The sequence below is a fragment of the Puma concolor genome, chromosome B2 (genome assembly GCF_028749965.1).
Source record: "Puma concolor isolate L17-30 chromosome B2, mPumCon1.1.hap2, whole genome shotgun sequence".
Classification (NCBI taxonomy): Eukaryota; Metazoa; Chordata; class Mammalia; order Carnivora; family Felidae; genus Puma; species Puma concolor.
In genome coordinates this window covers 31,626,286-31,687,233 of record NC_141671.1, presented here as the reverse complement: position 1 = coordinate 31,687,233, position 60,948 = coordinate 31,626,286, and the positions used below count along the sequence as shown (strand labels likewise).

General features: G+C 46.1%; 1 protein-coding gene and 1 long non-coding RNA gene across 2 annotated transcripts; both read right to left on the bottom strand.

The window, feature by feature from the left end:
• Window positions 1-4,460: 4,460 nt before the first annotated feature.
• Window positions 4,461-6,787, bottom strand: LOC147580859 (uncharacterized). Its single transcript, XR_015250735.1, has 4 exons — window positions 6,592-6,787; window positions 5,926-5,986; window positions 4,820-5,013; window positions 4,461-4,562 (listed from the first exon to the last, which is right to left on the bottom strand). It is a non-coding gene; the product is annotated as an uncharacterized LOC147580859 (long non-coding RNA).
• An 11,519-nt stretch (window positions 6,788-18,306) lies between these two features.
• LOC147580858 (butyrophilin-like protein 1) lies at window positions 18,307-36,106 on the bottom strand. Its single transcript, XM_086705903.1, has 11 exons — window positions 35,997-36,106; window positions 34,461-34,660; window positions 33,484-33,612; window positions 30,486-30,833; window positions 25,304-25,585; window positions 24,988-25,188; window positions 24,727-24,747; window positions 24,608-24,634; window positions 23,574-23,600; window positions 21,083-21,109; window positions 18,307-20,661 (listed from the first exon to the last, which is right to left on the bottom strand). Exons 3-11 carry the CDS (start codon window positions 33,566-33,568, stop codon window positions 19,997-19,999), a joined length of 1,683 nt encoding a protein of 560 aa, XP_086562029.1. The 5' UTR covers window positions 33,569-33,612; window positions 34,461-34,660; window positions 35,997-36,106; the 3' UTR covers window positions 18,307-19,996.
• Between the last annotated feature and the right edge of the window lie 24,842 nt (window positions 36,107-60,948).

Sequence of the window (60,948 nt, the reverse complement as noted above, 5' to 3'; positions counted from 1 at the left end):
AAAACACTGAATTTTACAGAAGTGTTTCTGATCTACCTGGAATCCTGTGAGGATGTCTTAATTTTGCATGTGGCTTCCTTTGCAGATAGATCAGACAGCCCAGCAGTATTCCTGCAATGTCTCTTGTGACCACGAGAGGGCGGTGTTTGGCTGCTCTTGACAAGGACACTGCTCCACTTCAACAGAAGATCCAAATTAATCTCCTTCAGGACTTAGTTCACAGTCTTCACCAGTTGCTTTAAGGACTACCTATTCGCTTTTATGCTCTAGTTTCCTTGGGATCTATTGAAAATGCTATGCAAGTAACAACTTAAAGTAATACGCTGACTAGAAGATGTCCCTTCTTACACATACAGACACATAAAATTATGAATGACTGAATGAAGGTGGACATTCACCTAACATAATATAGAAAATGAACCCACAGTGATCAAAGACCTAAATTTAAGAGATAAAACTAAAATTCTGAGAAGAAAGCATAAGAACAAGTCTTCCTGACCTTATTTTGGCATCTGTTTCTTAAGGATGATACCAAAATCAACAAGAGGAAAAACACATATGTGGATAAATGGTCACCAACATGATTGCCTTTCCACTTGACTCTTCATGTGCTCCAGGCACCAGGCAAGAATCGTACAAATCATTTCTCAAGTGATTCGTCTGACAACCCACTTAGCAACATCAGTTCTTTCTCCATTTCAGAGATGGGGTCATGAGGCTCATAGGAACCCCTGGGGTCACTCAACTACGAAGAGGCTGAGCAGGGGCTAGAACTGCTGTCTCTCTGCCTTTGGAACTTGTGCTCCATCCACACTGCTCCACCCAGGAACCCAGAGGTCTGCAAATCTTCCATATCGAATCTCTAGGCCTGAAGACCTCACTGAACTGAGGGGGCAGTGTTGCCTGCCCTTATGACTAGGGCTTGGCTTGTTGGCCAGGAATGGCAGCCAGCCTTTATCTGAGAAAGAGGAGGTTTCTCCCTGCGCACCAGGAACAAAGGTTCATGTAGCTTCAGGGCTGAGATGTCTCTTCTGCAGCATCTGATTGCAGCCTTCTTGTCAGGTAGGCCCCACAGGGGTGACAAGCACCGAATTCGAATCCTGCCTCCGCCTCTCTGTGGGGCATACAAGGGGAGAGTTCACTCAGGCAAAGAGGGACAGCATTTCTACCTTCCTCATGGAATTGTTATGGTGATTTAGTGACATGATTCATGTCCCAAAAAGACACTCAGTAATCCTTAGCTGTACCTGTACTTGTTACTCCACTGTGAGCCCACTGCTGCCATGGACTCAACCTCTGCATTCTCTGTCCCCTCTGCTTGGCATGCCCTGCTCCCTCTGACTCAACTGTCCCTCCAGAAAGCTTTTTATCACCTCCAGTGTGGGTGGAGTGTCCCTCAATTGGGCTCCCACAGCCCTGTTGCTCACCCATCACACCCAGGCCAGCCCTAGGACTGGACATCACCCACAGCTTGTGTCTGGACATAGTCCCAAGTGTTGAGATCTGTGCTCTGGAGTTCCCTGAACTGTCAGCTCCTCCTTGGGCCAAATGTTGTAGTGCTCACTGAAGGAGCTCTTTCCCTCCTAAGCAGCCAAAGCGAGCTGCCCTCAGCCCCATGGCACCTGCCTTCCCCACCCCTTCTGTGCAATCAGTGGTGCATAGCATCTTGGGCCTCATTGGATGCCAGGATCCCAGTGCCTTTTGGGGCTTAGTACTGAAAATATCTTCTGGAGGTGAATTTGGGTTTTGATGGAAACATCAGTAGGATGAAGCCTGGCCACGTCCAACAAACCAACACAGAGCCTGTGCCCCTGACCAATATGGCAGTAACCCAGCTCATGGCAGCCTTTCCCCCTTAGTCTTCACGACTCTCCTCTCTTACCTGCTCCCCATTCAATGGTGTTTCTCTCTCTTCCTGCAGGGATAGCCCCAAGTTTCCTCCTTCTGAGGATCTATCTTCTCTGCCTGGGGAGCCCGATCTTGTGGCAGAGAAGACATAGGTTGCTGACCATGGCCTCTCTTACTGCTTCAGATCAAGTGGACTCTCCCTGAGTTGACTTTATGGGAGGAGAGGAACCCCCCCCCTTCTCCTCACATGGTATTTTGTACAGGAAGCACAGCCCCCTCTCTCACAAAAATTGAACTTGAGGGATAGAAAGGTTGGGGCTAGCAGGTGCAGGGGGTCACTGCCGGAGGAGCCTGAGGGGTGTTGAGGGGTATACCCAGTGCCAAAACCCCTGGCTGAGGCTCTATCTATCCTGCAGCTTCCATGAGCACTTAATGTGATTTGTAAAGGTCTCCCTTGCTCACAGAAGTTCAAGTGGTTCTTGCTGTTGCCAATAAAACTACATCTGGATGAATACATTCAACTACATTTCCTACTGATGGTCTATAACTCAATGACCTGACCTGCACTTACAGGTTCTTTCCTGAGAGGAACAGGCCCAGCCAGGGTGGAGGGCCAGTAAACAGACAGAAGTGGCCCAGCCTGCATCCTCCACTGGCCTGAAAGCAGGGCCCAGCTGCTCTACTTAGATGCTGAGTTATGAAACAGGAGGGACGAAGTGGCTGGGGTGCATCACAGGACGGGGCCTGGATGAGGTGTGCTCCAGGACATAGGATAGGGATGCTGTCAGGGTGGTCACATGAGGGGGATTTGGGTTCTTCCCTGCTCTATGGGTCACTCCTAGGTACTCTCATGGGCTCAATCCTGGCTTGTCCTCCTAATTCTTCGGGTATCCACTCAGTCTCTGGGGTCCCTCCTTTCCCAAATAAGGCCCCAACTTAATAAAGAGACTGTAGCTATTGGAAACTGTAACCAATACCTCAAGAAAGTATATAAATTATGTTCCAGGAATTGTGCTTATAGGGATCAGTCCTAAAGAAAGAGAGATTCATGGCACAGATGTACCCTTCACTACAATCATGCGAGTCAAGAAATTGGAATTGGCCCAATTATTCAACAGCTGGAGACACTGAATAAATGATGATGTGTGGCCAGTGAGAATGCACAAGGGGACAGGAGTGACTGTGCCTGTCCAATGTGGAGACATTAGGTAGTATAAGAGCATAGTCCTGGAACCCTCCACGCCCCAACCCAACACACACTCACAGACACACACACACACACACACACACACACACACACATGCTACAAAGAGAAAGGACTGGAAAGAGGGAAACCATTTGTTATGGGCAATTATTTGTTGTTAGGAGTGTATCTCTTTTCTTCATATTCATTTATTTGTTGTTTTTTAATGTTTATTTTGAGAGAGAGAAAGAGAGAAAGAAAAAGAGTAAACACCAGTGGGGAAAAGGCAGAAAGAGAGAGAGAGAATCCTGTTCAGGGCTCCAAACTGTCAGCACAGACCCTGACTGGGGGCTCAGTCCCACAAACTGTGAGATCATGACCTGAGCCGAAATCGAGAATTGGACGCTCAACAGAGTCACCCTGCACCTATCTTCATTACTTAAATTAGTATTTTACTAAATAAAAAACTTCTCTAAAACCTTCAATAATATACCTTATTACCTAAAATATTGGTAAGAAATGGGAAGATTTAATATTTTATTGTGGTATTTTTATACTATGCCCATTAGCCTAATTTAAACATGGCCTGTCCGGGAAAATAAAATATTTTACAGGTATTTTACTGGTCCAGACACTTCTCTTGTGGTTTGTGGCTCTCGAGTCAAACTTACTTAAAAAGGTGTCCCTATCCCACATAATGAAGATAGTTCATTTTGGGGCTTCACATAATCTATGTTCTTTGGGGGATATTCCTTTGTAATAAAAATGTTATTTTCACTAAAAATTTCAAGAATTATTAATCACCGTCATGTTATGTAGCCAGACACAAAAGGCCATGTTGAATGATTCCACGCACATGAAAATCCCAGAAGAGGTAAAGCAACAGAAACAGAGAGATCAGTGGTTCCAGGGATTGGGGTGAGCAGTGACCGATCAGTAGCACAGGTGTCTCTGTGATGGAAGTGTTCTAGCAGTACCTAGTGGTCATGGTTGTACAACATTGTCAATGTACCTAATGACACATCAACATCCAATTTAAAAGGATCAGAGTCAAACTTTACTTGAAGTCAATTTATACTTTACTTATAAAACAAAATACACTAAGCCATTCCATATCTGAATAAAAAACACAAACATTTCCAAAAAAGCAACGACGGGAGGGGAAGCCATCCTTTGGGGCTGCAGCCAACATGAGCCACTGCTTGGGAGCTGACTGGTTGTTCAGCTGTAGCAAGTGGTTGTTCTAGTCCTTCCGTAACCCCAGTAGCTGGGGCTGGAGCCTGCTCATGCTCCAGGGCTGCCAAAGGTGCAGGTGGTTCTTCCAGCTCCTGACAGTGAATCACAGCTGTAACTACCACCTGCACTGGCTCTGACACTGCAGGGAAGGTCGCTGCTTTTCCTAATTGCTGAGCTCCAGCAGGAGTGATGGCTTCAGCCACCTCAGGCTCTGAAGCTGCAGCAGGCACCACAGTGGGAGCTGGGGCTAGCTCTTGAGTTGGTTCTGGATCCTGCTCCGGAACGGGTGCTATAGCTTCAAGAAGAGAAAGTATCATCACCATGATTGCCTTTCCATGTCTCTTCCAAATAAAGGAAACCTCTCCCACCAGTCAAAGTCTTCTGAGTCCAAGAACCCACCACCAGGAAGTTTCCCCAGATGGCAGACCATGGGGACAGTTATCTGAGACTACTCACTGCTCCTGATCCAAACACAGTTTAAGGATAGTTGTTCTGTGTGGCCTACCCTGTGCCCTCCACATGCTCACATCGCCCACCCTGAGTTCTCCTCACCCTCAACCTCTGGCTCATTGGGCTCCATGTGTCCCAGCTATGAGAGGAAAACAGACGTATGGTGCTCCAGGTGTGAGCCCAGCATGTTAAGCCCCACATACGCCAGCAGCATCTTCAGGCAGGGAAATTCTGCAGGTTGGAAAAAATCCTCAGGGGAGTGGTCCATCCAGGTGCCCAGAATGGAGAAGATGGCCCTGGAGATACAGAAGTGGGCAGAAGAATCAAGACTGATGATGTCTCAGGGCACCCAGTGGGAACCTGGGCTCCTATGCCTCCAGCTGTCCAGAGGCTGGTCCCACTCCTTGTCCACTTCTGATTTGGCACTCTTGCTAAGATAGTCCTGGTCACTGAGGACAGTCTGGCAAAAAGCCATTTTGAATGGGAGCCTTTAACCAATGATGGGGCCATCTCTGTCCTCTTGGAGAAGGACTCTTTGCTCTGTCTCCCTGCCTACTTCCTGCTGGAATTCAACTCCATGTGGGCAAGGAGGGGTGGCGTCTGGTCGGTTCATTGTCCTCACTGCATACACCAGTGCTCCGTGAATATCGGAACAAATAGGAAACAAAGGAACCCGTCTCTCAGCAGGGCTTCTCAGGACGCTCCTAATACCTCAAACTTTACCTGCTCTGCCTACATGTTGCTTTATTCACTTCGCATCCATGTGGGTGTCCACCCACTGACCCTAATCTCCCACAAGGTGGGGGACATCTGGTCCCTGAGCCCTCACTAGGTCTCCGAAGCACTTGCTGAGCACCCACCGTTGAAGTGCCACCAGATTGGTGAGTGTGATGCTCCCCACACCCTTTGTTCTGGGTCCCAGGATGGGGGTGGAGGCAGGACTGGGAGTGGGAAGGGATGGGGTTGGACTCTCTTAGGAGGTGACTCTGTCCTCTGGCCCCCTCTGCTGTCCCACTGTGCCCACACCTCATCTACGGCTCTCTAGAACCCCTTTCTCCTCTTCCAGGAGAAGCACTCAGACCTTTGCCCGCTCAAAGGAATCGCACATGTGTGGGATACAGGGTCCAGAGCCCTTCCAACTCACCGCCCCCCCCCCGCTGCCCTCTTGGAGGGGGAAGACCCTCCTGCATTGTCTAAAGCCCACTCACATTTTCTGCTGCTCCAGGGGTCTTCCATCTTCATCCCATTTCAGGAAGGATGCATCCATACCTAGAGGAAGCCAGGAGGGCATCATATCACCTGTCCTGTGTATGCTACCTCTTGTCATACCTAGTGTCACTGACCCCTGTGTAGAATGGAGCCCTAGAGGGCAGGGTGTTGTCTGCTCTGTGCCTTGCATGACAGTCAGCTCCTAAAGAAGTGCCTGCATCTGGTGGAGCTTCCTGTATGTTTGATGAATGAATGGGCCTCAACTAGCACCATCACAGATATCTGAGTGGGCCTGGGGCCACCTGCTCACCCCCAGGGATCCCTGCTCTGGTCTCAGCCAGGATTCAGACCCCCAGATGGAGCCTCAAATCTCCTTTTCAAATGGGAAAATGGCCCAGCTCAAAACCTGGTGACAGTGACAGATGAGGCAGAAACGTCATCATGGGGAAGAGGACAATAATAACCCAGCACAGCCACAGCCCTGCCAGCAGACCGGTCCACAATGCCAGGTGCACTTTCCCTGCAGGGACCCACTGGGTCCCTATAATAACTCTGCCCCCATCTGAGGAACAGACTGAGACTTGGGGAGGTTTGGTGACATTCCCAAGACTCAAAGCCTGTAAGTGGCCAAATTCAGTGGGGCTGTGGAGAGGCAGGGTGCTCACCTTGGAATCAACAGATCCAGCACCTTTTCAGTAGTGGAAAAGTTCTGTACATGTCCAGGAACATGGAGACATGGGGGCGGGGGGGCGGCGGTCTCTGCCCAGGAAGACAGGCACTGGGTGCTACACTTGCTTATCCAGCAAGCCTGCCTGGATGGTCCACACCACACTGGTCTCATTCTTATTCATGGTTGAGGCATTTTTACCCTGAGGTGGAACAGAGGAGGGACACAGAGTCAGGCAGCACACTGGCCACCAGGAGGGTTAGGGGACAGAATGCAGAACAAATCCCCAAGCCTTCAGTGGCTTGTGGCAAGACTGAAACATAGGTACCCACAGTAGGAAAAAGGATTTTGGCATTAAAACTAGAATTTGAGGTGGATAGTGACTGAACATGTGAGTATTTCAGGTCAGATGGTTAGCTGAGTATTGACAGCACCTCCCTGTATTAACAGCATCATCCGTGTGATTTCTGATGACACAGCCCATTCTAGAGATGAGAAAGCAGAGGCATTTCCTGGGGTTAGAGGGATTAGGGTAATAGGTCATGTAGGATGTCCAGTGAGCACTGTAACATGGCAACAAAAGGGAATCATGTCAAAGTCCCACATCAGTGAAGAGCTAAATGGGTGTGGTAACCTATCTCCCTTCTGGAATGTTGCATAGCCCAGAGAGGCCCCTACTCCTCACCTGGAGGGGCCTCAGGGATGTGTTCCTTGGCAACCAAACTGCAGAGCAGCCGAGAAAATACCATGAGCCCCATGTCCCTTCTGGCAAAAATCTCCCTACTCATGATGATCATGTGCCAGATTTGGAGAAGGTGTGCAAGGATGGTCAGGCCAACAGGGACACCTGGAAACAGGAGTTAGGAAAATACTTATAACAGTGAAAAAATACTCTAGACCAGATGGGATGTGAAATGACTTCAGGTCTCTTTTCTGATATTCCTACAAATAAGTGGACAGTGACTTTGCATCTGGCCATGGCAGGGGCCGGGCCGTGAAGGCAAATTTGAGGAGGATTTGGGGATCCAGATTCATCTGGGAGCAGAAGTCTACAAGGGGGCTCAGGGGAGTAGCAGTGTGGCTTCTGGGCCCTGGGATCTTTTTGCTACATCTGGGCCCTGGCTGTTGGGTCTCCCTGGTACCTGCACTCCCCCTGAGCCGGTTCGGTGCTGCATCCTGTTAGTGGTGTGGGGCATATTCCTGTCCTTCACGGAAGTTGAGCAGAGGATCTCATCACTCAACTCCTGCCCCATCTCTGGTGTGCAGTTCTGTAAAGACAGTGCAGCAGATAGGCAGGAGGCCTCAGAGTCCTGACTGGCTGCCTTTACTGGCCCTCAGACCCATGTGACTCCATTCCAGACACACTACACCACAGTGTGCACAGACTTCCACCAAGGAGGAAAAAGATACATGTGCGAGGACCTTGGATTAACGCTCGCACAGGAAAGAAGCACCTCAGGAATCCCTTTTCCACCCTACCCACCATGACATTGGTGTGGACATGATGAGGCCACCAGGTTATCGACTGCCTCCAACCTTCTCTAGCCCCGGGCAGGACCTCCTCACATGTCCCTCTTTCCCTGAAACTGAAGAGGAGGGAATGGAGCTGCCCAGGGATGGCTCGAACAGGTGGCCTGAACTGAACTGGCCTTCCCTAGGCTGCTCTGTATTACTTTACGGGGCCTTCAGAAAAACAGCCTGAGGCATTGGGAGCGAGGGTTGAGCCAACATCCACAGCATCTGAAACATCTTCCCCACTGGGGTCTCTGGAAGCCAGAGCTCCAGAAAGAAAGAACAGCAAGAAAACATTTTTCACTATCAAGTGTCTCCAGCCAAGTGAGTCTGGTGTGGGACTATACGAGAATATGGGTGCCTGGTTATGGGGATTCCAAGTTCTCTTGGGGTCTGTTGTCAAGGCAGTAACTTCACTGCCTAGGATCACCGACCCGAGTCCCCTCCAGGGATAACACCTATGCAAATAGAGCCCTGGGCTGCTGGCTTCTCACCCCCTTTCTCCATGAAATGTCTCATCTGTACACAGTTACACCAATGCACTACTCTCTACAGTCCCCTGGGAAGGTCTGGGGGCATCCGGGTCCCACCTTTGAGACACATCTAGGTTCAGACACAAGTCTTCATTCTTACCTGATTTTGACCCTGGATAAGCCATTGTGCCTCTCAGGGATGGTCTGTGTCCTTCCTGTGCAATGGAGATTATTCTAGCATGTACTTCCTCGGGGTGTCCTCAGGCATATTTGGGATGATACCTATGAAATTGGAGGAGTAGTGTCACACATAGGAAATGCTTCCAACCGTATTTTCGTCGTCTCTTCACCACCTCTGAACCTGCAGCTCCTCAGATCCCCCCCCACCGTCCTTACTGGTGTGTGTGTGTGTGTGTGTGTGTGTGTGTGTGTACCAGTGTTCACATTCTGGAGGCCCAGAAGATGGGAAGGATGGGCAAAAGCTTCCCAAGATTTTAGGCTAATTTCCAAAGCAAACCAGACAGAATGGATTGGAGCCTTGGCCTAGAAGGTCAGAACCCACCCTTACCTCTAGGCTCTGCCATTCTCTCCCTCTCCACTGGATACAATGTGGACAGGGGTGCACTCAGTGGGTTGCCCTCACCTGGGGTCCTCCTCAGACAAGAATGTGCTGGAATGCCCCCTGTCACCCTCCTGTTCACACTCACCCCCACACCATCTCTATGTCTGTACAGGTACAATAACACAACCTTTTCCAGAGCCCCCTCAGAAAGCCTGGGTGCAGCCAGGACCCCAACTTTAAGGACATGGAGCTAGATTCATGCTTGGTTCTGCCTTTTGACCAGTCCCTGTGATTCTGGAAAAGGCACTGACCCTGTCAGGGTCCTCATCTTTTCCCCTCAGTGGCTCCTTGAGATCCCCACCTCCTGTATACATGTCCTTGTGGAACTCCCTCCTCTGGAGTGTGGCCTAGACTTAGTGATTCACTTCTATTCTACAGAAGATGGCAACAGGACCCAAAGCCCCTTCCAAGTTTGGTTATAAAATCTCAGTGCCCAGCCACGTGCTCACTCTGACCTGTGTTCTCTCTCAGATCCTCACACTGGGGAACAGGCCTCTATGTTGAGTCATGACACAGACACATGCATGTGGTCTAGCACTGAGAGACAACAACAGAAGAGAAGAACTCAAGCCTTTGATGTGGACTGAACCCTGCTAACACCCCTAAGTGAGCTCAGGTTCTGAGTGAAGCAAGTCCTGCCTCGGTGCTGACAACAGCCCCAAACTCCTGAGAGACTCTGGTAGGAGCCCCCAGCTGAGTGCTGCTGGATTCCTGGTTCCCTGGGACTGTGAGACGTAAGTGTTTGTGGGTCAAGCCACTAAGTGTGGGGAAATACGGTCATACAGCACTAGTAGCAGAGTGCTGAAAATGTCATCCTGCCCCAGGCCCTGGCCCTCCTCCTTCTCCCTCTCTGCTCTCCTCCCCAACTCTCTCCAGCCTTCCTAGCCTCCTTTCTAACCTCCACTCTGACAACACCAACTTCTGCCTCCCAGCATCTGCACTCCTGTGCCCTTTGCCAGGCTGCATATGCTCAGATTTGTGTAGGACTGACTCCTTCCTGTCCTGCTGAAGAAAATATTAATGTCAGCTCAGCACAACCTCATTGGACCCTCACCTGGTGGAGCTCGGGACCCAGTTTAATTTAAAAAGAAGAAAAGAAAGAAAGAAAGAAAGAAAGAAAGAAAGAAAGAAAGAAAGAAAGAAAGAAAGAAAGAAAAGAAAAGAAAAGAAAAAGAAAAAAAAGGAAAGAAATAAAGCTGAATCTCAAGGGTAGTCAACAAATAATAAAAATACTATAATTAATAAAGAAATCAAGAAACATGGTCTAGATATTATTAAAGCCAACAGAGGAGAAAATGGCATAACTAAAAATAATTAAAACAAAAAGCAGAAAGGGGGAATGAAGCTGCAAAGAGCAGAATGGTGAAGTACAACGGCAAGGTCTCAACATAAGTATACCTGGTTTGTGGCTTCCAGGTGCTGACTGAGAACTAGTTGCATTGAAGGCAAAACAGCTGGCAATATGGTGGGCAGGTCAGATGAGGCTAAGCACTGAGCAGGTCATATGGCCTGGAGACCTGTCACTCACCACCAGGCAGCCTCCACACTGAACAGCACTTTAGCATCTTGGGCATGGGTCTCTGAGAATGCTAGGAACGTCTCCCTACTGAGGGACCTCCACTGCACGTGGGGCTTTGGGAGCCACTCCAAGGCTGTGCACTGAAACCCTGTCCCTCTCTGGCCCAGTGACGTGTACTTTGGGGACAGAGCCCACGCCTGCAAGAGAGAAGGTGGAGAGCACAGGGAGGCCTTCCAGAACCTGGGGATGCCATCAGAGTCTTCCTGTGCATAACTCCAGGGGCAGCATGCATTCTGGGGGCTCCCTAGGGAGCAAAGCAGTGGCCCTGCCATAGAGAACAGAAGGAAGGAGCATGGGGTCCTGCATTGGGCACAGAGGGCAGGGCTCTTCTCTCCAACCATGAGAGTGGCATGTCCATTACCCCTAGTGACAGAAAGAGGAATTTGATCCCAGGTTACATCCTTCTCTGCTCTTCTCACCTCACACACGCTCCGGGGCATCTGCTTCCACCATCAAAAACCCTACCTACTTCCTGAGCTATCTCCCTAATATCCATATCCCTGGGGGTTAACTCTGCCAGAATTCCTCACAGATGTTTCAAACTCAAATCCTGAACTAATTCATATTTGGCCCCATCTGTGATAGTCTGACGATGAACATATCCCTAATCCTTCAGCCTCCTTTACATCTATCTCAGCTTCTGCCACATATGTTTAGTGCCTTCACACTCTGCCTCTGGGTTCCATCATGCACCTTGACTCAGCCACTGAGAGTTCAGGGAATGTGACTCTAGCAGAGGCTGGAAACTGCTTGTGCCTTTGCCTTGGCCTCTGACACAGGAAGGACATGCTCGGTCTAGCAAAGCCTTTCCAGCTAAAACTCTCCTAGATCAATCAGCCAACAGCCAGCTGAACAACACCCATGGGAGCAAACACAACCAAAGTCCACTGTAAGGACAAAAAAAAGGTAAGAAGTATTGTCCCTGTTGAAAATAGAGGAAGAAAGTCCCTTCCCATCCTATTACTTACAGCATTTACTTTAGGAAATTTGTGATTTCAGAGGCTTTCTCCCCTCTTTGAAATGTATATAAGTCCTTTGTGAAAACTAGATAGGTCTTTTGACAGCTTCCAGGTCCAAGAATGTCTTTCTTAAGAACCAGGGAGCCCTCTCTCTGAACTGTTAACATCAAGAAGGACAGCACCCCTCTGTCCCCATTCCTGTGACCCAAATCTCAGTGGGTACCATGATTCCAGTGTGACACTATCTCCTGTCATTAAGATACGTAACTTGGGGTTTTTTTTTTCTGGATGAAGCCAAGAGTTGGTCACCCCAATTACCAAGCAAACTTGGAATGAACTGTGACAAATATTGCTGTCACATCCACTTACTTGAGGGTTAATAACTGTTTATCCAGAGAACATGTGTGTAATGAGTTGTGTCTGCATGGCTATGTAAAAGGGTGAGATTTCTTCTGTCTTTGCAATCCCTTGGTAGATTCTGTGTGATGCACAACACAATCTGGTTAATGCTAATGCAATGATAAAAATGTTTTTTTTTCCCTACTATCTTTCTGAAAAGGATTTCCAGGTTGAGAGATTTTGTGTTTAGTCATATTTCCCCTACATGACCGAAGATGTATGAGTAAGCCCAGTTAAGATTAGCCAAACACAGGGGCACCGCGGTGGCTCAGTCGGTTGTGCGTCTGACTTCAGCTCAGGTCATGGTCTTGCAGTTCGTGAGTTCAAGCCCCGTGTTGGGCTCTGTGCTAACAAACAGCTCAGAGCCTGGAGCCTGCGTCAGATTCTGTATCTCTCTCTCTCCCCTTCCCCCTCCCCTGCTCATGCTCTGCCTCTCTCTGTCTCTGAAAAATAAATAAATGTTAAAAAAAAAATGAAAACAAAAAAAGATCAGCCAAACACAGCCCAGATGAGGCGAACTGCTTTAATGCACAGATTAATTAAATGGTTGTTGCTATATGCCCCTGAGCTTTCTGCGTCAGCTTTCTGAAACACCACAACATTGTTGTCACAATAGGCAACTAACACATAGTTTTCAATATTTCTACTGCTAAACAACAAACTGCCAAAGAGAAACCTTGGGAGTCTCTGCAGTCCCCTCTTCCCCCTCCAAACTCCTGTCTCCAAAGTTCCTCACTCAGTTAAGTCTACTTTCCTAACCTCTCTGACACTGGAAACTCCTCTTCTATCTCATTGCCCCTATGTGAATTCAGACACCTCCCCACCACGTAACTACATGTTTGTTCCAAGTTTGCTCATTTTGCATATACCCTCCCTTAGAGCAGTCAAAGCAAAACTCTTACCCAAAACACCTCCTTCCACTGCTCTGTTGAAAATTTCCTCAGCTCTGCATCCAAACTCCATGAGACAGAACACAAAGCCTTGGGAGGTCTGGCATTGGCCTCCCAAACCGTATTCTTTAATATTTAGTTACAACTAGCAGTTGGGAGATCACCAGACCTTTCCTACAGCGAGGGCCTCCACCAATAACCGTCTGTCCCGATGGAGACACAGCAGGGCTCCCAGAGGCTCTCGCCCACCCAAAGGAGACACAGGAAGGGGGATGGGGACACACTTACCTGCAGACCCCCAGCAGGCAGCTGGAAGGGGAGAAGCAGGGAGGTGAGACAGGAGAGCAAATAGCCCCTGCAGGAATCTTCCATTTCCTCAGGGCTGGGGAGACACAGGGCAGGAGGCAGTAGAACACCTACAGAGATGAGGAGGGCCAGTCCACAGCTCTGGGCTTCAGAACAGACAGAGGGGCTCAGGGCTGATAATAATCCCCAGAACAAGAAGAGTTTTTGTTACTAGTCATTATGCTGATGGGGCTGGGGGCCCCCACAAGCCTGGTACGGAGAAAGCCCTCCCAGACCCTTGGAAAGCTTTCGCAGACTGCTCTGCTCATAGGACCAGAACCCTCCTGCCTTACCACAGGGCCTCCTCCAAGTCTGTATGAGTCGCAGACCACCAGAGATGCCCAGGGACACGGGCCCAGACTCAGGCCCCTGCCCATGAAGGACCCGCCAGGTCCTGTGTGCTGTTCTTCTGCTGCCCCCTAATAATGACCAGGGAACCAGTGAGAAGCATGAGAGTCAGACGACATCCTCCTCAAGGACATTGTGGTTCTCACCACACGCATGCTGTCTTGAGGCCCTTTGCTTATTGAGTTCACCCAAATTTCAGCTCCCACCTCCCCCAGCTGTTGCTACTCAGGACAAAGGACCTGGCCTTACTCCCAACAGAGGGCTCCATCAATTCCCCATGAAAAATTGACCCTCATCCTCTATATCTCTGAGGAGTTTCTGCCTCAGAACAAAGGAATCCATGAGGGGGCTGCCTAGGTAGCTTAGTCGGTTAAATATCTGACCCTTAATTCCAGCTCAGGTCTTGATCTCAAGTCATGAGTTCAAGCCCCACGTTGGCACAGCTTGTGAAGCCTACTTAAAAAAAAAAAAAAAATAAGAGGATCCCAGGAGAGACAGAGCACAGAAATGATAAAATTTGTCCTGGTCGGACAAAAAAGGGCTTCAAACCACCTACTGCTGGGTGGAGTGGGGATCCGGCAGCAAATAGTACTGAGAAGAACAGATTCTGGAGGTGACTGCTGACTTCTCTAGCGGCCAGATTCAGCCACTCTCTAGGCAACCACCTTAGGCTAGTTTCTTGACCTTTTCTGCCCCAGCTTCCTCAATGTCAAATGGGGATAGTAACAGGATCTCACCCCAAGATACAAGGATGTAGTGCTACACAAATGTCAATAAGCGAATGAAGTGCAGGCATCACTGTATTTGTCCTGGGTCTTCTCAGAGCCTCATTATTACCCAGCACCACCACCCTCACCACAATCTCAGCCACTTCCTCAAAGCCAGCTGCTCCCACCTTTCCTTTTATTGGCCAAAAGCATCTTCAGAACCAACTTACCTGCTTAGAAAGCTGAGACTTCTGGAATGTCTCTAACTCAGTAGTGTGAGATCGCAGCAGACCCCAAATCTGCTCTCAGAGATTGCACTTGCAGCTAGCTGCTCTGAGCCCCAAACCCTGCTACCAAATCCAACGTTGGGTGCCATAGGGTCTTTTTGCCTGAGAGGCAGGTGGTTCCCAGGTGAGTGGGGAAGCAGAACCTGAACAGGTTACAGGGGTCTGAGCCAAAACAGGATCCTGGGCCTCCACTAAGCACGCCCAGACAGGAGAATCCACCCTTCTCTGACTCCTGCACCATTTGAAAGTGAAAGCTTACAAAAAACAATCCCAGCAGACTCTGCCCTATCTTCTGGATATGCACCCCCATTATCAGGAATGAAACAGCATGACCAGAACCAGAAATACAGGACAAACCCACCCTGCATGAGGACAAACAGAGGCCCAGATTCAGCAATCCTTTGTTGAAGCACTGCTACTCTCCACTTTGGCTAAATTCTAGACCAAAAGCAGGGAGTATGTGTGGCAGAGCCAAGATTAATACCTATCCCTGTGCATGGGGCTCTCTGTCCTGGCTCTTCACAACCCAGATGATTACATGTCTATTTGTGAATCACATGTGGCCAGAGCCATTGAGGAGTCCCAGTGTAGTTGCTATGTGTATTTTTCACCAGGAGACCACCAAGGTGCTCTCCACAACTTGGCAGCAGAGAGGTTAAGGCTGAGCAACAGGAGCTTCCAGAATCAACTCCAGGACCCTGGCCCTGACCAAATGAATGGACATTGACCTATCGCTTGTTAGTATTTTGTTCTCACACATGGCTACGATACAACAATTCAGCCCTCTCCCTGCCAGACCACAGTGTGCACAAAGAAAGGCAGATTCTATGGTCTCCGAAAGAAAATCAGGGAGCACCGGGGCTTCCTCACCAGCCCCTCCCTACCTGCAGGTTCCCATCTCGGTAAAGGAGATGGGTGAACCCAGTTATCTCTGCCAGAAACTGGAGAGACATTCCACTACACACTCCATTTTCCCACTCAGTCTACCTCCAATGTACCAGAATGTTCAAGACTTTTCTCAAATCCGTATCCATGGCCATTACCTGGCTCCTGACCACCCTCATCCCCCCCTGGCCCAAGAAGGGTGTTCCTACTTTCCCATGAGTGTCCCCTGCTCACCTCCAGCCTGACTTCCTCAAGTTCATTTTCCTTCCAAGGTCATGATCCTTTCAAATCAGCTTGTGTCAGATCTGCCTCATCTGTTCAAGGAATCCCCCTATCAATCCCTTGTCTGTGACCCCCAATCCCAGGCTTCCTCTCTGACCTCTTTCCACACTCTCCCAGTTGCTCCCTCACTGGCCTGGGTGACTCCCTCCAGTTCATGGAGCTTTGCCATCCTCAGGCCTTCTCGCAAGCCACTGGTTGATCCTGCTTGCTCTCTTGTCCCCCAAACCCCTCAACATTCCAGTCTCACCTAAAGTGACCTTCCTCAGAGGGACCCTCGCCAACCATTCATCCCCATACATGCCCCATACACACGCTTGTTGGAGTTTAATGACACCCTGCTTTCCACATTAGCCCTGACAAGCATTCTTCTGGGGCATTTCTATGACATTCACAAAGGGAGGCACTGTGTGCCCTGCTCACGTGGCCAGCACATAGTAAACACTCAATAAACTTTGTTGAGCTCATTTGCAGAGGACTCACTGCAGCAGCCCATTGGCTACTCAGCCTTATCTAAATTGGGCAAACATTTCAGTCCATTGAGAAACACGAAGACTGTTAAAACGCTGACCTAAACAAGTCAACCCCTTGGTGGATACAACAACTCCACCATCTTTCCCACTTTTCTTCTTACCCCAAACATAAGTTAGTTCATCACTGAAATGTCCCCAGGATAGAATCGTCAGATTCAACAACCAAACACCTTTGTTTGCTCACTTAAGCCTGCCCAGTTCTCAGGTGTTCACATGTTAAGTGATTGGTGTTAAGACAATAGCTTGACCTAGAGCCTCCCTGGTCACACTTCTGCCATGTTGTTGTCATTACTGTCTTCATTCTGCATGTGAGGAAACCAAATCTCTCTGAATTCCACAACCACATACTTGGCAAAGACTCTCTCATCCTCTGTTCACTCTTGATTGTTCTGAATGATCTGCTATATTTGTTTTCATGAAACAAGGACTGCCTGATCCACTGATACACGAGAGTGATTGGCTTCTGCTCAGGAGTCTGGTCTGAGATACTAAAACTCTAAGCACACCTAGGACATCTGGAGAGATCTGAAACATCTGATTTTTTATCCCCAAATGTCCATTTCTTCCAATATCCACTTAGACTTGTCAATGTTGGCAAAATGCAACTTAATGCAAAGTAAACTAATGAGATAAGGACCTATATTAGCCTCCAGATCCATCCACCATGGCCCCCACCAATCCCTGCCCTCAAGTCTGCTTGAGGGAGACTCCTCAAGACCTAAGAGACATTAGGGGAGTTTGATGAAAAGACTGAGGGAAGGAAAACAAATTTGACTGCGCTCCTCTTAAGTGCCAGGAACTGGGCTACACAAGTTGTATTTATGACACTTCAATTTCACACATGCACACAGACATGAAGGAAGACATGAGCCCTGCCATCTATTAGTCTTTAATCCAGGAACTTCCTAGAGGAGGGAAGGCTGGACCTGCAAGGACACTCCCCCCACCTCCCAGTCCTCAAGCCCAGCCCAGCCCCCAGCTCTACACAACTCTAGGTGAAAAAGGAGCAGGAAGAGGACCTTGGACTCAGCAATGGCCCAGAATGACATGGCCAGAAAGCTTATCTCCTCTGAATTCCAGTCCTTGGATCCCATGTTGGGAGGGAGAAACATGAAGGAATGACAAAGCACAGGGAAGATGTTCCCTAAGGACCCTGGAAGGACACCTGGAGGTACTGCAGGAAGGACACCAAACAGCAAACTTCCCTGCTCTCCCTCAGCTCATCAGGCTCATGTCTCAGCTGCTTTATCAGCAAACATTGCTCACTGGCTGCTCACTGGCCATTAATTATTTTTCTTGCTCAGAACATAAATTATTCTGATGTTAATGCGGTTAATATTATACTTTCTTCTTTTTTTTAATTTTTTTAACGTTTATTTATTTTTGAGACAGAGAGAGACAGAGCATGAACAGGGGAGGGGCAGAGAGAGAGGGAGACACAGAATCTGAAACAGGCTCCAGGCTCTGAGCTGTCAGCACAGAGCCCGATGCGGGGCTCGAACCCACGGACCATGAGATCATGACCTGAGCCGAAGTTGGACGCCTAACCGACCAAGCCACCCAGGTGCCCCTATACTTTCTTCTTTAGCAGCCACATAACATCTATCTTTCTTCATGTGTGTTTCAAACAGTTTCAGAGAAATACCTAAGCCATGAAAGAAGGGCTAAGGTAAAATGAATTGTGTTTTTATAATGTGCCAGTTGGTGGAAACGATTAAACACGCTTTTTAAAAACCTGTAATAAAATAAAGCTTAACTTATGTTAGTTTAATTTTTTATTAATTTTTTATTTGAGTATAGTAGACACACTATGTTACATGAGTTTCAGATGTACAACCTAGTGACTCAGCAAGTTTAAACATTATGCTAGTTGTGCTCTGTGTTTACAGGTCTGATTCTGCTTTTTTGCTCGCTTGTTTATTCATTTCTCTCTCTTTTTTTTTTTTTTTAGATTCCACATAGGAGTTAACTCATATGGCATTTGTCTTTCTCAGTCTGACTTATTTCACTTAGCATAATACCCTCTAGGTCCATTCATATTGTCACAAATAGCACAATCTCATCCTTTTTTATGTCTGGGTAATATTCGATTATGTATATAAACCAACTTTTCCTTATCCATTCCTCAATCAGTGAACTCTGAAGTTGCTTCCATACTTGGCTTTTGTAAATAATGCTACAACAAACATAGGGATGCATACATCACTTCAAATTAGTGTTTTCATTTGCTTTGTGTAAATACCTAATAGTGATATTAATCAATCATTCATTTATTACTATTACTATTTTGCAATACTATTTTTAATTTTTTGAGGAAACCCTATACTGTTTTCCACAGTGGCTGCACCAGGTTGCATTCCCACCAGCAGTGCAAGAAGGTTCCCCTTTCTCCACATCCTCACCAACTTCTTATTTCTTGTCTTTTTGATTTTAGCCATTCTGACAGGGGTCAAGTAATATCTCATTGTGGTTTTGATTTGCATTTCCCTGATGATGAGTGAGGTCAAGCATCTTTTCATGTGTCTATTGGTGATCTGCATGTCTTCTTGGAAAAATATCTATTAGGTCCTCTTCCCCTCCCCCATTTTTTTAATGTTTGTTTACATTTGAGAGAGAAAGAGACAGAGCGTGAGCAGGGAGGGGCAGAGACAGGGAGACACAGAATCCGAAGCAGGCTCCAGGCTCTGAGCTGTCAGCACAGAGCCTGATGTGTGGCTTGAACCCACGAACTGTGAGATCATGACCTGAGCTGAAGTTGGACGCTTAACCCACTGAGCCACTCAGGCACTCCACCTTTGGACTTGGAAGTAATGAGAGGCACTACACAGATTCTGGAAACCATGCTCAGAGTCAAAGCTTTCTGAAATTCACCCAGCATCTGAAAATTCTCTTCCTCATTCATATCTTTATTCTGGTAGAAGTTCTCTTCTTTCCAACTGGAGATGACACACAGGAAGAACCAGATCCTTCTTCTTAATTCCTGAATTAACACAGCACTGGTATTTCACGAATAACAGATATTTACTAAGGTTGGTAAGATAAGTGTGCTTCCACCATCTCAGAATAGGAGGTATATACAGTAGAATATTAGACTGCTTTCCTCTTGAACATCAATCAGCCATTCATTTCTCCAGAAATTTTTGGATGGCCAATGTCTCTGGTCAGAGTGCACATTTCCCAAAATAGAACTGGTGACCTACTCATAGCCTCTGGGTTCATCTGCACAACTCAAGTTGGATAAAATATACACCATTTAATTCTGCAGAGTCATTCAGCCCTCATCTCCTTCATATCCAAGCAGAATAAAGACTGTATGAAATAATTTTCATTACCAAAAGAAGCACTACTTCCAATAGTTAAATGCAGCCTACCCTAAACCCGCTCAGTAAACTATTATCTTCTGTTGCCTGAGCATAAGGCATGAACTGACTGTTCTCATAGCCATACCCCAGGAGACTGCATCCAGAGCAAGAGTGCAAGACACCAGGTCATCCAGGACTGACCTCAGAGGCTTTTGTCTCAAGGAATGTGAAGCTCCAGAAAGAGCCACCATAAGGAGTCTGGGACAGTGTTGGGGTCCTATGGTCACATAGCCTCAAGGTCATAGGGGAGTAATGGAGAGTCAGCCCCTGGGAGAGCACCATCAAAAGCACAGCCTGAGCTGAACCCATTCCCTGAGAGGCTTACAGGTTCCTCCAAAGAAGAAGGAGGATTGTTAAGGGGCACAGGGGTCTCTGTAGGCAAACCCACCACAGAGCAGATGGTCAGGGACACATCTCCTGACTTAATCATGAAGTATGGAAACAGAGTCCCAGTGGAGGAAGTTAGAGGGAAGGAGAAAAGGTGAGATCCATCAGTCATGTTATAGAAGGAGACATCCCCTTCTTTGAGGTCTAAGAAAACACCCACCCTGTGGGGAACTTCATCACAGATTACCTGATGCTCAGGGAGGATAAGGGCATATAATTTACCTCCGTTCCACCTCAGAACCCAGAACCCCACTTCTGGGTACTCTTTGTACCATTCTTTCCTCTCCACATCTCCCCTACAGACCCCCAGACCCCACTCGCTTCTGTTTCCATTCCTGATCTCCACCTCCCAGTAACAGCGCCCTGATGTGATGGCCTCCTGGCCCAAGATGCTACAGCGTCTTTCTGGGTCCTCAGTTGTGTCCTCCAAGGTCACACTAGTCTGTCCACCAGAGACAGCAAGGTGCGGATCTGCAGACGCTGGATCCAGAGTGACAGACACTGCAGAGAGAGTTGCCAATCATGCAAGACCTTCCCCTGCCCCATAACAAGGGCACACAACCACCACCACCACCCTCAGACACCTAGTTGCATATGGGAAGGGCTAAGCCTCCTGAGGTGAGAGTCTTGTGACTCAAGTACACAGCTCTCCAAGCAGGAGAAGTAAGCATACGACTGATCTGAGGGTTAGATAGGTCACAGGGAACTTGAGGACTAGTCTGGACTCATGGACTTAAGAATATATATTTGGAATCCAATATCAGCCACATCCACTAAGCTCAGCTATGTGACTTTCACTGCCCCATCCCACTGCACAACCATTGATGGTGCCAGCATTTGTATCACCACAGCAAGCTAAAGGAGACATCAGAAGCCATGGGGCAGCAGTAGGAGTACCCAGAAAGAATGTGAAGTAACTCACAGGCCTGGAACTTCTCCTTCCGCCAGTCTACAAGAGAACCATATTTCACAAGTGTAACAACAAATCAGAGATTTGAGGAGACTGTACATATCAGTGTCGATATCTTTTGGAAAAATCATTTGGAAACATTCAACTGAAGTATTTATTTCTTTACACACACACACACACACACACACACACACACAGCCATCATGCTACAGCCTTCCCATGAAAGCCAAGCTATAAAACTTAACCACTGAGAGGCTGGATAACAACCTGAAAAGAAAGCTCTAGACCCAGATTTCACCATCATATTATGCTTTCTCAAGAATCCTTAGCCACACATCTATCCTGAAAGCTAGGTTTTCTTGAGAAGAATTGGGGAGATAAAAAATTCTGAGGCCTCCATTTATTTCTAAACAATTGATTAAACTGAACTTGGAGGTTGAATCTAAGCCATGGTAGAGACCATACAACCTGGCAGAGCTGAACTTGGAAGACAGCTACAAGCCCTGGGCGAGGAGAATTCAGGACACAGCATCAGAGAAATTGTCCCCAGTCAGAAGGCAATGGAGAGGTTTCAAGGAAGGGAGAGACAGAAGTTCAAGCAGGAAAGACATACATCCAGGGAAAGGACAGACACTATGAACTTGTTTCCCCATTTCGTGGGTTATTGGGAGGAAAAATATCCCTATATGTAAGGGGAAATCAAAAATATCGGTCTAGTCATCTGCTTCCCCCCTTAACTGCTCAGAGAGATCAAAATCACCAGGAGAAACCCCACGTAGTAGGTACCCAAATATGGTCATGTCCTAGGCCCCCTTATTCATGACATTGAAAAATTATTTTTCAATTTTTAAATACGATGAGATCAGATATTACTTCACCTCACGCTATGAGCCGATCAATATGCAAATATTGATTCTACTGTAATGGTATCTGTCCTTACAAAATAAAAAGGTATACAAGGTATACATTAAAACACATGCACTTCAATCCATCAGAGAAGGGGGAATGCTAAAAGAAGACTATTTGATCCTTATTTTTAATAAATAAATCCCAGGAATCAGTGAGACTCTCTAAGGGGGTTTCCTCACACATCTAGCCCCAGGTCTCCTGCATCCCTGGCTCCCCCTTCTCTGCTCTCATAGTCCATGTTCATGATCATGAACAAAACAGCTGGGACAAACACCCGCGCGTGCACACACACACATACACACCCCACACAGGTTCAAAGGACCCAGATTCTTAACTCACACCGGTGCTAAGTGGTGTTCTGGATAACCTTTCACTGCTTTAGGATCCCCCTCACCACACTCTTGCCCCAACTGCTACTGGAAGGTTGAGATGGTCTCATGATCAGAAGCAAACTCAGTCAGAAAAGTACTTCAAAACTGCTCAAAATACTGCAAGTCTTTTCAGAAATCTCTCAAAGAGGTATCAGGGAGTTTATTACTTCTTGTGCACCCAAAAACTTTGCACACCCTCTGTGTACTTTACACTCAAACCACCGTGATTATGATTTGTGGTCTCTCTTCCACCTCTCTGACCTACCCAAAATCTCTCCAAGAGGAATCACAGGATTTCTACTCCCTTCTCATCTCCTCTCTTCCTCACTGCTTTTCTTTCCCTGATTTGTTCCCAACTTTTCTCTGATAAACAATTTTCACTCCGCTAACTTTCTCCTATCGTATCTTCACACATTGCCCTGATAAATCAAACCAGTAACAAGCCCATCAGGTAAACATGCAATTCTCCTAAAGGAGAGATAATGGTTGTGAACAAGTATAAGTTATAGTTCTTTCAAAAAAAATTTTTTTTAAGTTCTTCCTCTGTTACACAAACATACACATAGGATTTTGTATATAATTGCAGATAGCTCTCAGACCCACCACCAGGAGTCCATAAATATCCTGGAAGCTCTGAATCTCAGATTCAGAACAGTAAAGCAATTACTTTCACAGCAAGCAGGGAAGTTTAGAGGAAGAAACCCAACTTGGACAAGGAGCATGAGGAAACAAATGATGACCACCATTCCAGGGGACCAAGACAAAAACAGGAAAATCAAAAGTAGGTCTGCAAGATGTAGGAATTTCAGGGTAAAATGGATTCAGAACCAAGGATCCCCTTAGGAATACCTGAATCGTAAGCAAGCAAGAATGATATCTGAAATCTTCTAGAGACAGCAATTTCTGGTCTACAAAGCCATTACTGTGTTCCAACTGTCCTTATAAATGAGCACTCTTTTGTCACTGCACCAGCAAAAGCATCAGTTGAACAAGGTGTGTTCAGATGAAGTTGCTAATCCTAATAGTGACCTACAGTAGAGGACCAGTCAGAATAGAGGCAGATCTGTGTTTCCCAGAAGAGTCCCTGAAGTCTTCACAAGGAAATGACAAACATGACAAGGAGAACAGGGACACCCACCCTGTCCTGGTATGGGGTCCACTGACAGAGAAGGGGGAAGAGTTGAGGCTGAAGGGGTAAGGGCACAGAAATCTGAGTTACTCACCTGCATACAACTGCGCCTTCCTCCAGCCTGAAAAGGGACACACTCTGGTGAAATATGAGCCAGAACAAGTATGCTTAGCATTGATCTACTGGCCTTGCCTCCTCTCTGTACTACAGGTGACACTCCCAACAGAGTAGGGAGGCTGGAGAGGAGATATCCTCTTCCAATGTGCAGACAACAGGGTATTGGGGGAAATTCCCTGGATCACAGGTCAGGAAGCCTGAATTGCAGGCTGAGTTCCACCCCAGCCTGCTGCAGCTGTGTGACCTTTTGCAAAGCCATTTAGTATCCTGTGCCTTAAAAACCTCAAATATTCTTATTCTATCTCCATTCAGTTTTGCTTCTATGAAAATATTTTAGGGAATAAAATATAAATTACTCCATAATTATAAACAGAAATCATTATTACATCCAATGTTTTCCAGCAAAGAGATATTTGGGAAAGAACACAAAAGGGGACATGAACTAAGGACAGGGATTAGGTGGGATCTGGGGTAAAAAGGGCCAAACTTTCTCAGAAAACACATCACTGTTCTGGAGCATTGACAGCTAACCCCACCACATTCCCACCCATGGTCTGCCCAGTCCTCTACCCATCACTTTGTGACCAGCACCTCCAGGAACTGGAGAGAAAAGACTCTCCCTGGATGGTGTTATATGGAGGGGACACACTCCTAAACTTAATGACCCCATTTATTTACATGGCTTCTTTACCAAAATCTCAGAGCATCCAGTTTGAATGAGAACTAGATGCACTGAAGGCTAAAAAGTTAGCAAGATGGTGGGGAGATCAGCACTGGAATAAACCCAAGATGCGTGACAGACTCCAGGGACCACCATCACCCCAGGTTCCCAAGCACTGGGTGGGAAACAGCACCCCAGATAGGGAAAGTCCATGGAGCAGGGTCCTGCCCCCCACCAGCTTCCACTTCTGCCCCAGGGAAGGGTCCATATGTCTGTGCCTGAAACAAGGAGAAGGGACACCTTAGCTTAGGTAGGACAGGAGACCCAAAGACAACTGGAGAGTCACTCACCACCCAGATAAATGGATTTCCTCCTGCCTGAAAGACAACACAGGAAACTGGTGAGCTAATAACCAGAGTGTCTCCTACACAGGGGACTCAGGAACTTCTGGGGAAAGAACAGAATTTACCGAGATCTTCTTGGAGTTCATCTGAAAGAGAGTGAAAAATAAGTCTGAACTCCCATCCTTAAGAAAGGAAAGACTGCACCTAGAGAACCCATAAAAGGACTTCTCGGTATCCTGAAGATCTAACTCCAGACCCGCCTCCACAGCTCCAGCTGTCCTTTCTGGGCCTGTTCAGCCACCTGCTTCCAGCCAAGCCCCTTGCTGTCAGCTTGTCCTCTGCACCACCTTCCACACTTGCCTGCCTTGGCTCCTGAGCTGCCTTACCTCTGGCCTTCAACGCCTCCTCCTTTGTCCGCCGGGCCTCCTCCTTGTCCCTGCGCAGTCTCTCCCATTCCTGCATCTCCTGCCTCTTTACAGTATGTTCTGTCTTGATGTAATAGGCAGCCCCAAGGAGTGAGAGCATCAGCACCACGAGGCTCACTATGAAAGCTGGCTTCCAGGGAGAGGCCTGGGGGAAGAAGGGCTCTGTGGCCAGCCAGGGACCCCATCAGCGGCACAGACCAGAGCAGCCCAGCCCAACGCTCACAGAAACCCTAGGCCACTCCCTCTGGCCCTGCTGGGAATGGGAAGTAGTGCTGACCTGGGATGAAAATGGCCATCGCCTTCTTCTGGTCCAGGACGGGGTTGAGGACTGAGCAGGTCATGTTCCCTGAAGAGCTGTCCCTCACCACCAGAGCAGACTCCACGCTGAACAGCCCTTCAGTGTCTTGGGCATGGGTCTCAGAGAATGTCAGGAACTTTTCCCCATTAGCAGCTCTCCACTGTATCTGGGGCTTTGGGAACCATCCCGAGGCCGTGCACACCACTCGGACCCCGTCCTCCTCTGGCCCTGTGATGTGCACTTGAGGGACAGAGCCCACACCTGTGAGAGAGAAGCTGGAGAGCACAAGGAGGCCTTCCAGAATCCAGGGATGCCAGCAGAGCCTTCCTCTGCACAACTCTGGTGTAGCATTGCATTCCAGGGCTCCCTGGGGAGTGGTCCCTGCAAGGATTAGAGCAGGGGTCCTGCCACAGGGAACAGAAGGAAGGAGCATGGGGACCTGCAGAGGGCAGGGCTCTTCTCCCATCCATGAAGCTGGGAAGTCCATCACCCAGAGTAACACAAAGGAATTTCATCCCAAGTTCTATCCTTCTCTGCTCTTCTCAGCTCACACACTCTCCAGGGCATCGGCTAGCACACTCACTGCCCTGTGGTAAATCATTTCCATCCTTGACAACCTTACCTACTTCCTGAGCTCCCCCTGCTAATATCCACATGTTAGCTCTGCCAGGATTCCTCACAGATGCTTCAAACTCAAACCCTGAACTGATTCATATTTGGCTTCTCTGTGATAGGCTGATGATGAAAATATTCCCAATCCTTAAGCCTGTTTCACATCCAGCTCACCTTCTGCCTATGAAGGCATATATTTAACGCCTTCACACTCTGCTTCCGGTTTCCATCATGGGACTTATCTGGGCCACTGAGAGTTCAGGGAATGTGACTCCAGCAGAGTTGGAAAGTACTTGTGCCATTGCCTTGCCCTCTGCCACAGGAAGGACATGCTTGGGCTAGAGCAGTCCTTCCAGCTAAAGCTGTCCTAGATCAGCCAACAGCCCAATGAACTTCACCCGTGTGAGTAAACCCAGTCAAGGTCGACTGTCAGGACAAAATATATTAAAAGGGAGAGGCTTCTTGTCCCTGTTGAAAGTAAGGTCCCTTCCCATCCTTTTTCTTATGCCATTTACTTGAGGAAATTTGTGATTGTGGGGGCTTTCTCTCCTCTTTGAAATGTATATACGTCATTTGCGAAAACTACATAGGCCTTTTGTCAGGGTTGTGATCCAGGAATGTGTTTCTCAAGACCTTGGGAGCCCTCTTTCTGAACTGTTAACACCAAGGTGGACAGCACCCCTCTCTCCCAGTTACTGGGGGAGTGTAGGAGCCTAACCTCATTGGGGACCAGGGCCCAAGTGCAAAACCACTTCCTGTCATAAAGATGGGAGAAGTTGTAAAAACAAACTGTTTTAACTTTTATTTGTCTGGAAAACTCTTCCTCTTTCCTTCCATTCTGAATGACAGCCTTGCTGCAGGTTTTTTCCTTTCAGTACTCTGAATATATCATGCCACTCCCTCCTGGCCTGACAAGTTTCTGTTGAAATCTCTACTGAGTAACAGGAGGAAGTGTTGAACCACTATATTGCACTATATTGAGCCACTATATAAAATTACATGTTAACTACACTGGAATTTAAAAAGCTTTTTTTGGGGGGGGCACCTGGGTGGCGCAGTCGGTTAAGCATCCGACTTCAGCCAGGTCACCATCTCGCGGTCCGTGAGTTCGAGCCCCGCATCAGGCTCTGGGCTGATGGCTCGGAGCCTGGAGCCTGTTTCTGATTCTGTGTCTCCCTCTCTCTCTGCCCCTCCCCCGTTCATGCTCTGTCTCCCTCTGTCCCAAAAATAAAATAAAACGTTGAAAAAAAAATTAAAAAAAATAAAAAAAATAAAAAGCTTTTTTTTTAACTTTTAAGATTGGGGAATTTGTTTTTCCTTGGGATAAAGCCAATCAGCTAACATAGATGGTCGCCCCAATTACCAAGTACATTTAGGGTGTGCTGCCCATGACAAATGATACTGTCAAGTCCATTTACTTGAGGGCTAGTAACTGTCTATCCAGAGAACATGTATGTAACAAGTTGCGTCTGCATGGCTATGTAAAAAGGTGAGATTTCTTCTGTCTTTGCAACCCCTTGGTAGATTCTCTGGGATGCACATCACTTACTGGTTAATGCTAATGACATAATAATAATAAACATAATAAAAATGTTTTCTTTCCCTACTACCGTTGTGAAGACGATTTCTGGATTCGGAGACTTTGCCTTTAATTATATTTCCCCTACACTTAAGATGTATGAGTAAGCACCATTAAGATTTGTCAAACACAGCTCAGGTGAGCTGAACTCCCCTAATGCTCAACAGTAAATAAAAGGTTGTTACTATGTGCAACTGAGATTTCTGTCTGTGTTGCACAGCATTATGACAGCAATCAACAACTAACACAAAATAGCAATACTTCTAAATACTACTACTAAACAACAAATTGCCAAAAAACATGCAAACAAACAACAATTAAAACAAAACAAAACAAAACAAAAAAACCTTGGGAGTCTCCAGTCCCTTCTCTCCAACCCCCAAACTCTTTGCTTCCCCAAATCCACCCACTCAGTTGGGTCTACTTTCCAAACATCTCTGACACTGGAACCCCTTCTCTTCTCCCACCCCACTGCTCTGACATCAATTCAGGGAACCATCCTCCCCACCCTGTAACTACATGTCTTTCTCCAGTCTTGCTCACCTTCTATGTACCCTCTCTCACAGCTGTCAAAGCAAACCTCCTCCCAAAAACACCTCCCTTCACTGCTCTGTTTAAAATTTCCTCAGCTCTTCTTCCCAACTCCGTAATACACCACACAAAACCTTCTATGGTCTGGCATCGCCCCTAACCTCAAAACCCCTCACCACTTCTTCCCAAGTTCTCCCACCCGGGCCACTCCAGCCCCAGGACTATTTGGTTAACTGTTGAACTGCTCATAACCACAATCACCATGCTCTCTGTGCCCTTCATCAACCACCAGGGCTCTTTGGAACACTTTCTGGATTCACTCAAGTACCTGCTCAAGTGTGTACTCCTCATGCACTGTTCAAGATCAATCCCTTCTCTCTGCCCGTGGACCAGGATTGTCACTTCTCACCAACCTCCCATCCACCTGTCTCACCAACCACATGGCTTCCTTGTCTGCCCAGACACACCAGCCACACTCCAACCTTGGTTGTTTCACATGAGTATTCTTCTGCTTGGAACTCTCACCCCCAGATACCCACTTAGCTAAGTCTCTACTCACCACCATCTAACATCCTCTATAACCCATCTGTCTGTCTAGTTACTGTCTTTAACATAAACTCTGCAGGACAGGGATCTCTATTTGGTTCACTGATGTATTCAGGTGCCCAGAAGGGGACCTGGCACTTAGTAGGGATTCTATATATCTTAAAAGGGTATAAAGAATTAAGTGGGCTGGGAATGCAAGCTGGTGCAGCCACTCTGGAAAATACTATGAAGGTTCCTCAAAAAAACTACAAATAGAACTACCCTACGACCCAGCAATTGAACTACTAGGCATTTATCCAAGGGATACAGTTGTGCTGTTTCAAAGGGACACATGCACCCCCATGGTTATAGCAGCACTTACAACATTAGCCAAAGTATGGAAAGAGCCCAACTGTTCATCGATGGATGAATGGATAAAAAAGAGGTGGTATATGGGGCGCCTGGGTGGCGCAGTCGGTTAAGCGTCCGACTTCAGCCAGGTCACGATCTCGCGGTCCGTGAGTTCGAGCCCCGCATCGGGCTCTGGGCTGATGGCTCAGAGCCTGGAGCCTGTTTCTGATTCTGTGTCTCCCTCTCTCTCTGCTCCTCCCCCGTTCATGCTCTGTCTCTCTCTGTCCCAAAAATAAATAAACGTTGAAAAAAAAAAAAAAAAATTAAAAAAAAAAAAAAAAAAAAAAAAAGAGGTGGTATATATATACAATAGAGTATTACTCGGCAATCAAAAAGAATGAAATCTTGCCATCTGCAAGTACGTGGATGGAACTAGAGGGTATTATGCTAAGTGAAATTAGTCAGTCAGAGAAAGACAAAAATCATATGACTTCACTCATATGAGGATTTTAAGAGACAAAACAGATGAACATAAAGGAAGGGAAACAAAAATAATATAAAAACAGGGAGGGGGACAAAACAGAAGAGACTCATAAACATGGAGAACAAACTGAGGGTTACTGGAAGGGTTGAGGGAGGGGGATGGGCTAAATGCGTAAGAGGCACTAAAGAATCTACTCCTGAAATCATTGTTGTACTATATGCTAACTAATTTGGATGTAAATTTTTAAAAATTAAAAAAATAATTAAATACATAAATAAATAAAGTTCAGTGTGGGGAAAAAAAGATACTGGTATATTGTTAGGACAGACAAATTAATGCAAAAATGGGGGCAAGGGGTGTTGAGTAACAGATAATTAGCCAGTCCTTAGAGGAAAAATTTTAAAAGAATGTACTCATGAACTTGCATGCATTGATGACAGAGTTGTAAATCAAAAGAAATATTTCTGATTTACTTTTCATCAATTTAACAAAAATGTGATTTTATACTCGAGTCGTAATACTTTCTTTTATGAAAGAAAACTTAAAAATAAACTGATGATTGGGGCACCTGGGTGGCTCAGTCGGTTGAGCGTCTGACTTCAGCTCACGTCATGATCTCGCAGCTCGTGAGTTCGAGCCCCGTGTCGGGCTCTTTGCTGACAGCTCAGAGCCTGGAGCCTGCTTCAGATTCTGTGTCTCCCTCTCTCTCTGCCCCAACCCACTCGCATTCTGTCTCTGTCTCTCTCAAAAATAAATAAACATTTAAAAAAAGAAATAAACTGATGATTTTTCTAACAACAAAAAAAAAGAATTAAGTGAGTGATGGGCATTGAGGAGGGCACCTGTTGGGATGAGCACTGGGTGTTGTATGGAAACCAATTAGACAATAAATTATATAATAAATAAATAAATAAACATTAAAAAATAAAAAAAAGAATTATAAGGATTCCTATTGAACTAAGCAATAAGTGAAAATCACTCTTTTCCTCATTTCTAAAATGAGGGGACTGATTCACTTGGCCCCTGATGTTGCTCCCAACTCCAACACTCAGGCCACTAAATATAGATCAACCACTCACCTGCCACCTTCAGCTCCAAACTGGCCTCTTCATAGAAACTTCCCTTTCTGAAGAAGCAGGTATACAGCCCGTTGTCGGAAGCCTGGACCTTGTGGATACGCACAGTGGCCTCCCCCTGGCTGAGGAAGTCCTTCACCAGCGAGGTCCGCCCTGTGTACTGAGCCAGCTGCTCTTCTTTCTGTTCCTGCTGGTTTTCATAGATGAACACTGCTTCTGAGAACTTGAAGCGGAACCACCGCAGCTCCATGTTTTCCACATCCATGGCTGGGGACACATGACAGGGCAGCGTGACGTTCCCACCCAGCACTGCCACAATGGGGTCCGGGGGGCCAATCACCACAAACTCCTCTGTGGACACAGACACAGGAGTGAGAAAGTGGAGAGACACAGGTAGGGAGGCATGGAACACATACTGTCAGGTGGGGGACCCAGGCAGGCAGGGGTGAGTAGCAGGTGGGAGGCTCTGACCTGATAGACTGAGCTGTGACCACTCTGAGTTGGGACAAGATCATCTTACCACACCTTTGAAACCCGGAAATGATATCAAAGAGACTCCCTCAGCAGCCTGTGTTCCTGGTTTCCAGCCCTCCATGAAGGACTCTCTAACTCAGGGGTTCTAACCTTCCACAAGCATTACAATCACCAGGAAGGCGTGTAAAACACTGACAGCTGGGTTCCACCCCCAGAGCTTCTGGCTCAGTACATCTGGGGTGGATCCAATGATGCACATTTCTAAGGGGTTCCCAGGGATGCTGAGACTGATGTTCCAGGGACCATACTCTGAGATCACAGCTCCAGCTTGGCTCCTCTTAGAACAGGACTGAAAACTGGTTAAAGTTTATTATGTCTGCCCATGTGTTTCTCCTCTGCTGAATTACATGTGCATTAAAACTAGAGCCCACAGTTATTTCCATTAAAACCTGCCCTCACTCCATCACACAAGCACCGAAATCACCACCACTTTTCACAGGCCTTGGTCTTCTGAGACGTGGTGGACACGTCATGACATGACACTTCTGCAGAAAGAACCCTGTTGGATCTCCAAAGAGTGACTTCTCATCTCCTGTGCTACTCGACTTTGGCTGATTCACTATCTGTCTCACCTGAGGAATGACAGTGACTAGTCTCCCTGGGACTATCCTCTTCCCAGCCCCATTTGTGTGACCCTTTTAACCTGCAAGTAAAACCATGTCCCCTCTCTATTCAAGCCCTCCAATGCCTCTCTGGTTCCCGAAGTGACCTGCAAGCCCAATAAGGATGATCCCTCAGTGCTCTCTGACATCCAACTCTTGTTTCTCTTTCTTGCTCACTCTGTTCTTCCACCCAACACATGCCTCCTCTGCTCCTTCAACACCCAGGCACACTGCCTGCTTTGCTCTGGCTGCTCCCCACTCTGGAAACCCTCTTTCCATGGGGATCTGGACAGGATGGTACTCCACATGTTCATTCCCATCTCACTGCCTACACCGACCACCTTATGGAGCACTGCTGCCCGCCCACACACCCTCCTGCACCGCTGACTGCCCACCCTGCTCTACTTCCTTCTCCCATACTGTCCACTCCTCTAACAGACATAGATTCCATGGAGTTGAGGTAGTTAGTACTCGCTGTCTCCTGTCAGAACGTAAGCTCTGTGGAGACAGGGACTCTGGTTTGTACATAGATCAGCACCTTACACAAACTTCATACCCTGTAAATATTTATGGAATGTAATGAATTAATAACAAAATAACTACTTACATACCAATAGAGCCAGCAAACAAAAAATAAAAAGAAATTTATTTTCACACTTTTCATAGTGAAATTCACATTTTTTTACTTTGTAAGACATAAACTCCTCATTGGACAACTGTCTTGGTCCCCTTCCCTTATTTTATAGTCCTGGGACTCATCCTTTTTTTTTTTAATTTATTTTATTTACATTCAAATTAGTTAACATACAGTGTAGGATTGGTTTCAAGAGTAGGACCCAGTGATTCATCACTTGCATATGACACCCAGTGCTCATCCCAACAAGTGCCCTCCTTAATGCCCATCACACATTTAGCCCATCCCCTACCCACCTCTCCTCTAGCAGTCCTCAGTTTGTTCTCTGTATTTAAGAGTCTCTAATGGTTTGCCTCCCTCTCTGTTTTTTTTTCTTTTCTTTTTTTTTTTTTTAAATTTTTTTTTTTCAACGTTTATTTATTTTTGGGACAGAGAGAGACAGAGCATGAACAGGGGAGGGGCAGAGAGAGGGAGACATAGAATCGGAAACAGGCTCCAGGCTCTGAGCCATCAGCCCAGAGCCTGACGCGGGGCTCGAACTCACGGACCGCGAGATCGTGACCTGGCTGAAGCCGGACGCTTAACCGACTGCGCCACCCAGGCGCCCCATCAGCCTCCCTCTCTGTTTTTATCTTACTTTTCCTTCCACTCTGCTGTTTTGTTTCTTAAATTCTACAGATGAATGAAATCATATGGTATTTGTCTCTCTCTGACTCATCTCGCTTAGCATAACACCCTCAAGTTCCATCCACATTGTTGCAAATGGCAAGATTTCATTCTTTTTGCTCACCGAGTAGTATTCCATTGTACATCTATACTGTTTCTTATTTATCTATTAATCAGTCAATGGACATTTGGGCTCTTTCCAATACTTTGGCTATTGTTGATAGTGCTGTTATAAACATTGCGGTATGTGTGCCCCTTTTAATCAGTACATAGGTTTCCTTTGGATAAATACTTAGTAGTGCAATTGCTGAGTTGTAGGGTGGTTTTATTGTTAATGTTTGAGGAACCTCCATACTGTCTTCTAGAGTGGGTGCACCATGTTGCATTTGGTTCTGGGACTCTTCTTAAATATTTAATTATACCTAGTGGTTGGGGGACCACCAGACCTTTCCTACAGCCAGGGCCTCCACCAATAACCATCTGTCCTGATGGAGACACAGCAGGGCTCCCAGAGGCTCTCGCCCACCCAAGGGAGATGCAGGAAGGGGGATGGGGACACACTTACCTGCAGACTCCCCAGCAGGCAACTGGAAGAAGAGAAGCAGGGAGGTGAGACTGGAGAGCAAAGAGCCTCTGCGGCAATCCTCCATTTCCTCGGGGCTGGGGAGACACACGGCAGGAGGCAGGAGAACACCTACAGAGATGAGGAGGGCCAGCCCACAGCTCTGGGCCTCAGAACAGACAGAAGGGCTCAAATCTGATAATAATCCCCAGAACAAGAAGAGATTTGCTACTAGTCATTATGCTGCTGGGGCTGGGGGCCCCAGGACAAAGGCTGCTCAGGACAAAGCAACTGGCCTTACTCCCAACAGAGGGCTCCATGAATTCCCCATGAAAAGTTGACCTTCATCCTCTATATCTCTGAGGAATTTCTGCCCCAAGAGAAAGGAATCCAGGAGGGGGCTTCCCAGGTAGCTTAGTCGGTTAAATATCTGACCCTTAATTCCAACTCAGGCCTTGATCTCAAGTCATGAGTTCAAGCCCCACGTTGGCACAGCTTGTGAAGCCTACTTAAAAAAAAAAAAAATAAGACGATCCCAGGAGAGACAGAGCACAGAAACGATAAAATTTGTCCTGGTCAGACAAAAAAGGGCTTCAAACCACCTACTTCTGGGTGGAGTGGGGGTCTGGCAGCAAATAGCACTGAGAAGAACAGATTCTGGAGGTGACTGCTGACTTCTCCAGATTCAGCCACTCTCTAGGCAACCACCTTAGGCTAGTTTCTTGACCTTTTCTGCCTCAGTTTCCTCAATGTCAAATGGGGATAGTAACGGGATCTCACCCCAAGATACAAGGATGTAGTGCTACACAAGTGTCAGTAAGTGAATGAAGTGCAGGCATCAGTGTATTTGTCCTGGGTCTTCTCAGAGCCTCATTATTATCCAGCACCACCACCCTCACCACAATCTCAGCCACTTCCTCAAAGCCAGCTGCTCCCACCTTTCCTTTTATTGGCCAAAAGCATCTTCAGACCCAACTTACCTGCTTAGAAAGCTGAGACTTCTGGAATGTCTCTAATTCAGTAGTGTGAGATCTCAGCAGACCCCAAATCTGCTCTCAGAGATTGCACTTGCAGTTAGCTGCTCTGAGCCCCAAACCCTGCTTCCAGTTCCAACGTTGGATGCCAGAGGGTCTTCTTGCCTGAGAGGCAGGTGGTTCCCAGATGAGTGGGGAAGCAGAACCTGAACAGGTTACATGGGTCAGAGCCAAAACAGGGTCCAGGGCCCCCACTAAGCACTCCCAAACAGGAGAATCCACCCTTCTCTGACTCCTGCACCATTTGAAAGTGAAAGCTTACAAAAAACAATCCCAGCAGACTCTGCCCTGCCCTCTGGATGGTGCACCCCAGTTATCAGTAAGGAAGCAACGTGATCAGAGCCACAGAAACAGGGCAGGTCCAGGTACAGTGACCCACCCTGATGGGAGTCACACAGAGGTACAGACTCAGCAATAGTTTGATGAACAACTGCTACTCTCCAGGTTGGCTAACTTCTAAACCATAAGCAGAGAGTGTGTAAGGCACAGCCAAGACTAATACCTAGCCCTATGCACGGCTGTTCACTACTGAAACTACTCATGACAGTTGGTGAATACCATCAGGCAAGAGTCTTTCCAAAGCCCCTAGTGTAGCTGCTTTGCTTTTCTTCACCCGGAGACCACATAGGTGTGGCAACAGAGAGGTTACTACTGGGCATCAGGAGCTTCCAGGACCAGTTCCAGGACTCTGGCCCTGCCCAAGCTGAATGGGCAGCACCCTGTGGCTTGTTAGTATTTTACAAGTATGCATGGCCTGGATACACCATTCAGTCCCCTCCCTGCCAGGCTGCAGTGTGCTCTAGGAAAGATGGATGTTATGGTCTCTGAAGGAAAACCCTGGAGCACTGGGGCTTCCTCCAGCCCCTCCCTACATGCATGTTCCCATCTCATCAGGACACCTTGGTTCACTCAGTTACATCTGCCAGAAACTGGAGGGTCATTCCACTACACAGTCCATGTTCCCACCCAGTCTACCTCCAATGCACCAGAAATGTTCAAGACTTTTCTCAAATCCATATCCGTGGCCAGTACCTAGTTCCTGGCCACCCCCATTTCTCCCCTGGCCCAAGCAGGGTGTCCCTGCTTCCCCATGAGTGTCCCCTGCGCACCTCCAGCCTGACCTCCTCAAGTTCATTTTCCTTCCAAGGTCATGATCCTCTCAAGTCAGATCTGCCTTATCTGTTCAAGGGATCCCCCTATAAACCTCTTGTCTGTGATTCCCAGGGCACAGCTTCCTCTCCGACCTCTTTCCATCACTCTGCCAGTTGTCCCTCACTGGCCTGAGTTATTTCCTCCAGTGAGTTCCTCCATTCCGAAGCCTCGGGCCTTCTCACAAGTCATTGTATGATCTTGCTCTCTCATTCTCTCTCTCTCTCTTTCTCATCCCCCAAACCCCTTAACGTCTCATTCTTGCCTAATGTGACCTTCCCCAGAGGAACCCTAGCCCACCTGCTCATCCCCATACGTGCCCCATCCACGTACTTGTTGGAGTTTTACTGGCACCCTGTCCTCCAGCACAGCTCTGACATTGGTTCTTCTGTGGAATGTCTGTGGCATCCACAAAGGGAGGCACTGTGTGCCCTGCTCACGTGCCCAGGACACAGTAAACAATAAACTTTGCTTGAGCTCATTTGCAGAGGACTCACTGCAGCAGCCCATTGGCTATTCAGCCTTGTCCAAATTTGGAAAACGTTTCATTCCACTGAGAAACACAAAAACGGTTAACTCTGACCTAATCAAGTCAGCCCAGCCCCTCGGTGGTACAACCCCACCATCTTTCCTGCTCGTTTTTCCTTCCTGTCCCAAATATATATGCTTCACTGAAACATCCCCAGGGTAGAAACTCAGATTCAACCACCTTTGCTTACTCCTTCATGTCTGCCCAGTGCTCAGGTGTTCATGAGTTAAGTGACTGGTGTTAAGACACTAGCTTGGGCTACAGCTTCCCTGGTCACATTTCTGCCAGGTTGTTGTCATGTATCTTCATTCTACAGGAGAGGAAACCAAATCTCTCAGAGTTTTGCAACCACACACCCAGCAAAGCCTCACCCAGCCTGCATTCACTCTTGATTGTTCTGAATAATTCACTGGATTTGTTTTCATGAAACAAGGCCTGACTGGCTCATGGTGCATGGGCTTGATAGGTTTCTGCCTGCATGTCTGGTCTGAGATATTAAAACTCTGCACAAATCCAAGACCTCTGGATATATCTGAACACATCCCAGGTTGTCATCCGGAAAGGTCTATTCTGCCAATATCCACTTAGACTTGGGACTATTGGGAAAATGTACCTTAATGGAAAAATAACAGATGAGGGGGGGCTGGGTGACTCAGTCCATTAAGCATTTGACTCTTGATTTTGGCTCAGGTCATGACCTCACAGTTTGTGGGATCAAGTCCCTTGTTGGGCTCTGTGCTGAGAGAGGAGCCTGCTTGGGATTCTTTCTCTCCCTCTCTTTTTGTCCCTCGCCCACTCACGTGGGTGCCCAAACTCTCTCTCAAAAATAAATAAACTTTTTAAAAAGTCAATATTTAAAAAAAAAAAAAAGAAAGAAAATAACAAATGAGATAAGAACCAATATCAGCTTCCAGGTCCACCCCCCCATCCATGCCACCACCAATCCCTGCCCAATGAGGAGACTGCTCAAGGCCTAAGAGACATTAGGGGAATTTGATGAAAAGACTGTGGGAAGAATTTGACTGAGTTCCTCCTAAGTGCCAGGAACTGGGCTACACAAGTTGTATTTATGACACTTCATTTTCACACATGCACACAGAGATGAAGGAAGACATGAGCCCTGCCCTCTATTAACCTTTAATCCAGGAACTTCCTAGAGGAGGGAAGGCTGGACCTACAAGGTGCACCCCTCCTTACTGCCCCACATGACCCAGTCCACGAGCCCAGCCCAGCCCCTAGCTCCACACAGCTCTGGGTGAAAGAGGAGCAGGAAGAGGACCTTGAACTCAGCAATGGACCAGGATGATATGGCCAGAAAGCTTATCTCCCTTGAAGGCCAGTCCTTCGATCCCACGATGGGAGGAAGGGGAGAGGAAGGAATGACAAAGCACAGGGAAGATGTTCCTGAAGGACACTGGAAGGACACCTGGGGACACTGCAGGAAGGACACCACACAGCAAACTTCACCGTCCTCCCCCAGCTCTCAGACTCATGTTACAGCTGTTCGTCAACAAATACTGTCCACTGGCCATGAATGATTTTTCTTGCTCTATATAAGTGATCCCGATGCTAGTGTGTTAATATTATGCTTTCTCCTTTAACAGCCATGCAATGCCTCTTACCTTTAGTTGTTTCAAGTACTTTTGAAACACTTTTCAGATAAATACTGAAGCCATAAATCAACAGCTAATATAAAAAGAAGTGTAATTTTAAAATGTGACATTTGGTGGAAAGGACTAAACCTCATCTTTAAAAATCTGCAATCTGGTGAATCTTAATTTATTTTGACGCTGTGAAGGTGAAGTTTCACTGGGTTATCTTCCACTGCAGGAAAAAAGTTTATACAAGTGTTTCCTGCTTGTTTGGTATCTGGAAAAACTGAAAAATAACAGGAAACACACACACACATACACACATGCACGTACACACACATAAGGCGATAGTTTCTGTGTAGATTTCAAAATGTTCCTTCCTTTTCTAACCAGCATGACCATGCTGGAGGGTTGAGCTCTGCCCTGGGAGTCTGCTGAGGACAAGACCAAGGGCTCAGTGGGGATGATCAGTATCCCCTGAGTCTGCACACCTGCCCCTCTGGTGAGCACAGCCCTTCCTAATGGAGGCTGTCTTCCCATATCTGAACTATCCAACCAAAGATGCCTCAGAAAATTCCTTAGACCCTTACTCATTCCCAGGAGTGGGGCCTGCCCAGGCCTCTCAGAGGTCGACGGCAAAGCCCAACTGGCCAGGGCACCTGCCCCGGCACCCTCTGCATGGGCAAGTCCCTTTGCTTCCAAAGTCTGAGATTCCTGGGGACATGAAGAAGCATCACTCCCACCCCTCTGAGCTATATAAAGGCAAAGGACTGAGACCAGGGAGAAAGACATTCTTAGAGAAATTTTAATAAATTTTATTATGCCATCAATTAGCAAAAGATAAATAAGAAATTGAAAGAAAGCCAAGAGAAAAATGGGGTAAGAATGGAAAGAACAGGGGAAAAAAAGACTGGAAAGAGCAAGAAGAAAGAAGTGAAGGAGGGAGAGGAAAAGGGAGAACAGAATGACGTAGGGAGGGAAGGGCAAGCAGGGAGGAAAGGAAAGGGAAAAGAGAAGGTGCAAGCCCCACCTTGCTTTCAGCCCTGATATATCTGGGGACAAGACACCTGAATGGGACACAGGTATGCCCACAGTATCTCAAGTACATTCACTAGTCACTGAGATGTCAGTGAATGTTTTGCAGTGAGTGAATACAAGTACCGCCCACATATAGGTGACCCAGTCATAACCTGGGAAGCATTTACTCACTCTCCCAATCCCATGTAGATCAGGCCCATCCACAGTCAAAGCTGAAACAGTTAAGTCCTTGTAGGAGGGTGAGTGCCAAGTTATGGGAAAAGGGCCTGGAGATCTGCTACTTTAGCCTCTGACCTTGAAAGAATCAGAGAGAGGCCTGAGGCAGAAAAGTCAGGAGGGGCCCTGGCCAAGCTTGAGAGGCTGATTCTAACAGTCCCCAGCATGCCCAACACCCTGTTCCTCCATGTCAGGGAGACTTGCCTCCACAGGCTGAGCTGTAGGCTGAAGCCCTGAGGCCAGGTCCCACCTCACTACTGACTTTCCCCAAATACTCAGGCCCACCATTTATCTAGTGCTATTTCACTCTGGTCTTTATGTACTTTGTTTCAATAAATGACTTACTCTAATCCTCAGAAGAGAGTCTTTCCTCACTTTAAAGCTGAGAGACAGAAGCTGAAGAATACACGGGGACACGGGGACCTGCCCAGGGCCAAACCCTACTTGAGGCAGGTCCACCCCAAAACTCAGGTGAGCCCTAAACAGAGGGCACCAGATTGGAGGCCCTGGGCCCAGAAATCCTCTCTAAAGCAGCAGGTCTCAGAGACGGAAGCAGGAGGACTATGCTGCAGCAGCTGCCTGGGAGGCAACCAGACAGAGGGTGCTGTGAGGGGAGAGCAACCCTGGAGACCCTACCAAGTCTCCCAGATTCCATCAGGCTCTGCTGCCCCCTGTGGCCAGCACGCACAGCACTGAAGGAGGGCTTCCTTGCGGGAGGACAGAGGGACAGAATACAATCTTATAAATGTGGATGGGAGCACAGGAAACCAGGCACAAAAGACCGCAGGCTACAGGACTCCTGATAGATAAAATTAGAGAACAGGCAAAACGGAAGGTAAAACGGATCCGCGGTGGCGAAGGACGATGTCCTCATCGGGGGTAGAGGGTCCGGGGCACTGAGGGGTAGTTAGGACAGGAAAGGACACCACATAGTTATCCTGGGGTGGTAGGGCTTTAACTGATACTTATCGACTTACTGAAGTTAGCTTATTCATTTTATTTATTATTTTTATTTTATGTATTTATTGTAATTAAATATTATTCATTTTTAAAGAACAAAACTGAGTTCCCACAGGAAAGTGCTGGGACAGATGTCAGCATCTCTGTCCAACCAAGTCTCCACACATTGGTTTGGCTCCCCATTCTCACTGTTCCTCTAAAGCCTGGTAGGGTGAGGATCCCCCTTCACAGACACCCCCATACATACACACACACACACACATCACTGCATCGTGTCTTTGCAAAAGGTCCACACTGCCAGGCCTTGGCTCTGCCATTTCCCCCAAACCAAAAGCTGTCTTCTCCATCTGCCCCCTCCCTTTTCACCCCTCACTGTGCCCCTAGTGAAAGGTCATAGGACACAATCTCTACACTCACTTGTTCAGTGGGCATCTATTGACAGCTGGCTTCAAGCATCTGGGGGAGACAAAGAAAGTCTCTTGCCCCAGACATTCTCACAACCTGGCCACTTAATATGACACATGGCAAAGCAGAGAAACCACAAGGCAATGTGAGCAAGAAGTGTGGACCCTCAGATACAATAAAGATACGATACACCTAAGGGAGGCCCTGGGCAGACTTGCTGGAGAAGTGCCCTAGGTTTGCAATGTTGACTCCCCTTGAGAAACTCCAAATTCCCTGGAACAAAGCTGGAAGTGGCTAGTCCAAGTGTGACACCTCTGAGAAGACAGCTTCCTTGCTGAGGAGACACTGACTCAGAGTTGGAACCAGAGATTCAAGGTAGAGGGAGGGAGTTAAAGACTAAATCCCAAGAGGGTGAGCGATGGAAAGGAAGCTGAAGATTCTGCCTTACAGTTTGGGGTGAGAAAAAGCACAGCGCTGAGTGAGGAGAGAGGGTCTCCCACCACATGGAAACTCAGTTCTTAGCCAGCCCACCTGAGGCCAGAGTGTGAGAGAAGAGAGGTGGAGGGCCCCAGAAGGAAGCAGAATTCCATTAGATGGTTCAGTTACAAAGTTGTAAAGAAGTAATTTATCTGGGGGTAGGTGGGACAGGGGAACAGCAGGGGCTTCTGAGGCACCTGAGAGCCTTTATTCCCCCTCCCAGCCTTAAAGGGACAGGGAAGAGGAGCCCAGATACTGGCAGGGAGGGAGGGAGAATACCCCACCTACTCTCCCTCCACCAAAGCCTCCCTCTAGTGCTTCCCATTGGCTATACCCAGTGAGAAGCCACCAGCAAGTCCCTAAGCCCTCGCTCCCTGTGATCAATCCAGGGAGTCAGTGTCCCCAATTACAGAGTGAGGCAGGGAAAGGTGAGAAAAGACAAGGAAGAGGGGGGCAGACAGAGGAGTAACACAACAAAGGACAAAGGGACCCAGGGGAAGAGGTTAACATGAGAACCCCCACCTGATCCATCTCTGCCACAAGCACCTTCCCAAGTGATCCAGCTACTGCTTCTGCCAGATGACAACCCTCCCCCCACCAAAGATAAGGACAGCAGTGACAAGCCCAGTGAGTGGGGAATCTGGGTGCATATAGAGGTGGGAGAGGTAGAGAGGCCTGCCAGGCAGCTCTGGAGTGGACAAAACACAATTCTTGATGTCTCCAGGCCCAAAGTCATAGCCCAGACTAGGAACGGTGGGGAGCCTCCCAGCAGGTGTTGAAAAAGACCTGAGGACTAGGTTCTATGTAGGTTTACCCCCAGGAGCCTTCCCCAGGAACAGCCCCCATCCACTGCTGCCACCATCACCACAGAGGCCAGGAAGAGTCACCCCCTGCATCCTTTTAGTTCACACTCAAAAGGCAGAGATTCATTTTTAGAGAACTTTTCATAGGAAATGCAAAAGGAAACATAAGGACACAGAAAAGAAGGATTGTCAACATACAAGGCTCTCACAGGCCTATACAATGACAGCTGGCCAGGGGGCCAAGCACAGTAGCTGAGTGGGACCAGCCTCAGGCTATTCCAGAACCACTTCCTCTCCCCAAATCTCTCACCCATTGAGCTCTGAGGCTGTTCCCCATGCCCCAGATTTACTCTGCAGATGTCTCTCCATCCCCTCAGGACTCTCCTGTCACACCTGTCTGCTCTGGGAAGCCCAGTGCCTTAACCCCATGATCCCAGCTCCCCCTCTCCCGCCTTGCCTTCCTGCACTCACCAGCCCTATTCTCGTGCACAACCCTCACCCACACAGACTAGCTTCTGTGGGCAACAACCATCCTCAATTTCCTTTGACCGGCCCCTCCATGTCTTCCCTGCCACTCAGTTCTTCTCAGTCCCTCCTCAAATTACTCACTGCCATCAGGTGTCAGATAGGAGACCCAAAGGAGCCCTGGAAACTTCTGGTTCAAACCCTTGGGTTCAAGTTATCCACTGACCTTGCTCACCATTTCCCATCTATCTTCTCTACCTCTAAAGTGATACCTTCTCCTTGGCTAAAAATACAGATGGGCAGAGGGAGTGGCTCCCAATGATTGTGGCTGGCTGCCTCTCCCTGAGGCAACCTGGCCTTCCCTGGCCCTGGGCCTTCTCCCATTGCAGGGTAAGATTCCTGTAATACCCTAGACCTGCACCCAGCACATGTACACTGCCCCTCTTCCAGAGTGCCAAGCCTGGCCACTGGCTTCTGAAGAGGTCTGCAGGGCACAGGCCACATCAGCATCTGCTGGGAGACAGGGGTCAGCCTGCTCCTCGTCCTTTCCACAGCCAAGAGTTGGACACCCTCAGTGGGCAGAAGCCCAGCACCCACGCTTCAAGGAGGCCTTCTCCCCAGGGAGCATGTGACAGGTCACATGCACCAAAGGATATACTTTGGGGGTATGGGGGTGAAAAGTCTTCCAGAACCTTTCTAAGGGCCTCCCCTTTTCCCAAGTCCCAGAGGTCACAGAAGGGGAGAGTCTTCAGGCCTCAACTGCACCAAAGGAGCTCCTGTGCCCAGAAGGGCAGAATCCACAGTGCCTCTGCCCACATCCAGCCCAGAGCGCTCCATTTTGGGGAAGGGAATCAAGAGTTTGGGGTTAGATGTGTTTCTGTTGACTTTTTTGTTAGACATCTTGGTGGGGAGTGGAAGACACAGTTGAACATGTAGGTCTTAAGCCCAAGAAAAGTTCTGGAGCGCCTGGGTGGCTCAGTCAGTTGAGCATCTGACTTTGACTGAGGTCATGATCTTGCAGTTTGTGAGTTCAAAGCCTGCATCGGGCTCTGTGCTGACAGCTCAGAGCCTGGAGCCTGCTTTGATTCTGTGTCTCCCTCTCTCTCTGCCCATCCCCTGCTCATGCTCTCTCTCTCTCTCTCTCTCCCTCTCTCTCTCTCTCTCTCTCTCAAAAAGTAAGCATTATTAAAAAAAGAAAAGTTCTGGGCTGGAAACATCCTTTGTGTGGCTACAGGACCATTTGATGGTGGTCAGAGCTGTGGGGATGGAGAACAGCTGGCTTCTCTCTGAGCTTCCACATGGGATGTTCATACCACCTCCCTTCACATCCACAGTTTTACTTATTATAACTGTCTGGGTCTCCCGCATAGTTTGGGAACCTCTGGAGGGCAGTGGAAGGTCAAAGATCCTTTAGTGTAGACAGATCCTCCCAACACCTAAAGCTGGGTCAGGCCCAGAGAACCCATGAGGAAGGTACCATGCTGGGCAGCTCTTGCCCCGTGACTGTGCCAGCCTGGGGCCCAGGACCCAGGAGAGCCACTCCCAGCCTTTCCATCAACATGGGCCATGGACCAGAGACTTTACCTCTTGTCCCAAACACCCAGGGAGGGTGGGTTGTGAGTAGACCAGACAAGCCCACGCAGGTAGCTAGCTACCAATCTCAACACCTCTGGCTGCGTTTGCTGCACGATGACCTCCCTGCCCCCACATCACGCATCTTGGGACCCTCTGCATCCTCACTGAGTCTGCCCTCTAAACAGTTCCCCCAGGACAAGTCCTAAAGCCCCAGCCTGCTGCCCCCACCCCAGTCACACTCCACCCCCATTACCTCCCCAACTCCACCTCTCCCCATCCTAACCTCAACTCTCCCACCCCCCCCCCCGTCCCAGCCACTTCCCCTTCCCACTCCAGAATCTCCACCACCCCACTCCCAGCCACTGCCTAAGGGCTTCTTCCTCCTACCACTGAGAAAGCACTACCCTTCCACTGAAAACACATCCAACAGTCCTCTCTCTTCACCAAGAATTCAGTAAACTTTGGCAAAAGAGGTAGAAAAAAAAGGAGAAAACACACAGATTCACAAACCCTTTGGGTCCCTGGGGCTTAGGATGTAGAGACATTTACTAGAGGTCAAGTAGTAGTTTTGCTTCTCTTACTTATCCTGCCAATTGTTTTAATACTTATCAACTTGTGGACTTAAATTTCCTTAATATTTAAATAAATTTGTTCCTCATACTAGGCCCCAGTACAAGACTGCTTCTCTTCAGGAAAAGAAGAAATAAGTCGTTGTGCTGTCTTTAACTTTTGTCTGCTTATGCAATAGTTTGAAATTTCAAAATGGAGAATTTTCTGAATCAGTCTATGATCATGTGTGTCCAGTAAAAATGTTAGTCTACTTTACAGGTTTAATTGCCAATCTTTCTGGCAAAGGGATAACCCGTAATGTTGCACCACCCAGAAGCTCCAGTTTAGGGTCTTCTAGGACAGTATCTGACTGGTCAAGTACCCATGTACCTCCCTGTGCACCTCCCATGCTCCTAATCCAGCACCTACTGACTGACCCACACTAGCCCCAACCTCCCCGGCCAAGGTCTGAGTGCCCAGGGCCAGTAGTGTGCTGAGGAAAAGGGACAGGCACAGTTCACTGACTTAGGAAGAACACACTTTGTCCTATGTCAGGAGCCGCTTTCAGCCCCTTCTGGATCCCGGACCTAGAGAGACAACCATTTCCCCAGCCCACCCCTCCTCCCAGGTCAGACTTTCCAGAAGGTACTACTCTGGGCTCCCACATCATGAAAGGATGTCAGCATCTTCAGGGTCAGCTTCAGAGCCACTGTCCAGAAGCCCCAAGGGCCCTATCTATACCTTCCATGAGCACAGAGCAGTCACTCGATGTAATAAATTCTCCAGAATATCCAAGAACCAAGAACCGCATAATGTCATCCGTGGGGAGAGGGCCAGGGCAGCTGAGAGATGCATGTGGGGAGAGCAGTCCCTATAAGAAAGGCAATTAGCCTGATTCACAAGATCCCAGGATCCAGGAAATGGAAAAGCTTCTCTGAAGCTGGAAGGAGGTCATTTAGGAAATACTGAAAAATTTTAAGTATCCCACACTGTGCTCAACACCTCCTGTTTTTGCAAGTCACTCTTCTGCCCCACCCCCATAATCTGTCCTCTTCCCAGACTTCCAACCGCTTCTGCCCGATTTTAACAATATCCCACTTAGATTTCCAGACCCATTGTTATAATTACCTTGCACACTCAACTCCCATTTTCCGCATTCTCTCCATCATACCACCCTGGAAAAATCCAGCTTTGCCTAAATCCAACTTCCCACCTACTCCATGTCTAAATACAAGCAGCTAAGTGATTGGATAAGAATACTCAAACATGCCTATGGAATATTTATAATCACAAACTTCAAGCTCGTCGATAAAAGGACACAGAATTTTCCCGTTTACTCACTCACAAACTTTCAAGGCAATTATTTCACATTTTCTTCTTAATTACACACCCTCCCTCCCCTCCACTTTCAACTGATAACCAACTCCTCCACTTGGTCACTGAACCCCAGCCCCTCCCACCTATTCAAGGACATTCCTCCTGCAACCCTCCCTCTTCTGCAATGCTGCCTTTCCCTCTGAAAATCACACCCACAAGAAAACAAACATGGTATACTTCCTATCCTAAAAAGCAAATGGCAGGGAGCCAAGATGGCAGAACAGCATGGAAGGTTTTTTTGTGTCTTGCGTGCATGAAATACATCCAGATCAACACTAAACCATCCTGCATACCTAGAAAACTGATCTGAGGATTAACACAACAATCTGCATAACCGGAACCACAAAATTCAGCAGGTACATGGCACGGAGAGGTGAACTGGGGGAGACAGAAGCCACGGAGGGCAAGGAGCTGTTTTTGTGTGCTGAGAAAGGGTGGAGACAGGGGTGCAGGGGAGAATATTGGAAAAGCACCCCCCCCCAAACCAGCTGGAGAGAACGGGGAAAAGTGGAAACAGTCACAGGGATTAAACTAAAAAGGGAGAAAGGAGAAAGGAGAGGGTTTAAATTCCATTAAAACTCTATAAAAGGGGGAGCACAGAGTGTGAAACTCCACAGCCCGATACCTGGTGGTGCTCTGGTGGGAAGGGTGAATCCCCAGGAGCAGAGTGAAGTCCGGGGATTTTCAGGCCACACGGGGAGAGGAGGTTCCCCTGCTGGGAGGACATCTGGTAGAAGCTGTGTGGCCCCCCCCTAAGGCAAAGGCCCCAGTGGATACAGGAGAACAATCATATTCACTGGTGCTGGAACAAGGTTGTTGGGGGTGAAGCCTGGTGCCAGATGCATGTTGTGAGTTGCCATAATCCCTGACACAGTGCTACTACACAATCGTGTGAACACTTTCTGGAGCAGGCTGGCACCCAGCCATAGTCTCTGGGCATTGGCAGCAGCACAGTCCCACGAACGTTTCTGGGTGCAGCCGGCACCTGTCCTTTGCTCTGTGAGACCCTCCCACAGAGGGACAGAATGGGTCAAAGAAACAGGCCCTCAGAATTAAGGGGTCAGGAAACACAGCTGCATCTGAGATGAAACTCAGGAGGGAGGTGCTGCCTGGGCCTTGGTCATGGACAGTGTAAAATTGGGGAGTGGACAGAAGGAAAAACAAAGGATGGGTGAGTGATTGCTGATCAGGGAAAACAGGGTTCTGATACTAGAGACTGGGTAGCTGGGTGACACCACTTTCACCACTCTGGCGCATGCACATACACCCCTACAAGCCCCACAACAATCCACCCCAGGAAGCGAAGCAGCGCCATCTAGTGGAGAACAAGGCCATTACATTAAGCCCCACCCAACTGGGCCAACTTCACTCTTCAGGAACACAAGTCTCTCTGCCTGCTTAGTTTACAGGCTATAAAGCACTTCATAGTTTGACTTCTAGGGGAAAACGAACTAATTTCAATCATATTTCAGTCTGTTTGCTGGTCCATCTATTCAATTTTCTTTCTTTTCCTTTTTATTTTTACTCTTTTCATTTCTTTTCATTTTCTTGAATGCACAAAGAGAAAAAAAGTATTTTTATTTTCAATTTTTATTAAAAATATTTTTAATTTTTTTCTACTATATTTTTTACTTTTGTGTAAATTTTTTCAAATTCTATTTTACTTCCATCATTTCATTTTATTCTCTTTCAATGTATTCATGTTTTCAAATTTTCAAATGATTTCCTTTTTCTTTCTCTTTTTTCTCTAATCTATCATGCCCCTTTCAACACCCAGACCAAAACACAGCTTAGATCTAGCATCATTTATTTGACTTTTTGTGTGTGTGTGCTGTTTTTAGTTCCTTAATTTTAAGTTTTTTTAATTTTAATTAAAAAAATTTTTTTCCCTCATTAATTCCTTTTCTCCCTTCAAGATGATGAAATGAAGGAATTCACACAAATATAAAGAACAGGACGTAAAGACAGCCAGGGACCTAACTAACACAGATACAAACAAGATGTTGTAACCAGAATTTAGAAATATGATAATAAGAATCCTAGCTAGAGTTGAAAATAAATTAGAATCCTTTTCTGCAGAGATAAAAGAAGTAAAAGCTAGTCAGAATGAAATAAAAAATGCTATCACTGAACTGCAATCTCAAATGGATGTTCAGCGGCAAGGATGGATGAGGCACAGCAGAGAATCAGTGATATAGACGACAAACTTATAGAGAATAATGAAGCAGAAAAAAAGAGGGAGACTAACGCAAAAGAGCACAATTTAAGAATTAGAGAAATCAGTGACTCATTAAAAAGGAACAACATCAGAATCATAGGGGTCCCAGAAGAGGAAGAGAGAGAAATAGGGGTAGAAGGGTTATGTCAGCAAATCATAGCGGAAAACTTTCCTAACCTGGGGGGAGACACAGACATCAAAATCCAGGAAGCACAGAGGACTCCCATTAGATTCACCAGAAACCAACCATCAACAAGGCATATCATAGTCAAACTCACAAAATACTCAGGCAAGGAGAGAATCATGAAAGCAGCAAGGGAAAAAACAGTCTTCAACCTACAAGGGAAGACACATCAGGTGTGCAGCAGACCTATCCACAGAAACTTAGCAGGCCAGAAAGGAGTGGCAGGATATATTCAGTGTGCTGAATCAGAAAAATATGCAGCCAAGAATTCTTTATCCAGCAAGGCTGTCATTCAAAATACAAGGAGAGATAAAAAGCTCCTCAGACAAACAAAAATTAAAGGAGTTCATGCTAAACCCGTCCTGCAAGAAATTTTAAGGGGGAGTCTGTAAGGGAGAAAAGTAAAAAAAAAAAAAAAAAAGGCAAAAAGCAAAAAGACTAGAAAAGACCAGAGAACACCACCAGAAATTCCAACTCTACAAGAAACATAATGGCAATAAATTCATATCTTTCAGTACTCACTCTAAACATCAATGGACTCAAAGCTCCAATCAAAAGACATTGGGTAACACAATGGATAAGAAAACAACATCCATCTATATGCTGCTTACAAGAGACCCACTTTAGACCAAAAGACACCTTCAGATTGAAAGTGAGGGGACAGAGAACCATCTGGGATACAGCAAATAACCTGGGATGCAGCAAAGAATCTGGGATGCAGCAGAGAACCATGCTGGGATGCAGCAAAGGCTAATGGTCGACAAAAGAAAGCCGGAGTAACCATACTTATCTCAGACAATCTAGACTTCAAAATAAAGATTGTAACAAGAGATGAAGAAGGGCATTATATCATAATTAAGGGGTCTATCCACCACAAAGACCTAACAATGATAAACATTTATGCTCCATTATGCTCCAAATGTGGCGGCACCCAAATATATAAATCAATCAATCACAAACATAAAGAAACTCATTAATAACAATACCATAATAGTAGGGGACTTCAACACCCTACTTACAGCAATGGGCAGATCATCTAATCAGAAAATCAACAAGGAAACAATGGCTTTGAAGGACACACTGGACCAGATGGACTTAACAGATAACTTCAGAACATTTCATCCTAAAGCAGCAGAATATACATTCTCCTCCAGTGCACATGGAACGTTCTCCACAATAGACCATATACTGGAACACAAACCAGCCCTAAGTAAGTACAAAAAGATCGAGATCATACCATGCATATTTTCAGACCACAACACTATGAAACTCAAAATCAACCACAAGAAAAAGTTTGGAAAGGTAACAGATACTTGGAGACTGAAAAACATCCTACTAAAGAATGAATGGGCTAACCAAACAGTTAAAGAGGACATTAAAAAGTAAATGGAAGCCAATGAAAATGAGAACACCACAACCAAAACCTCTGGGATGCAGCAAAGGCAATTATAAGAGGAAAGTATATAGCAATTGAAGCCTTCCTAAAGAAGGAAGAGAGATCTCAGATACACAACCTAGCCTTACAACATAAAGAGCTGGAAAAAGAACAGCCAATAAAACCCCAAAACAGCAGAAGAGAGGAACTAATAAAGATTAGAGCAGAAATTAATGCTATCAAAACCAAAAAAAAAAAAAAAAAAGGTGTAGAACAGATCAATGAAACCAGAAGCAGGTTCTTTGAAAGAATTAACAAAATCGATAAACCACTAGCCAGTTTGATCAAAAAGAAAAAGGAAAGGACCCAAATAAATAAAATCAAGAATGAAAGAGGAGAGATGACAACCAACACAGAAGAAATAAAACAATAATAAGAGAATATTATGAGCAATTATATGCCAATAAAATGGGCAATCTGGAAGAAATGGACATATTCCTAGAAACATATACACTACCAAAACTCAAACAGGAAGAAATAGAAAATTTGAACAGACCCATAACCAGTAAGGAAATCGAATTAGTAATCAAAGTCTGTCAAAAAACAAGAGTCAGGGCCAGATGGCTTTTCAGGGGAATTCTACCAAACATTTAAGGAAGAGTGAACACCTATTCTCTTAACACTAGTCCAAAAAATTGAAATGGAAGGAAAACTTCCAAACTCTTTCTATGAAGCCAACATTACCTTGATTCCAAAACCAGACAGAGACCCCACTAAAAAGGAGAGCTATAGACCAGTTTCCCTGATGAACATGGATGCAAAAATCCTCAACAAGATATTAGCCAACCAGATCCAACAATACATTAAAAAAATTATTCACCACGACCAAGAGCGATTTATACCTGGGATGCAGGGCTGGTTCGATATCCACAAACAATTGATTCATCACATCACTAAAAGAAAAGACAAGAATCATATGATCCTCTCAATAGATGCAGAGAAAGCATTTGACAAGATACAGCATCCTTTCTTGATAAAAACCCTCAAGAAAGTAGGGATAGAAGGAGCATACCCTGAGATCATACAGGCCATATAGGAACAACCCAACGCTAATACCACCCTCAAAGGGGAAAAACTGAGAGCTTTCCCCCTAAGGTCAGGAACAAGACAGGGATGTCCACTCTCGCCACTGATACTCAAAATAGTATTGGAAGTCTTAGCCTCTACAATCAGAAAACACAAAGAAGTAAAAGGCATCCAAATTGGCCAGGAGGAGGTCAAACTTCCACTCTTCACAGATGACCTGATACTCTATATGGAAAACCCAAAAGATCCCATCAAAACACTGCTAGAATTGATTCATGAATTCAGCAAAGTTACAGGATATAAAATCAATGCACAGAAATCAGTTGCATTCCTCTACATCAACAATGAAGTGACAGAAAGAGAAATCAAGGACTTGATCCCATTTACAGTTGCACAAAAAATCATAAAATACCTATGAATAAATCTAGCCAAAGAGGTGAAAAATCTATACACTGAAAACTATAGAAAGCTGATGAAAGAAATTGAAGAAGACACAAAAAAATGGAAAAAGATTCCATGCTCCTGGATAGGAAGAACAAATATTGTTAAAATGTCGATACTACCCAAAGCAATCTACATATTCAACGCAATCAAAGTAACACCAGCATTCTTCACAGAGCTAGAACAAATAATCCTAAAATTTGTATGGAACAAGAAAAGACCCTGAATAGCCTAAGCAATCAATGAAAGAATGGATAAAGAAGATGTGATAAAGATATAGATATATAGATACACACACACACACACACACACACACACACACACACACAATGGAGTATTACTCAGCAATCAAAAAGAATGAAATCTTGCCATGTGCAACTACCTGGATGGAATTGGAGGGTATTACTCTAAGTGAAATTGGTCAGTCAGAGAAAGACAAAACCATATGACTTCACTCATATGAGGACTTTAAGAGACAAAACAGATGAACATAAGGGAAAGGAAACAAAAATAATATAAAAACAAGAGGGGGACAAAACAGAAGAGACTCTATGGAGAACCAACTGAGTATTACAGGAGGGGCTGTGGGAGGGGAGATGGACTAAATGGGTAAGGGGCACTAAGAAATCTACTCCTGAACTCATTGTGGCACTATATGCCAACTAATTTGGGTGTAAATTTTAAAAAATAAAAAATCGGAGCGCTTGGGTGGCTCAGTCGGTTAAGTGTCCGACTTCAGCTCAGGTCATGATCTCTCGATCTGTGAGTTTGAGCCCCACATAGGGCTCTGTGTTGACAGCTCAGAGAGTGGAGCCCGTTTCAGATTCTGTGTCTCCCTCTCTCTCTACCCCTCCCCTGTTCATGCTCTGTCTCTCTCTGTCTCAAAAATAAATAAACGCTAAAAAAATAAATAAACAAAATAAAATAAAATAAATAAAAATAAATAAAAGGCAATAAATAAAAAAATAAATGTATGTCTCAATTTTTACCTGGGGGTGAAAAAGGAAAAAAAAAAAAGAAGAAGCTGAGTGAATCCCAAAGAGCATATTTCCATGTGTTTATTAGCCATTGGTACATCTTCTTGGGGGAAAAGCTGTTCAAATATTTTGCCCATTTCTGAGTCTCATGATTGAGTTATGAATTATTCATATATTCTGGATACAAGTCCCCTATCTGATATATGATTTGCAAATATTTGCTTTGATTCTGTTGCTTGTCTTTTCATTTTCTTAAGGCGTCTTTCAGAGCACAAAAGTTTGTAATTTTGATAAAGTCCAATTTATCAAAATTTTATTTTGTTGCTTATGCATCGTTATCACATGTTAAAACCATTGTCCAATCCAAAATCATGATATTCACTCTTAGGGTGTCCTTTAACATTTTTATACTTTAGCTATTATGTTTAGGTCTATGATTGATTTTGAGTTAAATTTTGTGTATTTTGTGAGGTAAGTGTCAAACTCATTCTTTGTATGTAGAGAACCAATTGTCCCAGTATTATTTGGTGTTTGTTTGTTTGTTTGTTTGTTTCTTTGTTTTAAATTTTTTTTTTCATTTTCTTTTTTTTTTATTTATATATGAAATTTATTGTCAAATTGGTTTCCATACAACACCCAGTGCTCATCCCAAAAGGTGCCCTCCTCAGTACCCATCACCCACCCTCTCCTCCCTGCCACCCCCCATCAACCCTTAGTTTGTTCTCAGTTCTCAACAGTCTCTTATGCTTTGGCTCTCTCCCACTCTAACCTCTTTTTTTTTTTTTTTTGTTCCCCTCCCCCATGGGTTTCTCTTAAGTTTCTCAGGATCCACATAAGAGTGAAACCATATGGTATCTGTCTTTCTCTGTATGGCTTATTTCACTTAGCATCACACTCTCCAGTTCCATCCACGTTGCTACAAAAGGCCATATTTCATTTTTTCTCATTGCCACGTAGTACTCCATTGTGTATATAAACCACAATTTCTTTATCCATTCATCAGTTGATGGACATTTAGGCTCTTTCCATAATTTGGCTATTGTTGAGAGTGCTGCTATGAACATTGGGGTACAAGTGCCCCTATGCATCAGTACTCCTGTGTCCCTTGGATAAATTCCTAGCAGTGCTATTGCTGGGTCATAGGGTAGGTCTATTTTTAATTTTCTGAGGAACCTCCACACTGCTTTCCAGAGCGGCTGCACCAATTTGCATTCCCACCAACAGTGCAAGAGGGTTCCCGTTTCTCCACATCCTCTCCAGCATCTATAGTCTCCTGATTTGTTCATTTTGGCCACTCTGACTGGCGTGAGGTGATATCTGAGTGTGGTTTTGATTTGTATTTCCCTGATAAGGAGCGACGCTGAACATCTTTTCATGTGCCTGTTGGCCATCCGGATGTCTTCTTTAGAGAAGTGTCTATTCATGTTTTCTGCCCATTTCTTCACTGGGTTATTTGCTTTTTGGGTGTGGAGTGTGGTGAGCTCTTTATAGATTTTGGATACTAGCCCTTTGTCCGATATGTCATTTGCAAATATCTTTTCCCATTCCGTTGGTTGCCTTTTAGTTTTGTTGGTTGTTTCCTTTGCTGTGCAGAAGCTTTTTATCTTCATAAGGTCCCAGTAATTCACTTTTGCTTTTAATTCCCTTGCCTTTGGGGATGTGTCGAGGAAGAGATTGCTATGGCTGAGGTCAGAGAGGTCTTTTCCTGCTTTCTCCTCTAAGGTTTTGATGGTTTCCTGTCTCACATTCAGGTCCTTTATCCATTTTGAGTTTATTTTTGTGAATGGTGTGAGAAAGTGGTCTAGTTTCAACCTTCTGCATGTTGCTGTCCAGTTCTCCCAGCACCATTTGTTAAAGAGACTGTCTTTTTTCCATTGGATGTTCTTTCCTGCTTTGTCAAAGATGAGTTGGCCATACGTTTGTGGGTCTAGTTCTGGGGTTTCTATTCTATTCCATTGGTCTATGTGTCTGTTTTTGTGCCAATACCATGCTGTCTTGATGATGACAGCTTTGTAGTAGAGGCTAAAGTCTGGGATTGGGATGCCTCCTGCTTTGGTCTTCTTCTTCAAAATTACTTTGGCTATTCGGGGCCTTTTGTGGTTCCATATGAATTTTAGGATTGCTTGTTCTAGTTTTGAGAAGAATGCTGGTGCAATTTTGATTGGGATTGCATTGAATGTGTAGATAGCTTTGGGTAGTATTGACATTTTGATAATATTTATTCTTCCAATCCATGAGCAGGGAATGTCTTTCCATTTCTTTAAATCTTCTTCAATTACCTTCATAAGCTTTATATAGTTTTCAGCATACAGATCCTTTACATCTTTGGTTAGATTTATTCCTAAGTATTTTATGCTTCTTGGTGCAATTGTGAATGGGATCAGTTTCTTTATTTGTCTTTCTGTTGCTTCATTGTTAGTGTATAAGAATGCAACTGATTTCTGTACATTGATTTTGTATCCTGCAACTTTGCTGAATTCATGTATCAGTTCTAGCAGACTTTTGGTGGAGTCTATCGGATTTTCCATGTATAATATCATGTCATCTGCAAAGAGCGAAAGCTTGACTTCATCTTTGCCAATTTTGACGCCTTTGATTTCCTTTTGTTGTCTGATTGCTGATGCTAGAACTTCCAGCACTATGTTAAACAACAGCGGTGAGAGTGGGCATCCCTGTCGTGTTCCTGATCTCAGGGAAAAAGCTCTCAGTTTTTCCCCGTTGAGGATGATGTTAGCTGTGGGCTTTTCATAAATGGCTTTTATGATCTTTAAGTATGTTCCTTCTATCCCGACTTTCTCAAGAGTTTTTATTAAGAAAGGGTGCTGGATTTTGTCAAAGGCCTTTTCTGCATCGATTGACAGGATCATATGGTTCTTCTCTTTTTTTTTTGTTAATGTGATGTATCACGTTGATTGATTTGCGAATGTTGAACCAGCCCTGCATCCCAGGAATGAATCCCACTTGATCATGGTGAATAATTCTTTTTATATGCCGTTGAATTCGATTTGCTAGTATCTTATTGAGAATTTTTGCATCCATATTCATCAGGGATATTGGCCTGTAGTTCTCTTTTTTTACTGGGTCTCTGTCTGGTTTAGGAATCAAAGTAATACTGGCTTCATAGAATGAGTCTGGAAGTTTTCCTTCCCTTTCTATTTCTTGGAATAGCTTGAGAAGGATAGGTATTATCTCTGCTTTAAACGTCTGGTAGAACTCCCCTGGGAAGCCATCTGGTCCTGGACTCTTATTTGTTGGGAGATTTTTGATAACCGATTCAATTTCTTCGCTGGTTATGGGTCTGTTCAAGCTTTCTATATCCTCCTGATTGAGTTTTGGAAGAGTGTGGGTGTTCAGGAATTTGTCCATTTCTTCCAGGTTGTCCAATTTGTTGGCATATAATTTTTCATAGTATTCCCTGATAATTGTTTGTATCTCTGAGGGATTGGTTGTAATAATTCCATTTTCATTCATGATTTTATCTATTTGGGTCATCTCCCTTTTCTTTTTGAGAAGCCTGGCTAGAGGTTTGTCAATTTTGTTTATTTTTTCAAAAAACCAACTCTTGGTTTCATTGATCTGCTCTACAGTTTTTTTAGATTCTATATTGTTTATTTCTGCTCTGATCTTTATTATTTCTCTTCTTCTGCTGGGTTTAGGCTGCCTTTGCTGTTCTGCTTCTATTTCCTTTAGGTGTGCTGTTAGATTTTGTATTTGGGATTTTTCTTGTTTCTTGAGATAGGCCTGGATTGCAATGTATTTTCCTCTCAGGACTGCCTTTGCTGCGTCCCAAAGCATTTGGATTGTTGTATTTTCATTTTCGTTTGTTTCCATATATTTTTTAATTTCTTCTCTAATTGCCTGGTTGACCCACTCATTCGTTAGTAGGGTGTTCTTTAACCTCCATGCTTTTGGAGGTTTTCCAGACTTTTTTCTGTGGTTGATTTCAAGCTTCATAGCATTGTGGTCTGAAAGTATGCATGGTATGATTTCAATTCTTGTAAACTTATGAAGGGCTGTTTTGTGACCCAGTATATGATCTATCTTGGAGAATGTTCCATGTGCACTCGAGAAGAAAGTATATTCTGCTGCTTTGGGATGCAGAGTTCTAAATATATCTGTCAAGTCCATCTGATCCAATGTCTCATTCAGGGCCCTTGTTTCTTTATTGATCGTGTGTCTAGATGATCTATCCATTTCTGTAAGTGGGGTGTTAAAGTCCCCTGCAATTACCACATTCTTATCAATAAGGTTGCTTGTGTTTATGAGTAATTGTTTTATATATTTGGGCGCTCCGGTATTCGGCGCATAGACATTTATAATTGTTAGCTCTTCCTGATGGATAGACCCTGTCACTATTATATAATGTCCTTCTTCATCTCTTGTTACAGCCTTTAATTTAAAGTCTAGTTTGTCTGATATAAGGATGGCTACTCCAGCTTTCTTTTGGCTTCCAGTAGCATGATAAATAGTTCTCCATCCCCTCACTCTCAATCTAAAGGTGTCCTCAGGTCTAAAATGAGTCTCTTGTAGACAGCAAATAGATGGGTCTTGTTTTTTTATCCATTCTGATACCCTATGTCTTTTGGTTGGCACATTTAATCCATTTACATTCAGTGTTATTATAGAAAGATATGGGTTTAGAGTCATTGTGATGTCTGTATGTTTTATGCTTGTAGTGATGTCTCTGGTACTTTGTCTCACAGGGTCCCCCTTAGGATCTCTTGTAGGGCTGGTTTAGTGGTGACAAATTCCTTCAGTTTTTGTTTGTTTGGGAAGACCTTTATCTCTCCTTCTATTCTAAATGACAGACTTGCTGGATAAAGGATTCTCGGCTGCATATTTTTTCTGTCTAGCACACTGAAAATCTCGTGCCAATTCTTTCTGGCCTGCCAAGTTTCAAAAGAGAGATCAGTCACGAGTCTTATAGGTCTCCCTTTATATGTGAGGGCACGTTTACCCCTTGCTGCTTTCAGAATTTTCTCTTTATCCTTGTATTTTGCCAGTTTCACTATGATATGTCGTGTAGAAGATCGATTCAAGTTACGTCTGAAGGGAGTTCTCTGTGCCTCTTGGATTTCAATGCCTTTTTCCTTCCCCAGTTCAGGGAAGTTCTCAGCTATTATTTCTTCAAGTACCCCTTCAGCACCTTTCCCTCTCTCTTCCTCCTCTGGGATACCAATGATGCGTATATTATTTCTTTTTAGTGTATCACTTAGTTCTCTAATTTTCCCCTCATATTCCTGGATTTTTTTATCCCTCTTTTTCTCAGCTTCCTCTTTTTCCATAACTTTATCTTCTAGTTCACCTATTCTCTCCTCTGCCTCTTCAATCCGAGCCGTGGTAGTTTCCATTTTGTTATGCATTTCGTTTAAAGCGTTTTTCAGCTCCTCGTGACTGTTCCTTAGTCCCTTGATCTCTGTAGCAAGAGATTTTCTGCTGTCAGCTATACTGTTTTCAAGCCCAGCGATTAATTTTATGACTATTATTCTAAATTCACTTTCTGTTATATTATTTAAATCCTTTTTGATCAGCTCATTAGCTGTTGTTATTTCCTGGAGATTCTTCTGAGGGGAATTCTTCCGCTTGGTCATTTTGGATAGTCCCTGGCGTGGTGAGGACCTGCAGGGCACTTCCCCTGTACTGTGGTGTATAACTGGAGTTGGTGGGCGGAGCCGCAGTCAGACCTGATGTCTGCTCCCAGCCCACCGCTGGGGCCACAGTCAGACTGGTGCGTGCCTTCTCTTCCCCTCTCCTAGGGGCAGGATTCACTGTGGGGTGGGGTGGTCTGTCTGGGCTACTTGCACACTGCCAGGCTTGTGATGCTGGGGATCTGGCGTCTTAGCTGGGGTGGGTAGGCAAGGTGCACAGGGGCAGGAGGGGCAGGCTTAGCTTGCTTCTCCTTAGGTGATCCACTTCAGGAGGGGCCCTGTGGCAGCAGGAGGGAGTCAGATCCGCTGCCGGAGGTTTGGCTCCGCAGAAGCGCAGAGTTGGGTGTTTCCGCGGGGAGCTAGCAAGTTCCCTGAGAGGAACTGGTTCTCTTTGGGATTTTGGCTGGGGGATGGGCGGGGAAGATGGCGCTGGCGAGCGCCTTTGTTCCCCACCAAACTGAGCTCTGTCGTCCGGGGGCTCAGCAGCTTTCCTTCCCTTTGTCCTCCAGCCTTCCCGCTTTCTGAGCAGAGCTGTTAACTTATGACTTCCCAGACGCTAAGTCGCGCTTGCTGTCGGAACACAGTCCGTCAGGCCCCTCCGCTTTTTGCAAGCCAGACTCGGGGGCTCTGCTTGGCCAGCGAGCCGCCCTTCCGCCCCCGCTCCCTCCCGCCAGTCCATGGAGCGCGCACCGCCTCGCCGCCCTTCCTACCCTCTTCCGTGGGCCTCTCGTCTGCGCTTGGCTCCGGCGACTCCGTTCTGCTAATCCTCTGGTGGTTTTCTGGGTTATTTAGGCAGGTGTAGGTGGAATCTAAGTGATCAGCAGGACGCGCGGTGAGCCCAGCGTCCTCCTACGCCGCCATCTTCCTGCCTCCTCCTGTTTTAAAATTTTTTAAATGTTTATTTATTTTTGAGAGAGAGAGAGAAAGACAGACCATGAGTGGGGGAGGGGCAGAGAGAGAAGGGACACAGAATCTGAAGCAGGCCCCAGGCTCTGAGCTCTAAGCACAGAGCCTGATGTGGGGCTTGAATTCACGAAGTGCAAGATTACAACCTGAGCCGTAGTCGGACGCTTAATTGACTGAGGCACCCAGGCGCCCCTATTTGGTTGTGGGTTTTTTTAATGTTAACATATTTATTTTAAGACAGAGAGTGAGTAGGACAGAGGGGCAGAGAGAGACAGAGACAGAGAGAATTCCAAGCAGGCTCCACGTTCAGCGCTCGATGCAGGACTTGATCTCATAACTATGAGATCATGACCTGAGCCAAAATCAAGAGTCTGCTGCTTAACTGACCAAGCCACCCAGGTGCCCCCCACTACCATTTGTTAAAAACACTTTTCTTCCTCCCTCTGAATTGTCTCGGCACCTTGGTTGAAAATCAATTGACCATAAATCAATTCTATCGCATTGAGCTTAATGTCTAAACTTATGTCCATACCACACTGCCTTGACTACCATAGCTTTGTCATAACTTTTGAAATTGGGAAATATAAATCTATTGTTTTGGCTATTCTGAGTCCTTCATATTTCCTATGAATTTTATGGAAGTTTTTTGAGTTGAGGGAGCAAGCCATACGGGTAGCTGGGGGGAAAAAGCAGTCCAGGGAGTGGGAAGAAAAAGTACAAAGGTCCTCAGGTGTGAATGTGCCTGTTTACAGAACAGTTAGGAGGCCAGTGTGGCACAGTGGAGGGGAGGAGTAATAGGAGATGAGGTCAGAGAGGTAAACAAGGCAGGAGAGGAAAGGAGCCAATATGTAGGGCCTTGCCTGCCCTTTAAGAAATTTGGCTTTACTATCAGTGAATGCAGAAGTGATTGGAGAGTTTTGGGCATAGGAGCGACATGGTCTGACTCATATTTTAGCGGATTCACTGTGACTACTGTATAGACAAATAGCCAAGGGAGCAAAGACAACAGCAAGGAGGCAAGTTAGGAGATGCAAGAGATGATGGTTGTTTGGATTAGGGTGCTACCAGTGAGAATGAGAAGAGACGAGAAGTGGTCAGATTCTGGAAAGATTGTGAATGTCGGCCAGTAGGATTTAGACAGATTGGATATACAGTATGAGAGAGAGGAGTCAGCACTGTCTCCAAGGATCTGGGCCTGAACGACTAAAAGAATAGGCAAAGGCCAAGTCCATTGAGAGGAAGGAGAAGGTTTGGAGAGGAAGATCGCATCAGTTCTGGACATGACCAGTCTGAAGGACTCATGAGACCCTGGAAGTGTACATTAAGAGTTTAAGAGAGTAGTCTGATCTAGAAACACTAATTTGGGAGTCATCAACACAAAGGTAGTCTTCCTAGGTGATATTTAAATCTGGCAAAGACATGAGACTGGATGGGATCACTCAGGGACAGATGAAAAATAGAACAGGCCCAGAGATTGCACCATGGACACCACTGTGGTACAAAGTTGAGGAGACGAGAAGTCACCAGCAGGGAAGGGAGGTCTGAGGGAACAAGAGAGGCTCCAAGTCTCCTGAACTATATAATCACAAGTAATCTCTCAGGGTGGGCCAACTGTTGTGCATTTCTACATCTACTGTGAGCATCTTCTCTGTGTTTGGTCACATTATCAAGGCCCAGCTCAGAGATGGATCCTATCTTAAGGTCAAAAGTCCCCAGGACTAAAGTGTGAATGATTGACAAGTTTATTCTCCTCAGGGGATATACAATATAAGAAGAGTCAGTTGAGTACAACAAACCTCTATTTGATGGGATGTTGTAAGGAATGAGGTCACTTTACACCAGAAAGAACTTTCTGTGTCTCCTGGGACAGAGAAACAAGCTCTTAGGAAAGCATCAATACTCTTTTGGATGGTAAGATCCTAGGGGCCAGGGAGAGTATCTGTGACCCAAGCACAGCTCATAACACCTGAACAGGTGCATGCTGTCTTCCTTAGGCAGGGATAAGGCAAGAAGTGGGCTGTGCACTTTCTTGACAATGTCTTCTTTTTTAATGTTTATTTATTTTTGAGAGAGAATGACAGACAGAGTGCAAGTGGGGGAGAGGCAGAGAGAGCGGGAGACACAGAACCTGAAGCAGGCTCCAGGCTCCGAGCTGTAAGCACAGAGCCCGACTCACGGCTCGAACTCACGAACCACAAGATCATGACCTGAGCCGAAGTCGGGTGCTCAACTGACTGAGCCACCCAGGTGCCCCATCTTTTTTTTTATGTTTATTTATTTTTGTTTGTGTGAGAGAGAGAGAGAGAGAGAGAGAGCAGAGGAGGGGCAGAGAGTGAAGGAGACAGAGAATCCCAAGTAGGCTTCAAGCCACCAGTGCAGAGCCCTACACAGTACATGGGCTCATGAACCACGAGATCATGACCTGAGCTGAAATCAAGATTTGGACACTTAACTAACTGAGCCA

Coding starts and splice junctions, on each gene's coding strand:
- LOC147580858 (XM_086705903.1), bottom strand. CDS start 33,568: ATGGAGGATTGCCGCAGAGGCTCTTTGCTCTCCAGTCTCACCTCCCTG. Junction 30,834..33,483: donor GCCTGCTGGGGAGTCTGCAG/GTAAGTGTGTCC, acceptor CTGTGTCCACAG/AGGAGTTTGTGGTGATTGGC. Junction 25,586..30,485: donor TTTGGAGCTGAAGGTGGCAG/GTGAGTGGTTGA, acceptor TCTCTCTCACAG/GTGTGGGCTCTGTCCCTCAA.